This window comes from Morus notabilis, unplaced genomic scaffold (genome assembly GCF_000414095.1).
Source record: "Morus notabilis unplaced genomic scaffold, ASM41409v2 Scaffold225, whole genome shotgun sequence".
In the NCBI taxonomy this organism is placed as follows: Eukaryota; Viridiplantae; Streptophyta; class Magnoliopsida; order Rosales; family Moraceae; genus Morus; species Morus notabilis.
Genome location: NW_010357850.1, coordinates 1 through 64,191, shown reverse-complemented (window position 1 = coordinate 64,191; position 64,191 = coordinate 1). Strand labels below are relative to the sequence as shown.

The 64,191-nt window shown below is 36.1% G+C and overlaps 3 protein-coding genes and 2 non-coding genes across 5 annotated transcripts; 2 read left to right on the top strand and 3 right to left on the bottom strand.

Annotated features, from left to right (window-relative positions):
* Nucleotides 1–7,117: 7,117 nt before the first annotated feature.
* On the top strand, nucleotides 7,118–8,111 carry LOC21389160 (vegetative storage protein 2). Its single transcript, XM_024176456.1, has 2 exons — nucleotides 7,118–7,500; nucleotides 8,084–8,111. Exons 1-2 carry the CDS (start codon nucleotides 7,118–7,120, stop codon nucleotides 8,088–8,090), a joined length of 390 nt encoding a protein of 129 aa, XP_024032224.1. The 3' UTR covers nucleotides 8,091–8,111.
* A 273-nt stretch (nucleotides 8,112–8,384) lies between these two features.
* Nucleotides 8,385–10,672, bottom strand: LOC21389159 (peroxygenase). Its single transcript, XM_010090909.2, has 6 exons — nucleotides 10,521–10,672; nucleotides 9,935–10,084; nucleotides 9,748–9,833; nucleotides 9,556–9,650; nucleotides 9,017–9,142; nucleotides 8,385–8,776 (listed from the first exon to the last, which is right to left on the bottom strand). The coding sequence occupies exons 1-6, from the start codon at nucleotides 10,627–10,629 to the stop codon at nucleotides 8,623–8,625; spliced, it is 720 nt and encodes a 239-aa protein (XP_010089211.1). The 5' UTR covers nucleotides 10,630–10,672; the 3' UTR covers nucleotides 8,385–8,622.
* A 12,055-nt stretch (nucleotides 10,673–22,727) lies between these two features.
* On the bottom strand, nucleotides 22,728–22,834 carry LOC112094808. Its single transcript, XR_002903688.1, has one exon. It is a non-coding gene; the product is annotated as a small nucleolar RNA R71 (small nucleolar RNA).
* A 24,623-nt stretch (nucleotides 22,835–47,457) lies between these two features.
* On the bottom strand, nucleotides 47,458–50,983 carry LOC21389157 (peroxygenase). The gene is made up of 6 exons (XM_010090907.2): nucleotides 50,841–50,983; nucleotides 50,515–50,664; nucleotides 50,076–50,161; nucleotides 48,322–48,416; nucleotides 48,034–48,159; nucleotides 47,458–47,739 (listed from the first exon to the last, which is right to left on the bottom strand). The coding sequence occupies exons 1-6, from the start codon at nucleotides 50,956–50,958 to the stop codon at nucleotides 47,592–47,594; spliced, it is 723 nt and encodes a 240-aa protein (XP_010089209.1). The 5' UTR covers nucleotides 50,959–50,983; the 3' UTR covers nucleotides 47,458–47,591.
* Nucleotides 50,984–58,754: 7,771 nt separating this feature from the next.
* Nucleotides 58,755–58,871, top strand: LOC112094800. Its single transcript, XR_002903684.1, has one exon. It is a non-coding gene; the product is annotated as a U5 spliceosomal RNA (small nuclear RNA).
* Nucleotides 58,872–64,191: the final 5,320 nt, after the last annotated feature.

Here is a 64,191-nt window from a genome sequence, read left to right as displayed (position 1 = left end):
TAATTTGTAAATATGTATTTACTTTTTACATTGTATTTGTAATTTAATAAACAATGTAAGTTTGTACAATTTGTAATTCGTCACAAAATGATTGCACTCTTTTTTCCTTGCCAAGTTTTTATCCCAATTGGGTTTTTCTTGGTAAGATTTTTTATGAGGCAATCATGAATTACAAATTTAAAAATTAATAAAGAAATAATTTTTTTATATAGTTCGTGTGTTCATTTCAAATGTAATATATATATAAATTGTAAAACTAATATATATATAAATAACTTAATATTAAAAAAAAGTTTAAAAAATTCGGGCAATTCGGGCGGGCTCGGGCCGCCGAATACAAGCCCGCGGCCCGTTCAAGGTGAAATTTGGGCTCGGGCGGGCGGCCCCAAAATCTCGGGCGGGTCGGGTTCGGGCTCGGGCAAATCCTCGGGTTTTTCGGGCGGTCGCGGGCGGCCCGTCCAAAGTTCCAGCACTAGTTTCAACTAGTATTTAAAAAAGTAAAACAAAAAACAAGAAAAAGTAAAAGCAAAAGCAAAAAATTAGAGACTGGCTTGTGACCCAAAGGATGTAAAAAAACAAAAAAGCAAGCATTGCAAAAGGAAAAAAATGAAAAAGAAATGAGAAAAAAATAAAAAGCAACAAGCAAAAAATAGGAGGCTGATACGTTAGAGAAGGAGTAAGGATTCGCTCTTTTAAGTACGTAGTAATATTAAAACGTGCTCAGCACGTTACTACATATTAAAATTTGATTTATACATCAATTTAAATGTTTTTGAGTTCCTTCCATAATTTTTTATAATTCTGATAAAAAAATAAACCTATCTTGATTGTGGCAGCTTCGATTAGAAAAGATATTTAAAAATGTCACATAGATAATAATATTTTAGAAGGTCATAATAAAAGAAAATATCTAAATTGAGATGATCTCCACGTCACCTTACAGAAGAAAAAAACAATTTAAAAATATATATAATATTTTTTAGATTAAAAAGAATATAAGGTTGCAATGGGAAAAAGAATAAAAGAAAAATGATGAAGAAGCAAAAAAAAAAAAAAAAAAAAAAAAAAGGAAAAAAAAAAAAAAAAAAAAAAAAAAAAAAGAAAGGAAAAATGAAAAAAAGCTAAACTTAAAAAAAAAGTTAAGCAAAAGAAAATAAAAGAAGTAAGGTGAGAGGGCCACGTGGCGCATGGTGGAGTAAGGTCTTGCCTCATTTACAAATTGTATGTATAAATATGCTAGTTGAACCATATGCTACGCACATGAGAAATAACTTGTAAGTTTGATCTCGTTAAAATACGTGTGCCGTGTTTGGAATTGTTTTTGTTTTTATTTTTCACGTTTTTTGAGAAAAAAAATGAAAACGATTCCAAAACGGCGTTTGACACAATTAAAGATAAAAAACGGAAATGAAAACGATTTTTTAGTTTAGTGTAAAATGGGAGAGAAATGAAAAGTGACTTTTAGTCGTTTTTCATTTTTTATTTTCGTTTTCTCCTCTCTTGAGCAGAGAGAGAGAGATATTAATGGGTTTTTTTTATACTTAAAACAATCTCTTGATAAAACTTCCAAACTCATTTTCAACAATGATTTCTGTTTGAGATTGGAAACGTTTTCATTTCTATTTTCATACAAAAATAAAATCATTTTGGAACGAGTTCCAAACGCACCTGTGGTCTCCTTAGAAGTCAAGTTCATTACTTGGACCAATAGGAGGAAGAAAAGTATTTAAAAAGAATCACATTGAAAAAGAATGAATGTTATATAGGGGTTTTGATAAAAAAAAAATAAATAGAGAGACAGTTGAAGGTATTTCAAAGAAGAATATCATAAATAAAAAATGAACCGTAAAAAAAATGTTAGGAGAAAAAAAAAGACAATTAGCAAAAGAAAAAAATAATAAAAAAAAGTTAGAAAAAGAAAGCAAAAACAGAGGAAAGGCTAAACAATAATTAAAGTTATATATAAGTTTTGACAAAAAAAAAAAAATTAGGGATATATATGAAAAGAATTATTTGAATTAAAAGAAAGTATTTTAAAGGGATATTGTAAAAAAAAAAAAGAATTGTCAAAGAATATTAGGGGTAAAAAAGATAATAAGCAAACGAAAAAGAAGAAAAAATAAGAAATTTTAAAAAAGAAAGGAGAAATAGAGGAAAAGTTATAAAAAAGAGAAGGAAAAGAGAAGAAGAAGTGGCCTTCTTTGTAGTCAAGTCTACTTGACTGTTTTTATATACATTAGAGATTATATTGGATATGTAGATAGCCGTTAAAAGATTAAACTATAAAAGAGTTCATGGCAAAGTAAAAAAAAAACTTTAAAAAAATAAGATTAGAAAAAAAAACAAAACACACTTAAAAAAAAAAAACTCTAACATCCACAAAATAAAAAAGATAAAAGAATAGAACATTTAAAATATTTTAAAAAATAAAGATAGAAAAAAAGAAAAAAAAAGAGGAGTTTGGGGGAAGGGGAGGGAAGCAGGGAAGGACTACCATATGGCAACCTGGGAAGTTCTCTATGAGAGCGTTGTAGAAAAAAGAACAAGTATGAAGATAACTTTTGATATAATATGAGTTACACGGAAATTAATTAAGTGATGACACATTTGAAAAAAAAATTATTTTAACCATTGATAAAATATAAAAGTAAGAACACATGCGAATTATATTACTTTCATAGGAGTGAATTGCGGGAAAAAATGTACATACATACACAATTAAATTGTAAAAAAATTCACAAAATAAAAAATAAAAAACAACACATTTAAAAAAATAAAAAAGAAAGAAAGAAAGATAGAAAAAAAAGAGTACTCGGCTCTTTTATGTACTATTACGTTAGATGTTAGATGTATAGATGAATATAGATAAAGATAAAGACAACTTTTGATATTAATAAAAGTTATACGGAAAACTCCCTTAATAAAAATTACACGGAAAATAATTAAATAAGAATATATTTAAAAAAATTATTTTATCATTAGCAAAAAACTTAAATAGAAACACATGTGAAAGAAATTACTTTCATAGGAGTACAGTGAGAGAAAAATATATTTTAAGAAACACAAATAAAAATTTAAAATGTGAGAAATAACTTTCATAGGAGTAAAGTGAAAAAAATATATTTTTGAAGAACACACTTGAAAAATTAAAATGTAAGAAAACATCCACAGACTAAAAAATAAAAAGCAAAGGACTTAAAAGGAAAAGAAAGTATTTAAAAAAATCACATTGAAAAAGAATTAAAGTTATATAAGAGTTTTAAAAAAATCTTAAGTAAGAAGAAATTCGAAAGGAGTTATTGTAATTAAAAGAAAGTGAGCAAAAGAAAGTATTTTAAAGAAGAATATTGTAAAAGAAATAAACAGTCAAAGAATGTTCAGAAAAAAGAGGCAATAAGCAAATGAAAAGAAGAAAAAATAAAAAGAAATTTAGAAAAGGAGAAAAAGAGGAAAGGTTTAAATAGAAAAAATTAAGATTTTTTGATAATAAAAAGAATTAATATTATATAGGAGTGTAGAAAATAGCAATTGACTCTTTAAGATAACTATAAAAATAATTTTAAATATGATAGAAATTACATAGAAAATAATTAAGTAGGGACCCGTTTGAATAAAATTATTTTAACTGTTGACAAATTAAAATTAATGTAAATACATGTGAAAGAAATTATTTTCATAACAATAAATTGGGAAAAATATATTTTTAAAGAGCACACGCAAAAGTTAAACAATAAGAAATTATTTTAATAAAAGTAAAGTGAAAAAAAAATTTATAAACACACATGAAAAATTAAATTGTAAAAAAAATTCACAAATTTAATGAAAGTATAACATTTAAAAGATAAAAAAGTAAAGGATGGAAGAAAAGCGGGAAAAAAAGAGAGGAATAAGAGGAAGAACTGCCACGTGGTATCCTTAAATAGAAGTATTAGAGCAAGGGCTTTAACCCTTTTATGTATTGTTAGGCTAGATGTATAAATATAGATAACTATATTAGTTAAAAGAATATTAATTAAGAGAAAAAAATAAAAATCTAGACCAATACACTGTAAAGATAAGTTTAATAATTTTTTTTTTAAAAAATAATCTAATAATTCAAATAAAAGGACCTATCGGTAACTAAAAAGAACATGTGTTGCCGTAAGAATTTCTTTACTTCAATACGTACAAAACGAGAAAGCAAGTATTTGAAAGTACTTCATAAAAAGAAAAACAACTAAGGCATTTGATAAAAAAGGAAAAAAGTTAACAAATTAAATATTTTAAAAGCAAAAAGAAATAAAAAATTAGAAAAAGTAAAAATATAAAGTAAAAATTGGGAGATTGGCATGTAGCCCAAAGGATGTAAAATTAAAAAAAGCAACCATCGAAAAAAAAGAAAGAACTTAGAAAGAAAAACTAAAAGTAAAAAATATGAGATTGACACATGACAGAAGGAGTAGCGAGGAGTAAACTCTCTTTGGCTATTAAAGTGTATATAGAAAATTATACGAGTCAATAGGCATTAATTAAGAATAAAAGTAAAAATTTAAATTCATACATTCTAAAAATAAATTTAACAATATTCTCTTAAAAATTTAATCGTTAAAATTAGAAAGCGAAACTAAAAACAAAAGGTAAAAAATAGAGGCTGACACATGAAAGGAGAGGGGTGTAAACTCTTTTTGCCTCTTTTAAGTTTAGTATTTCTGTATTTGTATAAATAGATATAGATTTCTCAAAATTTTTTTTTCCCTCGTTTGAAATTGTGCATGAGACTTTCATTTTGTGCGGGTCCTTAATGATAAAAGAGGAAATAACTCTTTTTTTTTTCTTTCCCCTTTTGGTAATTTTCACTGCATGTTTAAAGACCAACATTTGATTTATGAAAGGGATTACTAATCCTTATCTTTTTCGAGGAATCTAGGTCTCTCCCTTCCATTTTAAAAGACCCATGGTATTTGTTACTGCACAATCTTGTCATGTTAACAACTAATAAGCTAAAAAATTAGTAACTACTGTCAAAATAGTTTGTTTATTTTCTAATACCAGGGCAAAGCCTCGAACATGCCAAGATGCCACTCAAAAGAAAAGAAAAAAAAAAAAAAACAGAAACAGAAAGGGGAATTGGAAGTATAAAATATTCTACCAATGCCCACCTGATATGCTTCAATCAATCTCATATATATATATATATATATATTTTAAAAAAGTGCTTACTATTATTGCCATGTTAATAACTAATAAGCTAAAAAGTTATTATTATTATTATTGAGATACTTTCTTTATCTTTTGACATTATTTTTTAAAAGATAGAAATTACACTCAATTAAGACCGTTTTCTTATTTGAATTTTATATATTTAAATTATAAATCATAAATATTCGAGAAAATTTTACAGATCTTTATCCTTGCATAATCTCGATTTCGTAAAAACTCTCTCAAGTTTTTTTACTTATGTTTATGAGTACGGTCGACCTCACACTCATATTTAATACTTCTTTTAACAGCCGACCTAAAAAGTTAAAACTACTGATGTGATTTTTAAGGTTAAGTTGTCTTTAATTATTAAATGGACTTCTTTATCGCTTATGGGTGTTATCCTTACTCTATTTATTTATTTATTTATTTATTTATTTATTACTTTTAGGGTCTTATCCTTACTCTATAACAACTAATAGGTTAAAAAAAAAAGTAACTACTGTTATAATTAGTACGTTTAATTTCTAAGACCGGGCTAAAGCCTCGAACGTGCCAAGATGCCACTCAAGAAAGACAAAAAAAAAAAAGAGAAATAGTATAAAATAGGCCAATATAAAAAGTTTAAAAAAGTATATAACCTAATTTTTAGTTATAAAAATTAATAGGCCATAACTTATTAAGTTATGGTTCATAATTAGATAAGTTATGGACAAACTTGTCAAGTTATGGTTTATAACCAGACAAATTATGGACAATTATGGATAATAACTTGTCAAGTTATGGTTCATAACTAGACACGTTATAGACGAAAACAGTAATTTAGCCTATTTATTAACTTATGTAAACTATTGGCCTATTAATTTTAATTCATCTCAAATCTTGACCTATTTTCCTCTTTTTCTAAAAAAAAAACCGACGCATAAAGGGGAATTGGAAGTATCAAAAAGTCTACCAATGCCCACTTGATTTGCTTCAATCAATCTCATATATATATATATATATATTTTTTTTTTTTTAAATCATTACTATTATTGGGAGAAGGTATGATAACACATAAATACATATAAATAATGTCTTTGTGGAGCTCATGAAGCATAGTCTAATCTAAACATGCTCAATCAAAGATTTCACTATTAAGTTCATATAAACTCACTCAGTCTCTCACACTTCCAATTCTGTCCCCTAATTTCATGCCACGTGTAACCATTCAAATCCAAAGGGCACCAAACTTCCATTAGTGACAATAACATTTTTGTCCTAATATATTGCATAATGCCACGCTTAACCAGCCTGTGCTCACAAACTACATACTAAGGGCCCGTTTAGTTCGCTGATTCGAGTTTTTAATTCGAGTTGAGATTTGATTTTATGTGAGAGCTTTTTACTGTAGCAAAAAAGTTAGATGTGATTGTTTGTGAGAGCTTTTTACTGTAGCAAAACTCAAATTCTAAACTCGAATCAACGAAATGAACGGGGCCTAAACCACCATGACAAATTGTTCCAAACCCCATGTGACCCCATCTCATTCCCTTGATCCAAATTCCAAAATCTAATGGAGAAATACATAAATACCACTAAATTGGTGCCATATTTCAATTCATGCCACCTAGTGGCATAAACTTTAGATTTATGTTATTAAATTTGACAGAAAAATTCTTGGATTTTGGTGTCATGTCATATTATTTCTTCAAGAAATGATATTAATTTAAAAAAAAATGCTTAAGGATACTATTAGTGTTAAGCAATATTATCTAATAAAAGGTTAGGCCCCACCTGTGGATGCCACAACATGAGATTCATTTTCTATTAAATAATAGTACTTAACACCACCAGTGTCCTATAATATTGCTCATTAATTTATTGTAATTTTTCTATTTCAAAGCCATATAAAAAGCACTTCTCTCCGCATCTTGCAAAACCATTGTTGGTAATAAAAATGGGGAGAGGCCAAATTCTCTTGCTATGTTCCTTAAGTCTTTGCATTGGCCTAGCTTTTGCGGACTGGAACATTTTGAACCAGAGAACAAAGATTAATGGCCTCAAAATCTCCTTGAAGAACTACTGTGAGGCTTGGAGGATGAATGTTGAGCTGCACAATATTCGAGATTTCGATGTTGTGCCTGAAGAATGTGTTGGTTACACTAGGAAATATATGAATCCGACTCAGTACAAGGTTGACTCCGAGAGGACAATTCTGGAATCTACTGTTTATCTTAGCACAAGTTGTGGCTTGAAGAATGATGGCAAAGATGCTTGGATTTTTGATATTGATGACACACTCCTTTCCACTGTGCCATTCTATAAGAAAAACGGTTTTGGGTAATTCTTCTTCTTCTTCTTCTCCTTTTTTTTATTTTTTATTTTTTTTTTATATATTAAGGTTTTAATGGTGGCACTTGATATGTTTAGATAATAGACTACTTTCATTTTCTATTTTTCTTTTTTGGTGTTTTATAAGTTTGATAACTTTATACTTCAATATTAAAGGTGAAACTGAGTCACTATCATAATAATTATTCTGTGTTTTTAAAATATATTATACTAATCACTATGGATATTAAGGTCTTATTTGTTAAGTCTTCATTTTTGATAATTAGGTATACTAATAAGACTTTTATTCATGTTTTTTTTTAAGGTGGTTTATTTTTTTTTATTTTCATTTTTGTGTTGAATGTGAATTTAATAAAAAATATTTTATATTCCACTATCAAAAGATGGTGGATGTGCAGTTGCTGCTAAACGAAATGACCTCTATAATCATTGTTTTTCACTTTCCAAATATTTTCCAAAGAAGAAAGAAAACAGAAAAATTTATAAAGGTCACTTTCCTAATGACCGAGTTGAATTTGTGGACCACATTGTGCAGTTGGTTGAGTAAAGCAAATTTTGTTTTTGGTCACAGGGGATGAACTGAAGACTGTACAGGAGTACAAAGCTGAAGCTAGAAAACAGTTGATTAGCCAAGGATACAGAATTTGGGGAATTCTGGGAGACCAATATAGCAGCATTGAAGGGATTCCTAGCGTAAAGAGAACATTTGAGCTTCCAAATCCTTTGTACTATGTTTCTTGATAAAATTCTTTTATGTCGTTGAAAATTAGTCTGCAATATTTTGTCCAAACATTCTATTCCCTAATAAAATGGCCCTATTCTTGATTCTGAATAAAATATAGTACATCTTCAAAACAAAGCAAGCTGATTTTGAAAGATATTTATTTACCATATAAACTTTTAGCTGATCATGAACTTCATGATAGTCAAAGAGAGTTAAAACTTACAAAAGCAGCTAATAACCAACCTATTTGAACATAAGCAAAATAAAAAAGCTAAAATGGTCCTGACTCCAACCTTGGAAGATCAAACAAAGACCTTCCTTGCAATTATTCACTGCCACATACTTTGACACACTACACCATCTCTACACAAAAAAGTTTGGATATTTCAGCCCATCTTAGCCTCACCACCGAGATTCATCTTAGCACAATACTCGAACAAACTTCCATCGAAGGCACGCCTGACGGCTTCTTTAGACAGAAAGCCCTCTTCATCCCTGGCAAGAACATACAACACTCCCCACTCCATCTTGCTTGCAATCCTGCAATTACAATGGCGGAGCCAGATAATTTTTTAATCACGATATGAAAGGCGAAAGAAATAATTGGTGTATAGTTGATAGTTTTACTAGAGGTATACATATTGTTAAATGATGAGACAACTATAAGTTTCTGATTTGATTAGGTAAGAAACTTTCAAGCGTTGAACACCAAGGCGGACCGGACCGTATACCATTTGCAGTTTCAAAGTAAAATATTAAGAGCTTGAAATACATATATACCAGCCAAAGGGATCAAATGCAAGCCGGTTTCCCTCTGTCATGTCCCAGAGCTCTCCAAATGTTAACTTGTCAGGCACAGTCATAGCATATTTGCTAAATGTGTTCTCCAGATTTACTGGCACATACCTATTTAAATGGTGAAATCACACGAAAACAAAAATGGTCAGTTTATATTTTTACTTATAAATAAAAGCAGATCGATGGTGTCCTCACACCCCTTAGTGCGAGACCACAAGTGTAATAAAAAGGGGACCAGTCCGCGCTATCGTCGACAATATCGTCGACCAGTCCACGTTGTTGTGGACAATCCTTGAGAGGTTTATACACGTCAAATAGACAACCTTATCATTTGAGACAATCCTCACATGTCCACATATGTCAAATACACAAGCTCATTGTTTGAGAGGACTAGGTGCAGGCATCCTCATTAAGGCACGGATTCCGAATTCCTGTCCCTTGCCGCAAATTGAATTTGGTGTCCTCAATTATTTCCAATTATGTGGGTTAGCATATTATTGAGTCGAGTGTCATATATGTACCTTCCTTCCGTGTCATATGTTCCAGAATCACTACCGTGCTTGGCTTTGTGGATGTTCTGAATGTATATAGGCAGGAAAGGAGAAGGGAACCACCCCTAAAAATTATAAGCAACAACATTAATAAAAGCAAAAGAAAATAACTTTTTACCAAGCTCAAGATTTTTAATTTTCACAGGTCACAAATTAACTTACTGGCAGAGTAGGATAACTGAGTGCACCATTGATAATAATGGCCATGACAAGGGAGGCAATTACATTGAACCCAATAGCACGCAGGCCTTGATTAAACAAAGGCATCCAAATAAATTAAAGCATAACAAAAATAAGCGTTGCGGTATTATATGCTAAAAAATGTTAAAACTGAATAGTAATTGTTTACCAGCATAAGTTTCCCAAGGGTAGATGATACCATTGTCATCTTGGTCAAAAAAGGCAGCATGTTGCTGAAGAACACTCAGATTGTAGTGCCTGTGTCCTGGTGTTCCAGTTGGGTGGTATGTGTCTGGAGCAGTCAATGCTCTTGGCAGATCTGATTTTCATTTTCAGTTTCATATATATACATATACATACATTATATATATATATATTATAGGTATAAATATCAAAGAGAATATCAATGTATGTTGAGCTAAAATCTAGACACCCTTTACTATCAATAACTAGATGAGCTTTTATGTAGCATTGTTCTTGAAAAATAAGTTGAGAATACTTATAAAAGTTGTTTTTTTTCTTAAAATACACACGGCAAAAAGTAAATGGAAGAAATTAAAAACCATATTAGCTAATAGCAAAACAGACTTACTTAGTTTGAACCCCAGAAAACTTCAGTCAATAAATTCGACACCCAATTGATAAAATTACTAGAACTTTATATATGTTTGGGAAAAGATAAACAATACAATAGATGCAAAGTTATAGAAAGTAACAGAAAGTAGTTATGTGTGTGTGTGTGTTTATAAACTTACAAGGTTTTGGAAGAGTGGTTTCCAAGTCACTCCTGACCTTTCTCTCGGAAGTCACCGGAGCATAACGAGCTTCAGTTGCCAATGACTCATTTTCAAAAACTGCAGCCATGACTTTAGTTTCTCCAACTTCTTCTTTTGATTACTTTATCTAACTTATGTCTTGAACAAAATACAGCATTTGGGTGCAATAGTTCTGTAAGTTGTTGCCATAAAGAGTGCCAGCTAGTGAGAGCAGGAAGTAAGTGCGTGGCAAGCATGGCCTGTCGTGGCAAACTTGAGGACTGCATGGGAAAGTTCACGTGTGACGGTGATATCAAAACTTGGCAGTAAACGGGCTTTAACGTTATAACTTATCTATACCTTAATTTTTTAGAACTTCTCGGGCGGAGGCTTTGGGTCAGTTTTAATCATTAAATTTGATTAAAGTTACATATTAAATTAAAAAAAATATACAAAATGAACCGTTTATAATACAAATTTAACATTTTAAAAAATAAAAAATAATTAATAGTTTATTGTTTTTTATCCTACTCCCAAATTCTCGACGATATATTTTGAATTTATACGTTTTTTTTTGTCCTAAATGGTTTATTTTTTCTTTACAAGTTAATCTTTTAGTTTTTGTTCTTTTGTAAAAAGTAGCTTTCTTTTCTCCTTATTCTATAATACTTTTGTTAGAACGGGTGATGAGTTTTTACCGTGTTTTCTTATAAAATTGATTAAGGATTACCAAAGCAAAACACAAAAGCAGAGTAAATACCACGCAACGATTAAACGTGGTTCAGTCAAACCGACCTACATCCATGGGGCCACGCCCAGACATTAAGCAATCCACTAATAGGTAAAAAGTTACAGACACCAATCGAACTTAACCAACTCAAGACTCCCTCTTAACTATCGACGCCGCTGTGTCTAACACCCTAAGTGGCTAGCTTGGCGAGCACCACTCGACTTCAAACGCCTTCTTCTGAAAGCTCACAAAATCTTCTCTCAAAGAACGAAGACGATGGACGCTATATCTCTTCAACTTGTGCACGCTGTACTTTATCAGAATTTCGGTCCATCAGTTGATTCCTCGTGCAACAACCTTTTATTAACTGATCTAATTCAAAATCAGAATTTGTCTCAGAATCTGTAGTTACAGATAAGATAGTTATCAGTTTAAAATTCAAAACACGTAATCTGCTTCGTATATTCCAGTTTCAATTTTCTTGACCCAGATTCTCAGCACTCCAATCTCCTTTTAGATGATATCTTGATCTTCAAAATAAATTCATCATGAAATACGGTTTTGAATAAACCTTTTATTCAAACTAAAACAAAATCTTTAATAGATATTTGTTTCAATTTCAAATCCTGGTTTAAATCAAAATACCAACACAATCTTGATCTTTTCCACGAAATCCTTAGAGCCTTATCTTAATTCAAAACTGTGAAGCTGATTTCTTCTATTTGAATGAACCCAAAAGCTGATCTTCTTCTATTCGAACGAACCCAACAAATTCGAAAGACTAACTCCAGATTTTGTCAAAACGCACAGCATTACTTAAGGAACCAAACGACTCAAACAAAAGGTGTACGACATTTCTTGACACTTTAAAAATAAACAATCCAAACATGAAGCCCAACTAAGCCAACCAAAGCCCAAAACATAAAAAGAGAGTCAAAACGACCCACACGACTCAACAATCTCTTCCTTTGGCTTAGTTTGGCAAAGTTACACAACTATATCCAAGAGTACTCAAAGCAAACAAAGTGTTCAAGAAAATTACTAACTAATTGACCACGAAGCACATTACTCTCCCCCTAAGTTTGGCAAACAAAAAGCCAAAGATAAACTAGAAACTATTGGAATCCAAAATGACAAGCTGAAGAACATATCAAACCGGAGGATCAACAGCTGAGGAAGAGGGCACAAGCGACGAGGAAAGAAGTTGTGCCATTTGACTCCGCATATCATCTTGGAATTTGACCTGCATATCAACTAATTGCTTGATGTCACTCCCTGCTTTGTCTTGTAAAGCCCGTATAACATCCAGCTCAGTTTGCATCTTTACAGAACCCTTGTAGCAACACAAAGTTCTTGGTGCAGCCTGGACAAGTGGAAACAGGCCCTTCAGCAGCATGGGATGACTCCCCCTCAACATTAACAACACGAGGTCCACGAAATACCTTTGTGGACACCCCGAGAGGAGGCACCAGTGGAATCATCTTGTCTTTTTTCAGCAGAAAAGGGGCTTGAGAAACAAAAATCCTGTAAATGAGAGACGGGAAAGGAAGACCATGCAAGGTCGTGCGATCAACTGTAAACTGCACAATGTGATCAAAAACCACCTTTCCAAAATTGAAGACTTGTCCTGTGCCAACAAAATACAGAAACTTGGCAAGTTCCAGGGACATATTGTTTTTGTGAGATCTTGGAACCCAATTGTAAAGGCCAAGTTTATGCAGCATATAATATTTTGATGTCAGCACATAGGCTCGAAGAGCATTTGCCGTGGTCCAGTTGAAAGAACGTCCAGTCAATTCAGAGGCAATCTCATCAGGCCACACAACTATTGTAAACTCAACAAAATGCTCAAGTTTCAAAAAATCAGGACAATGACAGAGCTTGTTGATGAGAGTAGGAGAGAAATCCAATTCATTTCCTCGAATATAAATCTTGCCATAGACAGGAGAGCTAGCAATGGCAATGTTTGCTGACAGATTTGAGTAAAATTCATACACCAAATCTGGACTAAATTTGTTGGCAAGAGTGAGAAGTTCCCATTAGGCCTGAAGATTCAAGTAGATCAAGTATACCTGTATCTCTAAATTTGATAACATTGATGTTTCTTTTAGCGATGATTCCTCTAGATGACATGGTCACCCATACTTCCTCATTTATTTCAAAAAAGAACTTTAGGGAGTAAGCCTTAGAACGATCATACCCAAGTGAAAAGGAATGAAGATCAGCATCGTGATCTTGAGGAGCAGATGGATCTACTGGAGAAGAAGTAGATGCCATGGTACGGCTCTTGGATGGAGAGGCAGCAGATTGTGGGACAGACTTGAAAACGCTGACCTTGTGTTTCTTGTAGAGGGAACAGATGACGGGCGCCTTTGTGAACATTCTGGAGATGACTTATGGGGAGCATTGGGTTCTGGAATGGAGTCTTCGACAGAAACTTGTGGAGTATGGCCATCATGATCACAGATTGGTATGTCTGTAGGGACAGAATCAGGTACAGATGAAGTGCCCAATGACAATTTTCTGGATTTCTTGGACTTCTTGGTCTTGGAAATTTGTCGTGATCTTTTTCTTGAAGTTTTCTTGGAAATATCTCTAGCATTCTCTTCCTCAAGATCAGAAAACACCATGTTTTGGTCGAAACATGGGTCATGAACCACAATCGCAAGATCATTTGGAGCTGGAGCAGGGGAAGTGATTTGTACCTTTGATGACTGTTTGTGATCTTCAGGTGCAGACTCCTCAGCATGGAGAGCTTGGTCACCTAATGATTCGAGGAAGAAGGATTAGTGGCTGTGTCCATGGTCGAAGGAGGAGAAAGCAGCGGATGGGACTTCAGGACTTTCCGGTGAGCGGCGCAAGGCGAAGCGATGATCATCAGAGACTTCGCCGGAGCTGCTGAGATAGTGTGTCTCTGAGATGAACTGTTCCAACCTTGTCCACGAGCTCTCACCATGTTGAATCTTGAAATTTCTTCTGCTTAGTGATTTAGGTATCACACCCTAAATGGTTGGGACAGGAAGGAACGTGAAACGGAGGAGAGAAAGAATGACACAGAGAGGCCTTTGGGTTCAAAAGATTATTCAACACAATTTAAGCAACATTTTAATAACTCAAAGTTTCCCTTGAAAAATAAAGAGCAGAACGACATGTCAAAGCAATTAGTGAAAATGCACAATACGACATCGACATAGGACAATGAAAAAATTGTTAACAACAAGACTCAACCACCCAGATAACGAAACAGAAAAACTCAACGGCTAGATGTTAATTCCACAAGTTGCTTAAGAACAGTTAATTTGTATACGTTGAGAATGGCCTCAATTCACAAAAACAAACAAAAAAAATGCATTTTTTTATTATAATTATTATTAAACAAAAAAAAAACTAGATGCAGAATGCAAGCTCATGTCAGGTGTTTACAACAATTAATCTCATAGATAGAATCTGTACTAACAGAAAGTGAAATAGATTTGAAATCTTATCATGAACGTGTGTGTGTGCATAACTACCTTAAATATTTCCTCACAATTACTTTCAGTTTCAGTCTTTTGAACACTAGAAAGAAACTTGTACTTGTTCAAACTTACCTAATCATCTAATCTCTCTGTAAATCTCATAGATTTTGGTAGCTTTCACTCTATCATCTATTCTTTGAGATGTAGGTAGCTTTTTCCAGTCTCTTGGTACATCACTATGTGATGTCACCCCCCCCCCCCCCCCCTTTTTTTTTGTGTCCCCCCCCTCATTTTTTTTGAGTGAGATCTGCATTTGTTTTTTTTTTTTCTTCTGTAAATTGAGAGATTAGAGTCCAAGAATGGATAGATATTCTTAATCCCAAGTCACGAGGTACATCACTTTTCTGTCATAAAAAAATTCGACATCAATAACCAAGATTCAATACTAAGGTAGTGTGCTCAGGTGATTGTTCATGTCAGGAAACAAAACTAATCCAACTTCCCATTTTCCAGATTCGAAATGTGAAACTTACTATTGAACCACTAGATGAGTCAGTGAAATGCAATCCTAATTGAAATGAAAAGTAAGCAAAAACTAAACAACACAGATGCCTAGGGTCTTTCTCAAGTAAACAAATCGCACTGAGTCAAGAGCTTTAGTAAAAATACCAGCCAGCTGGTTTTCTGTAGCTACATATTCTAGTACAACCTGTTTGCTGTCAGCTAAATCACGAATAAAATGATACAATATGTCGATGTGTTTTGTTATTGAGTGTTGTACGGGATTCTTTGAGATATTAATTGCACTTGTGTTGTCACAATAAACCGTTAGAACCTCTTGCTCAACCCCATAATCCTCTAGCATCTGTTTCATCCACAGAAGTTGTGTGCAACAACTTCCAGCTGCAATATATTCTGCTTCGGCTGTGGAAAGAGAGATGGAGTTTTGCTTCTTGCTGTACCATGACACAAGATTGCTTCCTATGTAAAAACATCCTCATGTGGTGCTCTTTCGATCATCTGCATTTCCTGCCCAATCCGCATCACTGTACCCTGCTAGGTCTGGATTTGAATCCCTTGAGTACCAGATTCCATAATCAGCCGTGCCACTAATGTACCATATAATTCTCTTTACTGCTGCCAAGTGAGTTTCTTTGGGATTTGCTTGGTACCGAGCACAGACACCGACACTAAAACATATGTCGGGTCAACTTGCTGTCAAGTAAAGAAGGCTTCCTATCATGCTTCTGTATAGGGTTGGATCCACTGAGACACCATCCTCATCCTTTGTCAATTTCACGTTAGTTCCTATGGGTGTTCTCATGTGCTTTGAGCTTTCCAGGCCGAATCTCTTCACTAGATTCTTTGCATACTTTGCTTGTGAGATAAAAATCCCTTCCTTAAGTTGTTTAACTTGCAAACTTAGAAAGTAAGAAAGTTCGCCAACCATACTCATTTCGAACTCCTTGGTCATTTGGCTGACAAACTCGTCAACCTTTCCCTGTGAGGTGGAACCAAACACAATGTCATCAACATATATTTGAGCAATTATAATCCCTGTTTTAAAATGCTTGATAAACAAGGTTTTATCAACTCCCCCTCTTTTATATCTTTTTTCAACAAGAAAACTGGTTAGGCTTTCATACCATGCCCTAGGAGCTTGTTTGAGGCCATATAGAGCCTTTTTAAGTTTATACACATGGTTAGGAAAGTGTGGATCCTCAAAGCCCTTTGGTTGCTCAACATATGCTTCCTTATTTAGAAAACCATTGAAAAAGTACTTTTCACATCCATTTGATGAAGTTTGAACACTAGCACACAAGCAATAGCTAGAAGTAATCTAATTGACTCTAGCCTTGCTACCGGTGTAAAGGTCTCATCAAAATCTATTCCCTCAACTTGAGTATAGCCTTGAGCAACCAATCTGGCTTTATTTCTCACGATGGTACCAAATTCATCAGTCTTGTTTTTGAAAATCCATTTTGTACCAATGACATTTGTACCTTCGGGTCTAGGAACTAGGATGCAAACATCATTCCTAACAAATTGCTCAAGCTCCTCTTGCATAGCACTTACCCATGATTCATCTTGTAAAGCCTTTTTGACATTCTTGGGCTCAGTTTGAGGAGTGAAACAGACAAACCTGACCATGTTGTCATAGTGTTGCCTAGGTAACTTTCTGGTACGGATACCTTCATTTGGATCACCAATGATTGCCTCTGGAGGATGATTTTTCAAGGTCCTTGTACCTGGTGTCCTGTGTACAGGGTTAGCAATGTCAAATTCATCACGTTCTGCTTCATCAGTTTGCTGCAAAACTGTTTCTGGTGTATCTGTAGCAGGTTCTGTAGCTACAGATCCTTCTGCATCAGAATCATCAGATTCTGTCTTCATTGGTTTGGCTTCTTCAGTAAAGCTCTTAATGGATTTTTCTTTGGAGAATTCTGAATAGTCTTTCATGTCATCGAAAACCACATTGGAGGATTCCATGATGGTTTGAGTCCTCATGTTGTAATCTCGATAGGCACGGCTATTTGTAGCATATCCAAGGAAGACCCCTCCATCACTTTTGGCTTCGAACTTGCCGAGATAGTCCCTGTCATTGAGAATGAAACACAGACATCCAAACACGTGAAAGTATTTAACATTTGGAACCTTACCTTTCCATATTTCATATGGAGTTTTGTTTGTGCCTCGTCTTAGGTACACCCTATTTATGGTGTAACAAGCTGTACTGACAGCTTTAGTCCACAATCTTAAAGTGAGTTTCTTTGCATTTAACATCACCCTTGCCATTTCTTGAATGGTCCGATTCTTTCGTTCAACTACCCCATTTTGTTGAGGTGTTTTTGGTGCTGAAAATTCATGTGCTATACCATTCTCATCATAATAATTGGCAAAGATAGCATTTTCAAATTCCTTACCGTGATCACTTTTGATTCGAACTATCTTACCAATGTTACAATCTTTTTCAGTCTTCAACTGAATGCACAGTGTCTTGAAAGCTCCAAAGGTGTCTGATTTCTCTCTTAGAAAATCCACCTATGTGTACCTAGAAAAATCATCCGCACAGACATAAACATATCTCTTACCTGCAATGCTTTCAACATGCATAGGACCCATGAGATCCATATGCAACAACTCGAGTACCTTGGATGTTGCAATTTGTTATAACGCCTTGTGTGTGGTCTTGGTTTGCTTGCCAAGTTGACATGGACCACACACTCCTGGCGTTTTCTTACCTAGCTTAGGTACTCCACGAACAACTCCTGCAGTAACAATCTTGGTCAGTGTCTTAAAGTTCAACTGTCCCAGCCTTTGGTGCCATAACTCAATTGCATCCAAGGTGGTGTTGTGACACGTGTGTGCAGGAGTGTGTGATGGTGGACTCGTGAGCATATAGCAATTATTAGAAGACCTAGAGCCTGCCAAAACACATGAATCGTCAAAGTCAAATACTTGGCATTTTTCCTTTGTGAACTTGACAAACAAATCTTGATCACACAGTTGACTTATACTGATCAAGTTTGCCTTGAGTCCATCCACATGTAGCACGTTCTTGAACCTTGGGAATCCGTTCACATTCAATATTCCCTTACCAAGAACACAGGCTCTGACTCCATCACCAAAGGTCACGTGTCCTTCAGATGAACTTCGATAATCTGTTAGAATATTTCGATCACCTGTCATATGTCTAGAACAGCCACTGTCAAAGTACCAAGAGTCAGTAGTACTAGTTTTCAGAGAAGTATATGCGACAAAACATCTTAAATAAGATTTTTTAACCTAAATTTTTCTTGTTTTTCTATCGGTTAGATCAATTTTGGTCATGGGGAATTTCTTTTATTTTCCATTATTAGGTAGATAAAACTGCATTCTTCTATTCAAGGCATTTTGATACTTATAACACCAAGGTCTTATATGTCCAGGTATGTGGCAGTAATGACAGATAGGAACAAAATGCTTCTACTTGCGTTTTGTGACAGATTTCATACCTGACCTTACCTTAGTATTCTGCTCATGGTTGTCATCTGACTTGTTTGTGGCCTTCACGAATGCCGATTTTGCACCAGAACTCTCACCAGTGTAATCAAGACCAGTGTGATCGGTACTTGGTTTTTGTTGAGATAGGAGATGGTCCAGTTTAGTCGTTCTAGAGTTCAGCAACCTTAGGTTTCTTTGAGTTTGCTCTAATTCTAGTCTTGTTTCTGCAAGATCCCTTTTCTTCTTTGCAGCCTCAGACTCGTATTTGGTCACTATGACCTGGAGTTCTTCCTTTTCCTTGTTAAGGCTTTTAACCTGCTCTTCTAAAGAAATATTGACCTTGCAAACCACTGTCCACTTGGAATACATTTTTTCATATGCTTTTTGGACCTCTTCAGTATCAATGTCTTCCTCCTCACTGTCTGTATCAATATCAGATTTAGATTCTGCGGAAACATCCTTCTTGCTTATTTCTGTACCTACAGATTCTGGTACAGAGGCATCCTTGCTGGTGGTTTTTCTGTCTGAAAGGCTGTAGTCACGTTGAATGCAACAAAATTACTGCTGTGCTCTTCATCCTCATCTTGACTTTCATTGGAACTTTCATCATCACTCCATATGGACTTCATGGCCTTGTTCTTCTTTTTCTTCAAAGTGTTTGCACACTCCGCTTGTATATGACCATATCCATCACACTCTCTGCATTGAATTCCTCTTCCCTTCTTATCTGAGTCAGTTTGTTTTGAGCCTTGAGGATTAAATCTCTGCTTCCCAGTCTTAGAGAAATCTTTGAAATTTCCCTTCTTTTTCATCCTTTTCAAAATCTTCTTGAAGTTTTTTGTGAGAAGCGCCAGAGATTCTTCTAGTTCTCCTTCATCTTCAAATTCCTCTTGATTGCTCTGTGATTCTACTCCAGATCGAAAAGCCATTCCTTTCTCCCTCTTGTTCTTAAATTTCAATTCGAAAGTACGAAGAGAACCCATGAGTTCATCAAGTTTCATTGAGTCAACATCCTTAGCATCTTCTATAGTAGCAACTGATTAGTGCATGAAAATGCACCCTAAATACTGCTTTTGATTTATATAATATTAAAATATTTAAGCTTTAATTAAGCAATTCCATTATTTTTATTCATAATATTTTTAATTGGAATTTGTCTAGTTTTTGCTTAATTATTTACAGATAAAAAGTAGTACAAAAAGCTACACAAAAATAAGCCATGAAAGCCATATTTTCAACCACCCGGAGCCAAGCCGAGTCAAGCCACCAAGCAAAGCCACTGCACCAGTCAGCGTGGAAATCTGTGCCCGCTTCTTCTTGCCATCGCGCGCCTCACGCGTCAGCAGCACGCGGCTCATCAGAGCGCGCGTTGCTTCCATGCAACCGTCAGTGCGCGTCCAAGGCTTTCCTCACGTGGGTCCCACACGACAGCGGCAACCTGCCTCTTTCTTCCGCGCGCGACAGCTGTCCTCCACTCTACCCGCGCCAACACACTCTAACCAGTCTGCCTACGACACGTGGCGCGTTTTCTCCTCACTGCCAATCACGTTGCGACACGTGTCCCCACGGTGTTGAATCTGAATTTCTCCTTCAAAATAAGAGCAAATTGGCCAGATTTCTTCCCCAAATCAAATATATGATTTCTCCTAATTTATGTGTAATTTTATTTTATTTCCTTTTCTTTTGCAATTTTCTATTTTTATTATTTGTTTCGTTAATTGATAGGCAACCTCCGAACACTATAAATAGAGAGGTTGGCCTAAAGTTTTCGGAAGCTTTTAATATTTAGTTTTCTGTCGTCTTGCTGTCAGTCTCATATTTTCTCTCTAGAACTTGTGAGAATGTTTTGCAAGCTAGGCTAGAGTTTTCTTGGTGAGGTTAGAGATGAACTTCTATTGAGCGACCCAATTCGGGGTTTTGATTCCTTGTACTGTAAAGTTCAACATCTGAATGACTTAAATCTCATCTATTTTTCTATTACTTTTTAAAATATTATGTGTCAATTTTTATATAAGTTCAGTCACGCTTTTCTTATGTAATTATGTCATGCATTATTTTGTTATTCAAATTATTTTACAAATTGTCTTTTACTACAATATTGTCAAATTGATATATTGTCGATTTTAGATAACTTGTAAGGATAATATTTCTGGAGTCAATATAGAGATTTAATTTATTCGATTCTTTTATTTTGTGAATCAAAACTTGAATTGGTGAACGAGACATTAGGGATTCTCGACACCTTACCATTTTCACTACTAAATTTCTCCACACAAATTTCCTCCTTTTTATTTTATTTCCAACAAAATCTCAAAAACTCGTATTTTTCTTTAATTCACTTTTCTCTAACGCTCTTATTCTGTTAGTCTTTCTTGTTATTTTGTTATCTCTCTGTGGATACGACCGCCCTTCTGTGCTACAATTGACCGCTTGTGAACATCACTTTTGGGCGTTAATCAAATTTTGATGCCGTTGCCGGGGAGGTGCTATTAGCAAGACTGATCAGTAGATTTTTAAGCCAAAGAGGTAAGTATACATTTATTATTATTTTCTACTCTTTCTTATCATTTATTTCAAAAAAAAAAAAAAAATTCTTCCTTTGGTTTACATGTGAACTTTTGGAGTCTGTGTTCATTGTTGCTCTTTCCGTTTATCATTATTATTATTATTTTATTTTTTTTTATCTTCTCTTTCTGTTTATTTAAAAAAAAAAAGTTGCTGCAAGTTTCCTTCCACATATTCAATCTAAGTTTGCTACGAACTTTTTTTTTATTCCACCGTCCGTCCTGTATTCAAAACCCAAAAAAAAAAAAAAGGTTCCTTTTATCATTATTTTTAATTCCCGTAGTTTTGTGTTGCTAAAAAAAAAAAAAAAAACTCACACTTCTAGTATTTGTTTTTATTGCTAATTTTAGTTTCCCTTTTTAGTTTTAGAATTAATTGTGATTTGATTTTGTAATCTTTTATTTTTGATAAATTAGGATTTTATTTTGTTTCCTCATTTGTATAATTTAATTGTTAATTATTTAATTGTTGCTTTATTTAATTTTTCCTTTTATATTTTCATTAATTCTTAGGATTATAACTAGGATTGTAATTAATTGACTATTCCTAATCTAGGAATTTCATAATATGATAGATTTAGGCTTTTAACCTTAGGAATAGTTTCCATTAATTAGATTTCATTTCATAATTTATTCAATAAAATTTAATAATTGATTTTGAGGATAATTGTGTGGTTACGTGGAAAGTACAATCAGAGGGAGATCTATCTAGGAAAGTTGGTACTTAAGTAGGCCTCGCCCTACCAATCTTTCCTGGGAACGTTGCTCTGTCTAGTAGACTATTCATTAAGCCAAGAGCTATAGTCTTTCCTGAGAGCACTCTCGGTGGTTACAATTTACGTTACTATATAGTTATTTTCTTTTGCTTTGATTAAAAATAAAAACAAAACAAAAAAACAAAAAAAACACAAAAAAATTACAAAAATTAAAAAAAAACCGCTTTGGGTGAATGCATCGGTATAGAGACGAACTAGGGAGATTTGCTCAACGTCCGGAGTTAGAAATCCCTAGTGAAATTCTATCCGGCTCGTCTTCTACGCCTCCGTCTTCACACTCGTCGTTGGAATTCATATTTGAAAATCTATTCACAATGGCACAACACGAGGAAGTTCAGCAGAGGACGTTGCAAGATTACCTGCACCCAACGCGTACGGCCACCCCATCTTGCATTATGTTCCCACTGAATGCACCACCCACGGATTTCAAGCCGGGCATGATTGCACTTCTCTCAACCTTTCACGGGTTGGAGAACGAGAACCCCTATGTACACATCTGGGAGTTTGAAGAGGTGGTGGCCACCTTTCACAGTCGTGCTGAGGCCACAAATACCATCAGATTAAAGTTTTTCCCTTTCTCTCTGAAGGACAAGGCCAAAAGTTGGCTGTATTATCTTAGGCCCAAGTCTATTGGTACGTGGGAAGAAATAACGATGACATTCTTCAACAAGTATTTCCCACACCATAAGACTAATAATTTGAAACGACAGATCTCGAATTTCACTCAGAAGGAAAACGAAACTCTTTATCAAGCTTGGGAGCATTTTAAGGATCTGTTAAATCTGTGTCCCCACCATGGATATGAAAGTTGGCACCTCGTAAACTATTTCTACGATGGACTCACAATCCGAGAACGCCAATTTGTTGAGATGATGTGCAATGGAGATTTTCTCCAGAAGGATCCTGACGAAGCTATCGAGTACCTGAATGAGTTAGCTGAGAAAGCTCATACTTGGACTGGACCAAGTGCTACTGAGAGCACCAGTAGGTCCCGACCAGTTGGAGTTTATCAATTAAAGGAAAAGGACAGCCTCAAGGCCTAAGTTGAAGCTTTAAAGAAGCAAATTGATGCCCTTAAAAGTAAAGATAGTAAAGGATCCTACATGGTGGCAAGGACAGAGGCACATGAGCCTTGTTTAGTTTGTAGTGGAATGAGCCATCTAACTCAGGATTGCCACACTTTAAGTGAAATGAGAGGGGTATATGAGGAGCAGTGCAATGCATTTGGGCACATACAAGAAGCCTTACGGACCTTTCTTAGAATCTTACAATCTTGGTTGGAAAAACCACCCGAATTTCAGTTGGCGAGATTCGAACTAACAAGCACAATCATCTGGAGGGCAATGGAGATCAGAGCAACAATCTCAACCACCAATGACATATTTTGCGCCTCAGAATAACATGCAGCTGAAACAGAATTCTCTAGAGGATACCCTAAAAGCTTTTATGGACGCGCAAAATAAGACGAATCAAAGGGTTGATTCAATGCTCACGTAGCTGGTGGAAGAGAACAAGGAAATGAAAAGTCAGATCACAAAGCTGACAGAAGCTTTAACCGTTCAAGAGCGCAGTAAATTTCCATCACAAGCCCAATATAATTTGAGAGGACAAAACATGGCTCAAATTCCTTATTCTATAATACTTTTGTTAGAACCGGTTATGAGCTTTTACTGTGTTTTCTTATAAACTCATCAGGCTGATTTCAAACTGTATTTTTTTGGTAGAAAAAAAAAAAAGGAATGATTCACAAACTTGGCTATCTAGAATTCTAGCAAACGAGGTGAGGCTACTTTTACTACAGAGAAATTGGCATAAGCATCTGTTGATGCTGTCTTAAGATGTTTTTGAACTAGTTGCATGTCGTACATTGAGCATACACTGAGATCACATGTCTCCGGTAAAATTGAAACTTTTGTTGGCACTTTTACAATTAGGTTGCAATAGTTTCACTTTCATATTTGAGACACATCATGTCCCAACAGCCATTCGAAAATTATACTTGCTTAGCATACAAGCATTTTGGTAGAGCTATGTTTGCTGCTAATTGACAATGCAAAGGTTGTGACTTCTGTTAATAAGACTTATTTATTTTTAGCATGAAGGAGAACCATGTTCATTTTTTTCCGTTCCACATTTGTTCTATAAATTTCAATTAGCATATAGTAGGATTTAGGAACCATTCTGGTCTTTATAGAAAATAAGGAAGGTAAGAATAACAAATCGGTCAATTTGTACTGTTAGAACCAGTTATGTGCTTTTACTGTGTTTTCTTATAAAATTGATTAAGGATTACCAAAGCAAAACACAAAAGCAGAGTAAATACCATGCAACGATTAAACGTAGTTCAGTCAAACCAACCTACATCCACGGGGCCATGCCCAGACATCAAGCAATCCACTAATAGGTAAAAAGTTACAGACACCAATCGGACTTAACCAACTCAAGACTCCCTCTTGACTATCAACGCCGCTGTGTCTAACACCCTAGTGGCTAGCTTTGGCGAGCACCACTCGTCTTCAAACGCCTTCTCCCGAAAGCTCACAAAATCTTCTCTCAAAGAACAAAATCGATGAACGCTATATCTCTTCAACTTGTGCACTCCGTACTTTATCAGAATTGCAGTCCATGAGTAGATTCCTCGTGCAGCAACATTTTATAAACTGATCTTAATTCAAAACCAGAATCTGTCTCAGAATCTGTAGTTACAGATAAGACAGTTATCAGTTTAAAATTCAAAGCACGTAATCTACTTCGCATATTCCAGTTTCAGTTTTCTTGACCCAGATTCTCAGCACTCCAATCTCTTTTTAGATGATATCTTGATCTTCAAAACAAATTCATCATGAAATACGGTTTTGAATAAACCTCTTATTCAAACTAAAACAAAATCTATAACAGATATTTGTCTCAATTTCAAATCCTGGTTTAAATCAAAATACCAACACAATCTTGATCTTTTCCACGAAATCCTCAGAGTCTTATCTTAATTCAAAACTGTGAAGCTGATTTCTTCTATTTGAACGAACCCAAAAGCTGATCTTCTTCTATTCGAACGAACCCAACAAATTCGAAAGACTAACTCCAGATTTTGTTAAAATGCACAGCATTACTTAAGGATCCAAACGACTCAAACAAAAGCTGTACGACATTTCTTGACACTTTCGGACTTAACCAACTCAAGACTCCCTCTTGACTATCAACGCCGCTGTGTCTAACACCCTAAGTGGCTAGCTTGGCGAGCACCACTCGACTTCAAACGCCTTCTCCCGAAAGCTCACAAAATCTTCTCTCAAAGAACAAAGACGATGGACGCTATATCTCTTCAACTTGTGCACGCTGTACTTTATCAGAATTTTGGTCCATTAGTTAATTCCTCGTGCAACAACCTTTTATTAACTGATCTAATTCAAAATCAGAATTTGTCTCAGAATCTGTAGTTACAGATAAGATAGTTATCAGTTTAAAATTCAAAACACGTAATCTGCTTCGCATATTCCAGTTTCGATTTTCTTGACCCAGATTCTCAGCACTCCAATCTCCTTTTAGATGATATCTTGATCTTCAAAACAAATTCATCATGAAATACGGTTTTGAATAAACCTTTTATTCAAAATAAAACAAAATCTTTAATAGATATTTGTTTCAATTTCAAATCCTGGTTTAAATCAAAATACCAACACAATCTTGATCTTTTCCACGAAATCCTCAGAGTCTTATCTTAATTCAAAACTGTGAAGCTGATTTCTTCTATTTGAACGAACCCAAAAGCTGATCTTCTTCTATTCGAACGAACCCAACAAATTCGAAAGACTAACTCCAGATTTTGTTAAAATGCACAGCATTACTTAAGGATCCAAACGACTCAAACAAAAGCTGTACGACATTTCTTGACACTTTCAAAATAAACAATCCAAACATGAAGCCCAACTAAATCAACCAAAGCCCAAAACATATAAAGATAGTCAAAACGACCCACACGACTCAACAACTTTACTAGTGTGATATCCGTGCGGTTGCGCGGATATTTAATAATGTAATTAATAGTAATTTAAATGAAAAAACCGTATGAAAAATTTGATATAACACTATAACATGAACGTTTTTTTTAATAACAAAAAAATATGTTAGCATTATTAAAATAATGTAGTTATTAATATTAATGAAAAAAATCTAAACACAATTCGTTTTTTCATTCGAACGTTATTATTTTTTTTTTTTTATAACAGTATCATTATATAAACATAATGAAATGCATATATAAATTTTATGATAAAATGTGGAAGAATATAAACTCGTAGAACTTATTTCTGTCGTTCAGATTCTCACTTTTGTGTATGACAGAAGTCTCCACAATGTGAAATTATGTCGTACAGAAATGTTGCCTGTCTTTATTCAACTATACAAATTTAAACAAAACGTGAATGCTGCTTTATTAAACTAAAATACAATAAATTGTATTATCATTATTACAAACATTACATAATAATACTGCAAAAGGAGAAAATAAAAATACATTCTTTACAATACATTTATTATAATATTTACATCATAAACATTTCTGTACTCAAATAATGCTGTATTTTTGTATAACACGCTTTCATTTAATGTTTAAAGCATCATATCATTTCTTCGTCTTCTAATGTCGAACCAACGTCATTCATGAATAATAATGGTATAAACATATCATTATAACAGCATCCCTACATAAGTACATTTTTTTTATTCAATTAATTTTAACTAATTTTTTTTCCCATTTACTATTGTATGGAAATAGTGTATATTATTTGTATACACTTTTCTTCACATCGAAACAAACTGTTTTGAGTAAATAATGGGAAATAGCAACAGTTTATGTACAATAACAGCTTATATGGACAATACAATATAAAAAAAGGTAAAGAAATTAGTTCATTAGATATACAAAATTCGGTTCAGGTATTCCTCTTAAATTGCTAACAACAGTATGATAAGTAAGTGAAATAGACTTCAACAATGTTCTTTAGTGCCAACTAAATTATTACAAAATTTAGAGAAATGAAGAAAACAAAAGGCAGAATAGAGAAGAATGAAATTATAAATATAACGGAAACAAAACCTAGAAGACTAACCAAAATGTTACAGAGGATAGCAAAACACAGAAAACAAACTAAAATATGGAAGAAAGACTTAAAGTTTAAGTTAATTTGGTTCAGGCATTTGTCTTAAATTGCTGACAACATGTATCTAAAATAAGTGAAATAGACTTCAGCAATGTTCTTCAGTGTCAACTAACTTATTAAAGGATTTATGAAAAACGAAGAAGAAAAACGGGCATAATAAGAAAGAACAGAGAAGTAATTGAAATTTGATTCAACAATATCTTTAACTGCCAGCTAAATTATTAAAGGATTTATACCAATTACAAAAGAAAAATTAAAAAAACGGCAGAAGTAAAGAAGACCAGAAGTATGAGACAAATGAAATTGTAAACATAAGAAAAATAAAACTCAGAAGACTAACCGAAATTTATAAAAGGAAAAGTGGTTGAAAATGAATCATCAAAAAATAAATCTTTGAAACTAAAGAACCAAAAAAACTGCTTACCGATAAAAGAACGTTAAAATCGTTAAGAAATAGATAAAAAATATAAATCCTTAATAATTCGGACAACGGCAAAAATTGTTAAATCATCATTAATAATTACTTTATATATGGTAATGATAAAAGGATAAAACATTATCATCACCAAAGAGGAGCATGATTTTAAGAAAAACAAAATTCTCGTAAAACAGGAGAAGTATAAGAGTATAAATCTCAAATAATACGGGCAACGTCAAAACCTGCCAAAGCACTATTAACTACTCAATACATGGCAACAGTGAAAGAAAAATACATCATCATCCCCCAAAAAATAGAATAGAAGGAAAAAGCAGACTCTTAACAGAAAAATAAAACACATTCAAATTAAATGTAAGTTTAAAATTACGTTAACAAAATTAATAAAAACACAATAATAGCAACATGATACAGTAAACAGATATAGTACCATTTTAACATATTCACATACAGAATCCTGATAATATGAGACATCAACTTTTGAAAGCAGCGGAAAAGAGCATGTAAGAATTAAGAAATATGAAGGACAATAACCAAAACTCCAAAACAGTTGCAACCAAACAGAACAAAGCGAAATAAAAAACAGAAAGAGGAGGGGAAAAAGGTAGAAACCATGGATTATAATAGTATGAGAACAAAAGGAAAGATAAAGTACGAAATGCTACTAATAAAATGAAAGGCAGAAAATATATATGAAGAGAACAAAGTTATGTTCATCCCCGGACAAACAATCCTGCAAATACAGATAAAGTAATGTAATAATTATATAAAAAACAGGTGTTACGCAACATGAAAGGCACCGGAAAAGAGAGCCAATAACCAAAAGACAGTAAAACCTGAGAAACCCGTTAGATAAAAATATAAACGTTTAGTTCATAGATTAAGAATCATATTTAAATGTGTATTTTTTATGAGAGAAAAATAAAAAATAAAAAATAATTATTCAGAATCGGCAAGAATACAGAAAATAAACATAACCGTATGATCATTCCCTAATAAACATCTCTGGAAAACAAAACAAACCCATGTAATCATTAGTAAAAAAACAGGTGTTACACAACAAGAAAACAACGGGATAACAAAACCAATAGTCAGAAGGCAGGTAAAAACTACGGCCCCGTTTATTTCGCTGATTCAAGTTTAGAATTCGAATTTTGCTACAATAAAAAGCTCTCACAAATAATCACATCTAACTTTTTTGCGACAGTAAAAAGCTCTCACATAAAATCACATCTCAACTCGAATTAAAAACTCAAATTAGCGAACTAAACGAGCCAAACATATCCGTTATATAAAATTACAGGATGAGATAAACACGTGTAAAGAAAAAGAGAGAGAGAACGACAACATAACAATAAAAGAAACGAACAAAAAAAAGGCAATAAAAGAAAGGAAAATATTATAAAACTTGAGACAAACCCAGAAGATTAACCCAGAAATTAAGGAAAAAAAAACCCCTCAAATATCAAATAAGAAACCATACCAAATACAAAAAGAGAGAATAAAAAAAGAAGAAGACGATATTGAAATAAAGGAGGAAAACCTATAAACAAAAAAAAATAGCGAAGAAAGAAAAGATCAACGAAAATGTTAAAAGATAAGAAAACATGCAGAGGATTAACCCAGTAGAAGAAAAAATATAACAAATGGCCGAAACATCAAAGAAGGAACCAAAACAATTTTAAAAGAAAAATTATTCAAAGAACCTAGAGGATTAACCCAAATGTCAGAAGAAAAAGTATAAGCGGCGGAAACATCAAAGAAAGAACCAAAACAATTTTAAAACAAAGAAAACAAAAAATGTGAAGAAAAATCTAAACCTAGAAAATTAACCGAAAGAAAAAACAAAAGAGAAAAAAAGTGGAAAACCCAGAGAATCAGAAATCACAGACAGAAAAAAAATGAAAAAACTTTCAACGAAAATAAACCGTAGAGGCGTATCTGGAAAAAAAAAAAACACTGAAGATTAACCCAAATCTTAGAAGAAAAACTAAAACAAAACCCAAAATATCAGAAATCATCCAAAAAAAAGAAAAATAGAGGAAAATTTTTCAAAAGGAACAAACCCTAAAGGTTTATCTGAAAAAAGACAAAAAGGATTAACCCACGTGTCCGAAGAACAAAAACCAAAGCACATAAAGAAGATTGAGAGGAAAATATGGTGAAAGGAAACTGAAACAAAATAACCCACGAGCAAAAGAAAAACGAAGCAACAAAGCAAAAGATCTGTGGAGAGAGAAGAAAGGGAAAAATGAAATGCACATGAAAAATGAATCCGAGAAGCCTCACGGAAAGAGAGAGATAAGAAAAAAAATAAATAAATGCATAGTAACAATGAAGTCTAGAAGCTTCACGGAAAGGAAGAGCATAAGTAAAGAAGATTGAGAGTCAAATATTGCAAAAGGAAACTGTTGTGTCGAAAAATGTGGGTGACATATGGAACATCGATAGCATGACACGTGGTCCTACTTTCCTTCAAAAGATAACAACTCTCGATGCTTGAAGCTCACTTCCCCTTGACGCCAAGAAAGGCCCAAATTAGGGCGTCGACCAGTTGTGCCGTCAAACTTATGCAACACTTCCTCTGGAAAGGGTCGATTGTCAGAAAGGACACGAGGTCTAAGCGGCATAGACGGTGAGGGGAATACTCTTCAAAAAGGAGCCTGACATCTCAAGTTGCGTCTAGAGGTGGGAGACGTCTGCAATACGGGCATTAATTGCAAACTCCTAAACCGCCCTACAGTGAGCAGCGAAGGATTACAGGAATCCACAGAGCCGTAATAGAAGACCAATTGGCTGAGTGAACAGTCCAAAAGGTGATTAGTGGGCTACGGTTTGAGCCTAGAAAGGTAAGACCACTCGAGTACTTCTACCTACGAAGGAAAACCACCCACGAAGGAAGCTTGAGCTATAAAAGGGGCAAAGCCCCATACACAAGGGGGGACCGCTCGAGCATTGGACCATAGAGAGAATGTACATGCATGTAAATTGTAAGGAGTCCAAGAGAAATATATCATACATAAGTGGATGTAGCTCTTCATTAACAGAGTGAAACACTATAGATCTCGGGTGTCCTCTCATTCAAGTGTTATACTCATGCTTACCAAACACAACAAACACTTCACAGCTTGATTTCAAATATACCGTTAATTTCCAGCCGGTAACCCGACGGGATACCAGTGAGTAACTCGGCGTATTTCTGTTGACGAAATTCAGCTGTTAACAATTGGCGACTCCACTGGGGACCGAACCCAGAATCTCTGGTTCATACGTTTATTGACATGCCTCCAAGAAGAAGAATCAATGCCATCAACCAAGGCGGTCAGATGGAAGAAACTACCGCACATCCGGCAAACGACAGGATGGAAGAAGACCTACCTTCGGTTAGAAATGGAGCCCCACCCCCAGACATACTGTAACCAGACCCTATGCAGATATAGGTCTAACTCACTCCCCTGACCAACCTGGTGCGGGGACTGATCACTGTAGTTGAGCGCTTGGATAGAAGAAACTCGATGCCACCTCTGGAAGACGCCCCGAGACCGATAGAAGCTACCGTGGCTGGAAACCACAACCCCGGTGACCGCCAAGATATCCCAGAAGGAATCGGGGACAGTGAAAATCTTAGAGGTGATCCCAGGCCTCGGCCCTCCCAATCCATTAGCAGTCGTCTAAGGCACACTAGACTCCGGGCTCTTGAGAACCAAATAGCTAGAGGCCTGGGAAATCCTGAAGCGCCACCTCAGAACCCAGGCAAAAACCTTCTAGGAGATGCGGGGTCGGTGCAAGTGGGCGGACGGGCAAGAGGCGGACCTAACTCACAAAGGGCCGAGGCATCGAGAGGAGCTGGTTCAACAATCTCTACGGATGAGGCACTAGCCATTATGGAGTGCATGGCCAGCCTAGAGCAAAAGCTCACGGGTGATGTCGCCGGCCTAAAGAAAAATATAGGGCTAGTGACCGAGGTGGTGAACGTCGACATCACACCTAGCCGGACGCATGACCACCCGTTTATCGAGGAAATTATGGCGACACCTATCCTCGATAAATACAGGTCACCTTCGATCCCACCATATGACGGCAGAGGGGATCCCGATGATCACCTAGAAATGTACACAGGGCACATGCTCTTGCATGGATATGCCGAGGAGATCATGTGCCGAGCCTTCCAAAACCATCTAACGGACTCTACCCGGAGATGGTTTCGAATGCTAAAACTAAACTCCATCTCAAGCTGGGATAAGTTGAAGGAAGCATTTTCCCTCCAGTTTATGGGAGTGAAAAAATATGTCCGTCCAAAGCAGAATTTGACAACAATATACCAGAAGCTAAACGAGTCATTAAAAGAGTGGCTCGCAAGGTATGGGGAAGCTGTTGCCGCAACAACAAACATAACCGACAAGGAAGCCTTGATGGGGGCATTATCTAGCATGAAGAAAATTACCCCCTTCAAGAGAGAGCTGAACCGGAAGCCTCCGTCCAGTTACAAAGAATTCCTTACGCAAGCGCAAGGGTACATTAATGCCGAGGAAGCAGATGCAAACGACCCCGAGCACAAGTCCAACAAAAATAAAGGGACTGAGCAAGGGTCGACGGCAGGGAAGCATGACGGAAAGAAATGACGAGGCGGAGGAAGCGGGGACAAGCAGTCTGCTTCGGCGCCAAACACTCCAGAAGCTAAGAAACTGAGGCAAGAGGAGAACCGCAAGCCTCGACCATTTCAAAGGTACGATTCCTACCATGAATTAATAGTAGGAGTCGAGGAAGTGTTTAATCAGGTAGGTCACGGGAGCTTACTGTGCCGCCCCGAGCCAATGAGGTCAGATCCGAGCTGAAAGAACCAGAAGAAATATTGTAGGTTCCACGGCGACGTCAGCCACCACACCAACGATTGTGCCGATCTTAAAGATGAAATAGAAAGGGTAATCCGAGAGGGAAGGCTGCAGGAGTTCAAGGCCAAACAGAGACCAAGAAATGATGGCCACGGCGGCCAAAATGACAGTCGATGTCGAGAGGAGAACCAGCGACCAGAGGACCGGGAACCCGTCGGCATCGTACGGACTGTTCTCGGCTGTCCGTATATTGGAGGAGACTCGAGGAGATCTCAAAAAGACTACGCCCACGAAGCCAGAGGGGTGTACCAGGAAAGGTTCTGGAATGTCTCCGTCACAAAAGCAACAAGGTTAAGCAGTATTGACGTAGCATTTAATGAGGACGATGCCAACGGGGTTCACTTCTCTCATAACGACGCATTGGTGGTAGAAGCCGTAATTGGAAATCACACTGTATGTCAAATCCTAGTGGACAATGGAAGCTCGGTAGACCTCCTATACTCCGACTGCCTAGAAAAGATGGGGATCTCGAAGGGGCAATTGGTAAAAACCTCCAGGCCGTTGTACGGTTTCATTGGGGATTCCGTCATCCCTCAGGGGACAATCTGGCTACCTATAACTGCCGAGCAGAAACCTCGACAGGCCACCATAATGGCCAATTTTGTGGTAATAAAGGGAGGCTCCCAATACAATGCCGTCATTGGAAGGCTGACCCTTCAGGCGCTAAGGGCAATAACCTCCATCTACCACTAGAAGGTCAAATGCCCTACCCCAAACGGTGTAGGTGAAATAAAGAGCAACCAGTACGAGGCTAGGGGTGCGTATTCTAATGCTTTGCGCGGATATGACCAGCCTAGGAGGCAGGAGTCCAGAGTGGTCTATCAAGGCGCCATTGAGGACATAGACCCCAGGGTCCAAGAGGAGGCCGCATGGTCTCAACCCGTCGAGCAATTGGTGCAGATCCGAGTCGACAAGGATGAGCCAACCAGAGTGCTCAAAGTAAGTTCTGACTTAACCCCATCACTTAGGGTGGAAGTCGAGAGCTTCCTAAAAAAGAACATGGATGTCTTCGCCTGGAATCATGCGGATATGGAAGGGATTACCCAGAAGTCATATGTCATTCTCTGAATATCGACCCCTCATATCCCCCCAAACGCCAGAAGTGCCGACCAATGAACCTGGAGAGGTACAAGGCGTTGAAAGAAGATGTTGATAAGTTGATCAACAACGGTTTCGTTAGAGAGGCCCATTACCCTCGATGGGTCTCGAACCCCATTTTCATGGTCAAGCCTAACGAGACATGGAGAACATGCGTCGACTTCAGTGACCTCAACAAAGCATGCCCAAAGGATGGTTTCCCACTCCTTTGAATAGACCAAATGGTCGACGCCACTACAGGGCATGAGATGCTAAGTTTTATGGATGCATATTCTGGATACAACCAGATCCCCATGATCTGACTGATGAAGAGCACACATCCTTCATAACCGATAGAGGCCTCTACTGCTACAAGGTAATGCCATTTGGATTGAAAAATGCATGGGCTACATACCAAAGGCTCGTGAATAAAATGTCTACTCAACTGCTCGGCAAATCAATGGAAGTTTACGTTGACGATATGCTTGTAAAAAGTACCAAGGCCACCCAACACGTCGACCATTTGGGAGAAATGTTTGGCGTGTTGAGAAGATACCACATGAAGTTAAACCCCCTAAAGTGAGCCTTTGGAGTTGGATCAGGGAAATTCCTTGGTTTCTTGGTCAGTAACCAGGGGATAGAGGCTAATCCCAAAAAGATAAAAGCCTTGCAGGATATGAGGTCTCCAACCAAACCAAAAGAGGTGCAAAGGTTGACAGGGTGTGTCGCCGCTATGAATAGGTTGATATCAAAGGCAACATATAAGTGCGTTCCCTTCTTCGATGCATTAAAAGGAATTTTGAATGGACGCCACAATGCGAAGAAGCCTTCTAAAAATTGAAGGAGCACCTGGGCAGGCCGCTGATCCTGTCAAAACCCATCACCGACGAGGAGCCGAGCCTATACCTCTCCGTGTCACAACACATCGTGAGCTCTGTGCTAATAAGAGAGGAAGAAAAGGTCCAGTTCCCAGTCTACTATGTGAGCAAAAGACTCTTCGACACCGAGTCAAGGTACACTGAAATGGAACAACTGGCCCTCGCCCTGATGGTAGCCTCAAGGAAGCTTCGGTATTACTTTCAATCCCATATAATACAGGTTTTTACAAACCACCCGTTAAGGCAGGTGTTGCAAAAGCCCGAAACTTTTGGTCGACTTCTCAAATGGTCGGTAGAGCTAAGCCAGTTTGACATTGAGTATGTCCCAAGAGTAGCAATTAAGGGGCAGGCGCTGACGGATTTCCTGGCTAAGTTCTCTCATAGACCAACTCCCGCCACACATAAAGTCGAGACGAAGAAGTGGAGGCTCTACGTAGATGGAGCATCGAGTGAAAATGGGTCAGGAGCCGGCGTCCTATTGATCAGCCCAGAAGGCCACAAAATTACTTTGGCTGTACGATTTAAATTCAAGGCGTCAAATAATGAAGCCAAGTACGAGGCGCTGATTGCAGGACTACGATTGGCGAATCACTTAAAAGTCGAGAGGCTTGGCATCTTCAGCGACTCTCAACTGGTCGTTAGACAAGTAAATGAGGAATACCAAGCGCGTGGTGAAAAAATGGGTGCGTACTTGAGAAAGGTGCAATTTCTTTTCCGTCGATACGCCCTGCAATTTGTATTTGAATTCCTTTTGTACCTGCCTGTTCAGTTAATTCAATAGCTTTTTTCATTGCTTTGCGGAATGACACTCTATTTTTTAATTGTCCGGCTATAAAGGAAGAGCTCGTCAGGTTCAAAAGCTATGAAATACTTCAAATACCATGAGCTGAGAACACCAACACTGACGCCTTAGCCATGCTAGCATCATCAAGGGATTTCGACATACTAGGAATTGTTCCTATCGAAGAATTGGAGCGGCCAACAATTGAGGAAAAAATTGAGGCCTTGACCATCCAGACGGACGAGGGTTGGATGACGCCACTAATCCAATATCTGACAAATGAAAAGCTGCCAAGTGATAAAGACGGGGCCCAACGAATCAGATATAGAGCCGCCAGGTACCTACTATACGATAGTTTGCTTTACCGACGAGGCTACTCCATGCCTTTGCAGCGATGCCTAAACGATGGCGAAGCCCAGAAGATCCTCCAAGAAATCCATGAAAGAGTATGCGGTAATCATACTGGGGGGAAGTCTTTAGCTCTCAAGATTTTGAGACAAGGGTATTATTGGCCTACGCTAAAAAAAGACGCATTCCAATACGCTCGACGCTGCGATAAATACCAAAAATATGCCACGATTCCCAGAGCACCCCCAGAAAACCTAACCCCAATTCTCAGCCCATGGCCCTTTGTCAAATGGGGAGTCGACCTGATCAGGCCCTTACACCTCGTACCAGGAGGCTTTAAGTTTGCCATCATCGCGGTAGACTATTACACTAAATGGGCAGAGGCAAAGGCTCTAACAATGACCACGAAAGTAGTTTGCACCAACTTCATGTGGAACAATATCGTGTGCAGATTTAGGGTCCCATACTCCATAGTATTTGACAATGGGAAACAATTCGATAATGCCTCAACACGAAGGTTCTATGACACCTTAGGCACCCGAAAAGACTTCTCAGCGCCAATACATCCACAATCCAATGGTCAAGTCGAGGCTTTCAACAAGATATTAAAATATACCCTAAAGAAGAAGCTCGACGATTTAAAGGGGAAATGGTTAGAAGAACTTCCAAAGGTCCTGTGGGCATATAGAATGACAAGCCGAACCACCACGGGTGAAACACTCTTCTCCATGGCATATGGCGTTGAGGCGGTACTCCCTATAGAAATTGAGACGCCGACTCTACGAACTGTTGTCTACAATGACGATGGAAATACGGAAGCCATAAATGGAGAACTCGACCTGTTAGAAGAGAAAAGGCTTGACTCCCAACTACACCTCGCCGCCTATCAGCAAAGGGCATCACGATATTACAACAAGAAAGTTAAATAAAGAAGGTTCATCCCAGGAGACCTAGTATTGAAAAGAGTAACGCAGAGTACGAAACACAAAAATACTGATCCTCTGGGCCCAACTTGGGAAGGACCCTAGCGAATAAGGGAAGTGTTGCGTCCTGACACTTACATTTTGGAAAGCCTCTCCGGCAAGCGAATTCAACATCCATGTAATGCAGAACAGCTAAGGCTGTACTACCAATAGTGTATGTAATTTTTTACCCATCTTAATTATATTTTGGGCAATTTAAATAAATTGATAAGTTTGTAGAAATATTGTTCAAAAATAAGAAAGAAATTTACCCCTTAATAACAAGTCTGCTTAAAAAACTAAGGTATATTAAACAGACATGGGGGGCAGTAAGGGATCTACGGATCGCTAGAAGACGACGACCCCAAGGGGTGAGGATAACGCCGACTCTTCCAAGGAGGAGAGGCGAACACTTAGAAAGTTTTATGGAATTTTCTAAAACAACGACCCCAAGGGGTAAAGATAACGTCGACTCCTCCAAGGAGGAGTGGCGAACACTTAGAAAATTTTATCGAATTTTCTAAGGCAACGACCCCAAGGGGTAAAGATAACGTTGACTCCTCCAAGGAGGAGAGGCGAACACTTAGAAAATTTTACGGATTTTCTAAGGCGACGACCCTAAGGGGTAAAGAGAACGTCGATTCCTCCAAGGAGGAGAGGTGAACACTTAGAAAATTTTACAGAATTTTCTAAGGTGACAACCCCAAGGGTGAAGATAACGTCGACTCATCCAAGGAGGAGAGGCAAAAACTTAGAAAATTTTATGGAATTTTCTAAGACGATGACCCCAAGGAGTAAGGAAAGTGACAAACAACTATGAAATCTACTATCTTAAAAAAAACATAAAATGAAAGGAAATTCCAAATATTATAAAAAAATGTATCAACATATAACATTATAAAAAAAAAGAGAAAAACCCTAAGCATCGTCGCCAGCCGCCGAGTCATCACCATCAGGCGGAGAAGAAGTGCCGTCGTCAGCAGGAGGAGGAGGAATATAAAGGAAGCTCAAATCCCACTCGGGATGCTCTTGCTTGATCAGGTCGACAATTTGTTGACCAACAGACTGAAAGTCATTGGTGTGAATGTCGATGAGCTCCGGAGAAGCCTTGAACTCCTCAATAATCTCTACATGCTTGGCGTCGAGCATTGCTGAGGCCTCGGCTTCAGCTTCTTTCTTCCCTTCAGCTTTTCCCTCGGCAAAGCACTTCTTCATAGCCTCCGTAGCTTTAGCTGATTTCTTCTCAAAGGCTTCCGTACGTTTTGTAAGCTCTTCAACCGCGGCCTTCAAACTGGCCAACTCATTTTCAAGACTCAACAGCTTGGCCAGTTCTCCTTCCAAACTCTCTAGCTTGGCCACAGCTACATCCATCTCTTCGACAGCATACGAGCACTTTTCATTGGCAGCGTCAAGAAGAGAGGTAAGCTTGGCTTCCAGGCTGTTCATCTCCTTGCCACGTTCCTCAACCTTGACTAGATCAATAAGATTGAGAATGGCAAGGACTAGGCCTTGAGAAAATTGGGACTCAGAATAAAGATACAAAGGACGAATCCAAAAGTGAAAAAAGCACAGTCAAAACTTACATGAATCTAGAAGGAAATCTGCTTGCGCTGACGATCCACCAGAGAAGACTGAGCGGCGGAGATCCAGTGCGGCTCAAGGAATGATTCGTACAAGGCCTGGAAGATGAGGGAAAAGCGGGGAGGAAGCTTCATCGTGGCCCCAATCTCGATGTCAGAAATATCCGGGACTTGGAAGTTGGAATCCATAATTTTTGCACCCGGCATAATCACGCGTTCCCTAGGCGCCGGAGGCATACCAGCAACTTCGGGGATCAGAACTACCGGTGTCCAAGTCCCGGTCGCCGGTGCCTTCTCTTTACGCCATCTTTTAGGCGCAGGAACTTCCGCCCCTGACCCCGAAGAAACCTTTGCGACCTTTTTTCTCTTCGACGTTAGAGAAGAGGAATTGGCTTTTTCTTTCCCTTTAGATTGAGACTGCGGATGGGCAGAGACTGCTGGTTGCCTGGGAGCTGAATTCTCAAAGAAGCCATTTCTGTACAAATGACCAGTCAGCATGTAGTCAACGAACAGTTATGCCAAATAAGATTAAAGGGAGCATCAAGCCAAGTCCGGGAGCTTACCTTCGTCGCTTAAATGAAAATATTCATGAACGGCGCGAAGATCAGAAGGGTCTGGAAGGTCAAGAATCAACCCTGCCTCTCTGAGGTTGGATTCAGTTAAAAGAGTGTTGATATGGTGAACCTTTTCCGGGTACAAAAAGGCCTTTTCAGCCCTCGCCAATATATTTCCAGAAAGTTTCGGCCGATCGTGGCTGACTGAAGGATAAAAGAACTGTCAGCGTTTTAAAAAAAAGGGAAAAAGGGAGAAGAAGGGAAAAGGGAAAGGAACGAAGTATCAAATTCTCACCCATATTCCCAAATGAAGTTTGCACCTCCCTTCGGCGGGGCATACGGTCTTCGGGGTGAAAATTAAAAGGCCCCCGAATCATGAAAAACATGGGGTTCCACCCATGTGACGACGAGGGAATACCTCGTATCAGCGTTCCAAGCCTAGGCTGGGATTGCCCATGTCCACTCAAAAAATACCACCCCTCATATTTGGCGACGTGGCATAATTTGGACATAAACATAAATTTGGCCAGCGGTAGATCCATATCAAACCGCTGGCTCCAAAAAACCCAGGTGCCGGCAAAACAGTACCAAAAATTCAGTGCTAATTGGGCAGGAGAGATGCCATAAAAATGGCAGTAGTCTATAACGAAGGGATGTACTGGTAAGGTCATCCCCGCCGTAACAGCCTGAGTATACACGAGGAGATACCCGGTAGGAGGCATGCTGGTCTTAAAATGTACATCCGGGAGAAGGTACTCAAACCACCTCCCGTCGATACAACCTTCCTTAACAGCCCGAATAATATCCTTATTTTTTACCCTTGACACCACGACATCAGCCGTAAAAAATGGCTTGTCTGGGTTGCCGCTTGTAGCAGCCAAGGGGGCATCCACCATTGAAGCGGCGACCCCACTTACGCTACCTCCTGTGAAGGGAATCTTATTTACTTCTTCCTCCAGCATACGGTCGACGCTGTCAAACTCGTCGCCAAAACCCTCGCTTGGTCCGGCCATGTATTCTTCTATTTCACTCAATATTGAGTTGCCGTCTGATGAAGAAGATGACCATGAGATCTCCACCATGGAAGGGGAGTCTGGTCGCACAACGGACGGGTCCTCTCGATGAGTAGGGTTTGAGGCCATTGTTCTGGTGGTGAAAAAGACAAGAAGCTAAGTCAAAATCCTAAGTCGAGAGGAAGAAGCAAACGACGACCATACTAAAGCGACGACTGCTCAATTACCACTAGCATCCCTCAAACATAACGACGACCATTCATACAAAAGTGGTGACGGTGAATGTTCATAAACAAACAAGGTTCATTTGAAACCAGGAGTTAGAGACCGCAATTAGCTAGAAATCAGAAAAACTATCCTATCTGGTTCAGGCAAAGCGAATGGTAAGGTATCTATCCCCTACATTTCACATAGTAACATATCTATGGTTCGATAGGAAAGACAGTGAAAGTCATTAAAACAAATACAAATGAGCAATCATTAAAGCTTACCTGTAAGACAGAATCTGGGCAAAGACGGGTTCTGAGATAGCTTCACAAAACACCGAGGAGAGCAAGCCCTCTACCCATAGCTGTCAGATTAAGTTCATAAAATCCAATGGAAGGGGCATCTTGCCCAGATCTAACGGCAACAAACAAAGGCGGGAAGGTGAGAGGGCATGATCAAAAGGCTTATATTTGCCTTTTCAAAAAAAAAAAAATAAAGCATACGTCAGCCTAGTGAACTGATTGACGTGACAGTTATGTTCCTCGAGGAAAGTCAAAGCGTCAAGAACTATCATTACGAAAGAAGGCTCAGAATTAGGTTCCCACACCCGAGCCACAGAAGGACACCCAACGTAGCTCGAGGCTGTCTAGAGGAAACCCTCGACCTGGGGAGCAGCTGTTGTGTGGGAAAATGTGGGTGACATATGGAACAGTGACAACATGACACGTGGCCCTACTTTCCTTCAAAGGGTAACAACCTTCGACGCTTAAAGCTCACTTCCCCTCGAAGCCAAGAAAGGCCCAAATTAGGGCGTCGACTAGTTGTGCCGTCAAACTTATGCAACACTTCCTCTGGAAAGGGTCGACTGTCAGAAAGGACATGAGGTCTACGCGGCACAGACGGCGAGGGGAATACTCTTCAGAAAGGAGCCTGACATCTCAAGTTACATCTAGAGGTGGGAGACGTCTGCAATACGGGCATTAATTGCAAACTCCTAAACCGCCCTACAGTGGGTAGTGAAGGATTACAAGAATCCACAGAGCCGTAATAGAAGACCAATTGGCTAAGTGAACAGTCTAAAAGGTGATTAGTGGGCTACGGTCTGAGCCTAGAAAGGTAAGGCCACTCGAGTACTTCTACCTACGAAGGAAAACCACCCACGAAGGAAGCTTGAGCTATGAAAGGGGCAAAGCCCCATACACAAGGGGGGCCGCTCGAGCATTAGACCATAGAGAGAATGTACGTGCATGTAAATTGTAAGGAGTCCAAGAGAAATATATCATACATAAGTGGATGTAGCTCTTCATTAACAGAGTGAGCCACTATAGATCTCGCATGTCCTCTCATTCAAGTGTTATACTCATGCTTACCAAACACAACAAACACTTCACAGCTTGATTTCAAATATACTGTTAATTTCCAGCCGGTAACCTGACGGAATACCAGCGGGTAAGCCGGCATATTTCTGTTGACGGAATTCAATTGGCAACAGAAACTGAAACGAAATAACCCATGAGCAAAAGAAAAACAAAGCAACAAAGCAAAAGATAGAGAAAAAAGAGATGGACATAAAAAATAAAACCCAAAACTTACATAAGTGCGTTTAGAATTGTTTTTAAAAATGTTTATGCACGTCATAATGAAAACAAAAAAACAATGACAATAATTTTTATAAAAAAAATAGAAAGTGATTAAGAGTTATTTTTTCTTTTTATTTTCATTTTTTAGTATTTATTAATAAAGTTATATTAAATAATTTATTAACTATTAATTATATTACATATTAATTAATAATTAATATGTAGATATATTTAATAACTAATAAATAGATAATAATTACTTAATTATTAATTAAATATTAATTTATTACTATTAAGTTTTTAATTTTATTAATAAAATAATAAATAATATAGTAATAAATTATTTAGTTAAAAATTAATTATATAACATATTAATAATAAAACAAGTAATAATAGATTAAATAATTAATAATTAATATATCAATAAATGAAAATATATTAATTGATAAATAGTTGGTAAGTAAAAAATAAATAGTAATTACACAATTAATATATAATTATCAATATATAATATACTAATAAAAAATAATTAATAATATATAATTAGTAATTAATCATTAAAAAAATAATTACTAAAAATTGATCCTGTGATATATCAAATAATAGATTATTAAATAAAAATTAGTAATTAATTAACTAATTATGTAATTATGTAACTAAAAGTTAATAATTTAAGTAGTAAACGAAATATTAATAAATTATGTATATACAAATTACTTTTCTTAATACACTATTAATTACTTATAATCTAATAAATATGAGTACATTACTAACATAGTAATTGCTCATGATTAATTACTAATTACTATTTTTTAATTACTTAGCATATTAATTTATTATATATTTTTTAATTACTAATGTACTCATTAATGATAATTTATCTATTATTATTATTATTATTATTATTATTATTATAATATTAATATATTAATTTTTATTTGCTAAATAATTATCAATTATTAATTACTTAATATATTAATCTAAGATTATTAATTACATGTACTCAAAATAAATATAAATGTAGCCAAACACGATTTTACTTTTTTATCATACTCAAATCAGTCTCTTGAAAGACCACCAAACGTAATTTCAGAATCGGTTTCAGAATGATTTTCAAAACATTCTCATTTTTATTTTTGTACAAAAAATAAAACCATTTTGAAAACATTACCAAACGGGCCCTATATATCGTGTTCTTTTAGCACTAATTGTGAAAAGCAGGAGATAGTAAAAAAGAAAATATTTTGGGTAGAAAAATGAAATTTAAAATTTAAAATGTGAAATCCACTTTTTTTAAGGTGTTATTTAACCGGTTCGAATAGAAATCAATAACGGAAACACTGTAACAAAAGTAGCATGTTTGTTTCAAAATTCAAGTTGAGAAGTTGAGTTGCTTATGTGAGAAAAAATATGGGGTAAAAAAGTTAATAAATTTAAATTTTTGTAAGAGATACATTGTAGTAATAAAGTCTGAGTTGTGAAAAAAAAAAACACCGATTTTCTTGAAAATTGCCTTTAAAATACAACAAATCCTTAATCTGTTAAAGTCAAAAAGTAATACTTAATTTAGATGTTATGAGTGTAATTTACGGTCAAATTTGTAACGGAGTTTGCTCTTTAACATATGCCTTTATTTATAAGTGTGTGTTTCAACAATCATATTGTTTTGGGGTTGTGTTTTCACATACTCAAAATGATATGATTATCAAAACACACCTTTATAATGAAAACTCTGTTAATGAACAAATTTTGACACACATTTGAGTACAAAAATAAAACAACAAAATTGAATAAAATGTGTTAGCTAAAGGAAGGTCAGTTCCATGTAAAGATGGTGTATCTACATATGAACAAAGATAACCATTCCTTTTTTTTTTTTTTGAATGAATAACCAAACATTTTGAGAATGTGTATATAACAACTTGGTGCATTCAACAATAACGTCTCCCCCATTTGAGAGAGGGAAATATTAAACCATTGGAAACATGAAAAGGGAAATCATATATGCATAGCCACAAAGTAAAGCAAATGACCCATCAAATAGCCATCAAATAACTTAAGGATCAAAATATCCAATTTAAACAAAACATAAAAAACATAAACAATCAAATAACCAAAGGATCCAAAACATGATCTTAGATACTGATCATTCTAATAATAACTATACAATAATAACAAACTCTATTTTTCGATCATAAGCTTTTGATCACTGTAATTGTGCTACAAATTAATTCACAAGAACTAAAACGAAATAAAGGTACAAACGGATTCTGCAAAAATGTTAAAAAAGCAATTGAAAACACGAAAGAAGATAATCCAATTCCAGATTCGCCAACTAACATTCCTGTTTCTATTAGAATAGTTGGGATCCTTTTGTAAATAGAATAAAGTAATGGACTAATTAGCTATTTATTTGTTTGTTTTCTTCTCAATTGCTGAGCTGGACTTATTCACGTGGTGTGTGCATTTCCTCTCAAGAATATAGTACTCGCATGTTTTTAGATGAATGAGAAATGAATCTTTCTTCTTCCACTTTCTCCAATATTCTCTAATATGGTATCAGAGCGAAAGCTTCGCTGAGCATGGTGAGAGGATCTTAATAGTGAACATGCGATATATCATGGCATCACATACTATAACTTTAAGCATAAACATATACATAAAACATGTATAACATTTTGTTTTTAAACTTATTCATACTGTGGGTGAGATTCCCACTTATCTATTATCAGTTAAGTTCGGGACTATATTACTTGCCGAGATTAACCTCTACTACTGTGTCCATTGATGGTGTGAGTTTGACTTATTATAAGCTAGTCTATTTAGCTTACTCTATTCAGGAATTTATTCCTATACTTAAAAAATATTTCCTTATTAAATAAGAATCATTTGACATCTTACATATTACAAGGATTATGTTAACAAATCCTTATCGTATAATTTTTCTTAATTACCTTGGCTAATCAATCCTAGGTTGATAACTTAATCTTTTAATTAGTTATCTAAACCATGGTCTAGGTCTAAGTTACCAATTCATATGATTTCTTAAATTGGGCTCAAAATGCCCATTAGTCTACAACATTTCTTTACACTAGCGTGCCCAAAATTGTAATATTGTTGGTCACTAGAAATTGGTGCCGGTAAGCACTTAGTGATTATTTTTAGAAGATAATCATAAGTTTATAAACCTTTTAAAATTTTCTATTTAGCCTCGTTTATTAAATTTTGTCTTAAACTTTCAACTCTTATAAAACTTGGATTCAAACGTTTCGGAAAACATTCTTCGCTAGAAATCTAAACAGTTTTAAATCTTACCAGATAACTTTTCTATTTTTCCTTAATCTGTAATTAACTACGTATTAGAGTTGGATTCTTAAAATTTGAGTTTTGTGAAGTTTCTTCATTTCGTCATGATCTAAAAGTTTCGTGTTACGTAAAAAATGAGATTTAGTCTCGGAACGGCCTGAAATCTTAAAAATAGTGGCTGCATAAATATTATTTTGCGCATTTTTTTCAAAACAGCCCAAAAACGCGTCCTAAAGTTAGAATTGTGATTTTTTACAGTCATGGAGATTTATCTGTAAAGTTGAAACCTTTTAAGACTTGTCCTAAAGGATCCAAAAACAGTAAAACCGAAACTAACTCGAATTAACAGTTTTGGATGGTTTTTATGAAATTCTAGACATTTTTAGAAAAACGTCTAAAAAACATTTTAGAAGCATAATTGAGATTTTTCTCAGTCACAAAAAAATGTTCAACACGTCGAGATCTACAACTTTCGTGAAGTAGCTTTTTTCTTAATTTGGTCTCTAACAGCTTCAAATTTTAAATCAAAGTGGACTAAAAGTTTTTGAACTAAAACAGAAACTTGTCAACTTAATTTTTTTTTTCATCTTTAACCTCTTAAAATTAACATGAAAAGCTTATACCTTTTTCTAAACACACAAAACAACAATCTTAGACCATAAAATATAAATTCAAAAACATAGATCTAACATTAAAACTCCTTGCATGTGAAGATCTAACCTTTTGAAACACATATAAACAATAGAAGCACAAACTTTGTAACCAAACCAAACTTTGTTCTTAAAGTTGAAATGATCAAGATAAGTTTTAAAAAATCTTACCACAAACCTTAAGAGAGGAATGGTTTTGACCACCAAAGTGAGAAATTCCTTCAAAGATTTAAACATTTAAGGAAAAGTTGGAACTTTAAACAAAGAAAATTAAAAGAGAAAAGTTTGATCTTTATCCTTAAAAGTGTTAGGAATTCTTACACGAATTCCTTCTCCTTCTTCTAGATTGTGGTTTGAAGTCTTCCTTGTGTGAGGAAGTGATTTGAGAGAGAAAACTTGAGGAGTACAACCAAACAAGGGGAAAAGAGAGAGAAAGTGAAAAAAAATAAAGAAATGGTAAAAGTGAGCTTAATTCTAAGTGGTAATTCTAAGTGGTGTATATATAGACAAATAGCTAAGCAAACTTATCACTAATTAAGGCCTTCTTAATAGACTCTATAGACTAGAATTTGATTAAAAAAATATTTAGTATGGCTGATCATACTAGTGAGAAGATAGAGAAAATTTACACTTAATGATGACTTAAAACTCTTGTCATATCAAGGTTAAATTCTATTTTATCTCCTAAAGATTCCTTTTTAAACTGATTGAATTTGTACTGATAGTAATTTCTAGATAAGTTAACAGGGTAAATAATTTCCAACAGTTTTCAATCCACTGTTTAAATCACAGTCCAACACTATATTCGGAAGAAATTAACACCGTTTTAAATTTAAAATTGCGTAGATTTTTCAGGATGTTTCTAGACTTTAAAATTTGTCTTAAAATAACTTAAAATCTGAGTTTAACATATGTGTCTTAAACTCTCAGTAAAACATAATAATCGACAATGTCGATTTCTGAGCCCAGCTTTACAGTTTTACCGAAAACACGACTCCGGTAACATCGATTTTATTAATTGGCAATTAAGGATTTATTTAAATGTTAGAGTGCTTCTCAAAGCAGTGCTAACACTATATAGTACTTAGAAATTCTTATGAATAGAATTACGAGTCATAGTCAAATAAAAAATTTCTCCTGTCTTGAATCGCGGTGAGGATTATCGACCCAGTCAAAACATAAAAATTTTTGACATAAATTTTTATATAGAATTTTGAAATAATATTATTAATTCCATAAATCCTACATTACAAAACATGTCATTATCTAGAAAATCCATGATTTAATTACATAAATTACACTAATTAATATTAGGATTTTCTTGGTCATTACAAGAGCTATGACTAGGTTGGGCCTTTTATAAGGATTAAAAAAAAAGAAGAGTACTGGGGCCAGCCCGAAAAGACTTTAGGCCTAAAATATAGACATGGCCCGACCCCAGACACTTAAGTGGGTCAGACTGAGAACGAGTCAACTGTGACGATTTTCGAATTGGCCTACTTGGCCCAATCCATACTTACAGGTCTATTTGTAGCTTAATTGTTGCTAAATTTTATGTCAAAATCAGCTTTTCATAATTGATCCTTCCTTGGAAGTCTGTAGTATTTTTTTCCTCATCTTTTTAGGCATGATTACTTTACCTAGATAAATTTGTTGTGGCTCTTTGAAATGAAAGTTCATGTTTCTAATTCTTATTTTCAAAAGTAAATGGTCTTTTACCAAGCGGTAATTTCATGTCTAAATCCACCTTTAGATTTATATCCTACCTTTTTTTTTCGCTTTACATTTTTGTCTAGATAAATGAGTCAAGTCCTATGCCGACATTATAGTTCAATTTCTTGTTATCTCAAATATATATTCTTCATTTCTTTCCAAAAGAAAAATGGTACTCTCCGTTTTATCTCAACAAATAGGATCAGCTCGTCACTTCTTAGCTATTAAGACAATATTTTGTATACAATAAAATTGAATACAACACATGAAATAGTGTCTTATTCCTCGTGATAATACATGATATTAACTATAACAACAACAAACAATAAGAAACGCTAATTATTTATTAAATTTCTCATCGCATGAAACAACAGGCAACAACAGTGACTGGTGAGCACATAACATTGCCTACTTATCCCATCTTCACTTCACTCCACCACCGGAGCGCTTCTTCGCTAAAGTCTCGAACAAACTTCCATCAAAAAGGCTCCTAACATCTTCTTTAGACAGAAATCCGTGTTCATCTTTTGCCAAATAATACACAAGTCCCCATTTCAGCTTCGATGCAATCCTAAAATCCACAAATTTAATCCAAGGAATTTTAGACTGATCAGAGTAATGTATGATATGAAATTGCTACTGTAATAGAAAAGTGACTTCTATCACCACAATTCAGTGGTGGAGCCAAATGTCACTCACCGAGGTAATGCCTTTCTTCAAATTTTAGAATTTTGTTTTTTATCTCTGTTACTTTTTTTTTTAATAAAAAAAAAAAAAAAAAAACGTAATTGTCCTCATATTTTGTACCCAAAAAAAAAAAAAGTAAAACATTACGACAAGAAGATATGGAGGATATGGTATATACCAGCCAAAGAGATCATATGAAACGCGATTGGCCTCGGTCATGTTCCAGAGCTCTCCGAGTGTTAATTTATCAGGCACTTTTTCAGCATACTTGCTAAATATATTCTCAAGATTCACCGGCATAAACCTGCAAATTTATTTTATTGCATGGTACTACTGTTATAAGTTTACAGGCCAAGTAATTTTGTTAGAAGAATACTAACGGAATACAGTTTTATTAAAATAAAATAAAAATAAAAAACAGTACAACATTACTAGTACTTCTTTATACTGCAACAATGTATGTTACCTTCCCTCAGTGTCGTATGTGCCAGAATCGCTTCCATGCTTGGCTCTGTGAATGTTGCGAATGTAGATGGGAAGAGTAGGAGAAGGGACCCACCCCTGAACGCAAGAAATAATAAAAATTAAGAACAATGTTATATGGCACCGATAATATTGAGTATATACACTACTAAAAAGGTTAGATCCATTATATAGCACAAATAAATAAATAAAAAAGACCGGCATTACGTGGTTCACGTTTTATTAGTTATGGTGTTTAATGTCGATGATCCTCAATAAAGATCTTTTGAACCCACTTTATAGTATCTATAGAATTGTCATTGTTGAGGTCAAATTTCATACCTCATTTCACAACATACACTTATCACCAATTTCTTGGAGAATGAGAATTTATCATAGAATAGGCTTATAGAATCAGCCGGGAGCTTCTGACAGGTCGCCAGCCCGACATGTCGTCAAACGAGTCTTCAGGCAACGACAAGCCATTTATTGAGTCCAAGACTTCCCACATCACGGAATGACCTAGAAGAACGACTCCAGCACATAAGAATTGAGCCACGAGCTCCAGACAACTTGCGGGTCGCGACTAGATGGATCGACGGCTCATCTGGCGAGCTGCCCGACTTGGCGCCCAAGTTATCAGATAGAGATTATATTATGCACGAGATTATCTCTCTAAATCTCAGGGAATCTCATTTAAACGAGGATATCTCCTCTAGATAAGGGATTACTCAATCCTAATTCAAATATTCAAACTTCGGGCTTATCTACAGGATATCTCCTATCAGAATTCAAACAGAAGATCTTATCCTATAGAGATTCAGCCACCAAGCCTATAAATAGAGGCCTCATTCATGCTCATAATGGATCCTCCACGCTTAAACCGAAGCCCTAGTCCTACATGCATTCAAAGGCGCCCCAGAGCATATTTAGCGGAGTTCTAGGCTTATTTTTCCTTGTTTTCTCTCTTATTCTCCCGAATTCCCAACTTTTCTCTTCCCGCTTTTCTCTCTATAAGCATTGTCATTTTCATCAATTATAGTGACAGCGCATCAAAGACCCTACAGTGAACGTACCCTGGATTATCAGGGGAACTACTATAAATTTTTTGTGTCTTTGTCTCTTATTTACTTTTTCTCGCATTTATTATATGTTACGCGATACTCTCTGCTTGGTCTGGATTCGGTCATTGGCCTCGTACAAATTCAATTGTAGCAATCACCCTTCATAGTCATGTACTTTTTTTTTTGTAATGCGAAAGTTTCTTTTTTTTTCCTATATAAAAAGCAATCTTTTTATCTTTTCTTTTTAAAAAAAAAAAAGAAAATTGTCGAACTTACTCTTAAAGTCCATAAATCTGAATTTTTACCAAATACTCTTGATTAATACCCTTTTGACTAATATAGTTATTTGACTAAAAAAGATCATAATTAAAAGTAAAAGGTAAAAATCAAGACCCATATATTTTAAGAGATATTTGTCTCCTTTCCTGTTTCTTTTATTCCAAAAAACAAATGCCATTATTTGCTCTTTTGAAGAATAACTGAACTTCACTTATACCCTCAAATTATGAGGGCTGATTTAGCTAGTGCTCCATAACTTCAATTTTAATATCTATGATCTCCTATTTTCCACATTTGGTCTTTACTCCAATCTTGGACGATATTTTCTTTTTAAAAGAAAAAATAGGGTTCAGAAGTGACAAAATAAATTTGACTCGGGGTCTAAGATAAAGTAAAATAATAATCATTAACTTACATCAAGAGTTGGATAACTGAAAGCTAGATGGATAAGGGTGGATGCAATAAAGGAGATAACTGGATCGAGTCCAATGGCACGTAATCCTGATAAAAATTGAACAGAGTAATTATATTACAAATGAATATTATCAAGTGGGAAATTCTAATATGACAATAATTGAATGCAAAAAGGTTAGGGCTTATTTCTCAAATTAACAAAGAGTGAAATGAAGTATGGAGAACGTATTAGTTAAGAGGATATTATATTCTCAAAACTCAAGTGTTAATAATCTTAAACTTCGTTCGTTTCCCTCGTTCTAATTAAAACTTTGAATTAAAAAGTGAATTCATGTAAGAGAAAATACAATACCAAAAAAAGTTGAACTTAAATTTTTGTGAGAAAAAAATATTGTAATAAAAACTTGAGTTAATTTAAAAATCAACGAAGCCTAAATTACCAGCAAAAGTTTCCCGAGGATAAATTATTCCATTGTGATCTTGATCAAAGAACGCCACATGTTGCTGGAGAACACTCTGGTCTTTGTGTTTGTGGCCTACCGTTCCTGCTGAATGCTCCATATCAGGAGCAACCAATGCTCTCGCCAAATCTAAAATACCAAAAAAAAAAAAAAATTAGTATTACAATTCACACCTTGTTTTATAAAAAAATAAAAAAATAAACTTGTAACAATGACATAGTACAAATCAAAATAACAATTTCTCATTCCCAAATTCTAACAAGTAACTAATTAGTGAAAGATCAAACAAAATATGAAAAACTTACATGGCTTTGGAAGTAAAATTTCCAAGTGTTCATTGACCTTTCTCTTTGAAGTGACCGGTGCAAGAGGAGCTTCTGTTGCCAATGCTTCATTTTCCCTAATCAACTCATCATCAGTCATTTATTATTATTATTATTATTTTTGAATTCCTTATCCAAGTTATAACTCTAATTTCTCACCACACCACCTCATATTTGAATCAATATATACATGTATGTATATAGATATCATAGTGACGTACGTGAAAAAATGATTACAATTGTAGTATACATGCAACATCCACGAAGCCCTCCTATTACGTAGATCTAGCCCGTTTGGTAAAGGGATTCGTTCCCTGATTTGAATCATGATTCGTGGTTCGCTACAGTATTTTCTCTCACAAAAAATACACATAAATCAAAAATGATTTTAATCACATGGTTTTAATCCATGAACCATACGGGCTGGTGTGCATTGGTTGTGAACATGAAGATTAAGTTTGTATTGATTGTAACATATTTGATGAAGCTTGTGCATTTCAAGTGATGCAAATTACAAGCTATCCCAAAGTTAGGCAACGCAGTTTTTTTCCTCAATTTGGTGAACGGCACACTTGTTAAACCAATATAATTATTGCAAAATTCTTCTCTCTCCAAGTGAAAATTTTGACTTCACAACTGGCATTTGTGTCATTTTCCTAGATTATCTGTGACATGAATAGCGTTCTGTAGAAGAAGGATTCCATCTTGGAGTGAGTACTCAAGAAAAAGGTACAAAGATTTGTTTGTAGTTGGAATTTTATGGCTGAGCAAAAGAAAATAATAGTGTCATTAGTAAATGTGTTTGAAGTACCGTTAGGTTGGTATGATATGATATTTTTGTATTTTTCAGTGATATTTCTTGCAAAGAAACTTCCTTTATTGTTTTTTAGTTTGTGACGCTTTTTATCAATTAATCTATTTATTTTTGTAAAATTATTTATAAAAATAAAGAATAAAAATAAAAGATTTAAATCAACTTCAAAAACTCAAACAGTATTTTGTTTCAATAAAACTCAACATTTAATTTCCCCTATATGTGTAATATTACAAATGCACTATGCCGTTAAGTTTTTAATGGTTAAGTTTCCATTGGGTTTATTCTTGCAGTAGAAACTTCACTCTTGTAGTGAATGATTAACGATTCTAGTACATATTTGGTAAAAACATTGACACATACTGTTGACGGTGAAATTTCATCAACAGGATTACGCCGGGTCACCTTTAGGTATCCTGCAGGTCACCGGCTAAAAAGCGTTTATTTGATATTGAAAATGATGTAGTAAAGCGTGTGTGAAGTTTGTGGTAAATATAATGGGAGGACTTTGCTTATATGAAAATAAAGGTACAAGATTTATAGTGGTTCACTCTATTAATGAAGAGCTACATCCATTTTTCTTTATATTTCTTTTGGATTCTTTACAATGACTCTCCCTCTCTATTCTCGGGTTTAATATGAAATGAGCCAAACTAAAAGGAAAAATCCACCTCCCTCCACTCGTTTGGGGCTTTGCCCCTTTTATAGCTAAGGGTTCCTTCGTGGGCGGTTCATCTCGTAGGTAAAAGCACTCGAGTGGCCTACCTTTATAGGCTCAGACCGTAGCCTACTAATCACCTTTTGCATTGTACATTCATCCAATTAGTCTTCCATTACGGCTCTGTAGACTCCTTGTAACCCTCCACCGTTCACTGTTGGGCGGTTTAGAAGCTTGTAATTAATGCCTGCACTGCAGACATCTCCCAATGCCAGACGCAAGTTGGTTGTGTCAGACACCTTTCTGGAGATACGGGCGTCGCCTCCCATGTTCTTCCCTCGATGTCTAGGCTGAGCGAGCGGTGGCCCCTTTTGGCTGTCGATCCTTCCGTGGCATAGGGAATTTGCACAAGTCAGGGAACTTGTACGAGTCATAGGGTCGACGCCATAAGGCGGGCTTTCTTTGCAGCGTAAAGGGGGAAGTGAACTTCAGGCGCCGAGGGTTGTCGCTTTGTGAGGAGAAGTGGGGCCACGTGTAACGCTGTCGCTAATCCACGTGTCACCTAGATTTTTCCACACAACAGCTGCCCCCCAGGTCGAGGCTCTCTTTCAGACAGCCTCGAGCTAGGTTCGGGTACTTTTCTGTGCTTCGGGTGTGGGAACCTAATTCCGAGCCTACCGTGTAATGATACCCTGACGCTTTGAACTCCTTCGAGAAGTGTAACCGTCGCATCGGTCACTTCACCAAACTAACGTAGGGTTTTATTTTGAAAAGATGAATATGAGCCTTTAGATCGTGCCCCTTCATCTTCCCGCCTTGGTTTGCCACCGTTCGATCCTGACTGAATGCCCCGCCATTGGATTCATCAGGACTTCATCCAATGGCCAGGGGTCGAGGGCTCATTTTTCTTTAAATGTTCCTCGACCTGAAGCCACCATTTCACTCTAAGTTTTGAACTGCCGTTACTCTACCAAAATTTTTCCAGATTCAGAGACCTACTTTCCTCGCCCTTTATGTTGCTTTGTGAAGCTAGCATGGTCCATAGTCTCCGATTTCGCCTAGACTCCAAACTCTTCTTCATTACTGGTAAGTTGCTTTATGATTCTGCTTTGCTTGACGTCTGAACTTATTTTTCCATTTGGACTAGATGTTCTAGGTGTGAAAATAAAGGATAGAGACTTACCATATGCTTTCCCTGAACTACCTAAGGTAGCTTTTCTGATTTTTGTTTCTGGTCCAGTTGTGGTTTCTGGGTTTTGACGAGTTCTGTATGAACATTCGTTGCTTCTATTTTCTTATGAATGGTCGACGTCTTGTTGAGAACTAGGCGTTGTTGGTTCTTTATAGTTCTGAACAGTCGTCGCCTTGAGCGGACGTCATTCATTCCTCGACTTAGGATTCTGACTTAGCTCCTTTGTTTCTTTTTTTTTTAAATCAGATCAAATGGCCCCAAAACCCACCCGTCGAGAGGAGACGTCCGTTGTACGACCCGACTCCCTTTCTATGGCGGAGATTTCACGGTCATCTTCCTCATCGAAGGACGACTCCATAGCGAGAGAGGTTGAGGACCATGCGGCCGAGCCCAGTGAAGAGGTTGACAGCGTCGACCTTATGGTTGAGGGAGAAGGTGGTGAGATTCTCCTCACGGGAGGTGGCGTATGTGGATTTGCCGCTTCACTGGTTGAGGCCCCACTGGATGCCATGAGCGGAGACCCAGACAGGCCATTTTTTACGACCGATGTTGTGGCGTCGAGGGTTCGGAATAAGGACATTGTCCTGGCAGTTAGGGAAGGTTGCATCGACGGGAGATGGTTTGACTATCTCCTTCCGAATGTAAACTTCAGGACCAGCCTCCCTCCTACCGGATATCTCCCTGTATATACTAGGGTTGTTACGACAGGGATGACCTTACCCATTCATCCCTTTGTCAAAGATTTTTGCCACCACCATGGCATCTCGCCTGCCCAGTTAACGCCGAATTTTTGGTATTGTTTTGCCGGCGCCTGGGTTTTGTGGAGCCAGTGGTTTGATTTAGATCTATCGCTGGACGAGTTTATGTTTATGTATAAACTATGCCACATCGCCAAGTGTGCGGGGTGGTATTTTTTGAGTGGTCACGGGCGATCATAGCCCAGACTTGGGAAGTTAATACAAGGCATTCTCTCGTCGTCTCATGGGTGGAAACCCATATTTTTTATGGTACGGGGGCCCTTCAACTTCCACCCTGAAGACCGCAGGCCTTGACGTCGGAAGGTGTAGACGTCGTTTGGGAACATGAGTGAGGATTTGGCCTTTCCTGTGCTCTCTTTTTCTTCCCTTTTTTTAAAAAACAATGCTGACCACTTTTTTGATACGCAGTTAGTCACGATCGGCTGAAGCTCACCGATAACAGGTTGGCGAGGGTTAAGACGGCTTTTGCGTACTCAGAAAGCGTGTGTCATATCGACGTTCTTTTGACCGAGACAAATCTCAGGGAGGCAGGGCTAATTCTCGACCTCCCAGACCCCTTTGACCCCCTACTCGTCAAAGAGTACTTCCATTTGAACGATGAAAGTAAATTCCTAGGCTCGACGCCTCCGTTCATTCTTGCTTAAATAATTTGCACGTCTACTTTATTCTGACCTTGTCGTTGTGCAGAGATGGCTTCGCTAAGGATTCAACTCCCTGGCAGCCAGCAGCCTCAGCCCAGCCTGCAACCCAAATCCAAAGGAAAAGAGAAGGCGGGTACTTCTTCCTCGGTGCCGAAGAAGAGAAAATCTACAAGGGGCTCTTCAGGATCAAGGTTGGAGGCTCCTGCGCAAAAAAGGGTGCGCAGGGAGGAGGTGCCAGTGACCGAGAGCTGGACGCCAGTGGTCCCAATCCCCGATGTTGCTGAGGTGCCTCTGGCGCCGAGAGATCGCATTTTCATGCCAGGGGCCAAGGTCATGGACTCCAATTTCTAAGTCTCAGACATCTCTGACATCGAGATTGGGGCGATGCTGAATCTTCCTCCCCGCTTTTCCCTTGTCTTCTAGGCTTTGTATGAGTCATTCTTCGACAAGCACTAGATCTCTGCCTCTCGTTCTTCTCTAGTGGATCGTCAACACCAACAGATATCCTTCCAGATTCATGTAAGCCTCGACCGTATGGATTTTTTTTTGTACTCGCCTTTCATAACTCATTTTCTAACTTTCAATTTCTCAGGGCCTAGTTCTTGCCATCCTCAACCTCATCAATCTGGTTAAGGTCGACGAACGTGGCAAAGAAATGGACAGCCTGGAAGTCAAACTTAAATCTCTTCTCGACGATGCCAAAACTAAATGCTCATCTGCCATCGAGGAGAGGGATTTGGCCGTGGCCAAACTAGCAAGTTTGGAAAGCGAACTAGCCAAGTTGTCCAATCTTCAGAACGAGCTGGCCAGTTTGAAGGCTGCAGTCGAAGAGCTTACTAGGCGGGCGAAGGCAATCGAGAAGAGTGTGGTTGAAGCAGCTGAGAAGAATGCGGCTGAGGTTGCCGAGGCCGTAAAGAGATGCTTTGCCAAAGGGAAGGCTGAGGGGAGGAAAGACACAGAAGCTGAGGCCTCGGAGATGCTCGTCGCCAAGCGCGAGGAGATTATTGAGGAGTTCAGGGCTTCCACGGAGCTCATCGATATTCGCACCAAGGACTTTCAGTCTGCTGGGGAGCAAATAGTCGCTTTGATCAAACAAGAGCATCCAGAGTGGGACTTGAGCTTTCTTTATGTTGCTCCACCTACAGATGACGACGGCTCTTCCTAGCCTGGTGGCGATTCGGCGGCTGGCGGCGAGGCTTAGAGCCCTTAGTTTTTTTTTTGTTAATTCTTATTTGTAAAGACCGCTATATATTTTTATATATTTTACTGAATTTCTTTTTCAAGATTCGTCGCCCTAATTATTTTCTTGTGTTTGCCTTTCCTCTTTAGAGGAGAAGACGTTTAATTTTATGTTACCCCTTGGGGTAGTTGCCTTAGCAAATTTCTTAAAATTTTATAAGTGTTCGCCTCTCCTCCTTGGAAGAGTCGACGTCTAATCTCTCCCCTTAGGGTCGGTTTCTTAGCAAATTCTTTAGAATTCGCTAAGTGCTCGTCTCTCCTCCTTGGAGGAGTCGACGTCCAATTTCACCCCTTAGGGTTGGTTCCTTAGCAAATTCCTTAGAATTTGCTAAGTGTTCGTCTCTCCTCCTTGGAGGAGTCGACGTCCAATTTCACCCCTTGGGGTCTTTGTTTTTCAGTGATCCATAGACCCCTTACTGCCCCCCATGTCTGTTTAATATACCTTGGTTTTTTAAGCATACATGTTATTAAGGGGTAAATTCCTTCCTTGTATATGAGCAACATTTTTATGAACAAATTAATTTATTTAAATTGCTAAAAATATAATTGAGATGCGTAAGAATTGCATACACTATTGGTAGTACGGCTTTAGTTGTTCCGCATTCCATGGGTGTTGAATTTTCTTACCGGCAAGGCTTTGCAAGACGTAGGTGCCAGGGCGTAGGTTTTGTACTCTGTAGACTCCCTGTAACCCTCCACCGTTCACTGTTGGGCAATTTAGAGGCTTGTAATTAATGCCTGCACTGCAGACATCTCCCAGTGCCAGACGCAAGTTGGTTGTGTCAAACACCTTTCTGGAGATACGGGCATCGCCTCCCATGTTCTTCCCTTGACGTCTAGGCTAAGCGGGCGGTGGCCCCTTCTGGCTGCCGATCCTTCCGTGGCATAGGGAATTTGCACAAGTCAGGGAACTTGCACGAGTCATAGGGTCGACGGCATAACGGGTCGACGTCCTAAGGCGGGCTTTCTTCGCAGCGTAAAGGGGGGAAGTGAGCTTCAGGCGTCGAGGGTTGTTGCTTTGTGAGGAGAAGTGGGGCCACGTGTAACGCTGTCGCTAATCCACGTGTCACCTGGATTTTCCCACACAACACATACGCTCTTTATTTTTTTAATCTTTTTGTTGAAAATACTTCATTGACTTCTATGAAATTTACAAAATTCTTCTCTAGCCAAGAAAGTTCATCAACTTTTTAATCTCCATTCCCTTGATCTCTTTTTAACATACAAATTTAACATCAACATTCAACACCATCATCACTAAGCTTTTTTTTCCCCATTGGCAAACTCTCATTGATGCATGTAAAAGACTATTAACATTACTAGATGACATGATCAGTCCTCATCTACTACAATATATTAGCCATTTGTGTCCCCTTAACAATATTAGCCATGACTTAACTATAACACGTTTTTCATAGTAAAGTTTGTACCCAAATGATTGTTATTCGCTAAACAAACGAACAAACTCCTATCGTAAACTTGCCCGACATCTTATTAAGACATAATAGCCTGTTGATTCATTGCAACTGCAGTGAGTACGGTACATACGATGAATATTTCTCATTATAGCTTAGCTACAAACCTGCAATTAGCTACAGTAAACTGAAAACATTCGGTAGAAAATAAAGTGTAACGGAGTGCCGAAAAATGTACGCAATCGAAACCGATTTGTCTGAGTTCCTTAAAAGTGAACTTATCAGGCATTGTATGAGCATGCTTGCTGAACGTATTTTCAGGATTCACTGAACAACGCAAACCTAGAATTATTCCATTGAATATTATAAGATATAAAGATGTTAGACCTTGAATTATAAGATCTTTTAAATTTAATTAAACCAAAAAGAAAGGTTTAATATTAAGTATTGTTTCTGTTTGGTAATAAGAAGTAAAAAGGGTATGGACTATGGAAGAGAGAGTGTCAAATTGCTGTCACTAAACAGTGAACAGTGTGACGTTTACTTTACCTTTGAGGAAAAACTTTTTTTTTTTACCCTTTTTTAAAGAGTTGTAATGTGCAAGAAAAACCAACCATCTACAGCAAATATTGCACTCCAGTCTCCAACAAATCATAATTTGCCCAGTAGAATAAGTATAAAAAAAAAAAAAAGAGCATTTAGAAATTTGTCAGAAACATGTAATGTGTGGTGCTAAACTCACCAAATACTGCCTTGGAATTGAGAAAATTTTAACATGAAACTAAACTTTTAAAAGCTCTTAACTAATAAATAACTCTAAAAGGAATTATCTGGAGCAATTTCAGATAACTTGAAAAAATTCTCAGCCATAACCAATGTTCGTTGAGCTCTTTGGAAGTTGTTTCCTCAAGATTTCTGTCTCCATTTATTTTTTTTAATCTACATTAGATAATAAATCTCTTGGGGAAGTTAACTTGATAAGAAGTATCTCTTTTCCTAGATCAGCACTTTAAGAGATTCAAAGTTCAATCGAATAGGCTTTGTGAAGTTAGAAATGTGACCGTCATATAAAAGAGCTTATAACACCACTTGAAAAGAGTCCCACATGGGAAACGAACAAGGAAATTAACCAAGAGAGTGGCTATAAAATGCCAAGCGGACTCCTCTTTTAAACCACGCAGCCACGCGGTGAGCACAGAGCGAACTATTCTTTCGCCTTTTACTAAAGAATACCGTGTGCTCGCCGCATTCAGTGGCATACGCCTATTTTTGGAGGTGTTTCTCTACGGGGAGACACCCACAATTTGAGTTTAAAGATTTTAAAGTTATTTTAAAAATTTAAAATTAAATTTTAAAGTAACGAGGGAAGCATTTTAAATAGCATGAAAAAGGGAAACGATAATAAAATATTGAACAGAACTGTGGAAAACAGCCGTAAATAAAATACAAAGAAAAATCGATAATGACAATAATAAAATGGCAAACATATAGTTATTATAATAATAATAATAATAACAAAACAGAGCTGAAACAAACACTAACGATGCGTGCGCGTGCAAAAGAGTAGTACTATTATTAATTTCTTCAAATTTAAAATCTAAAATGTGCAAGAAATTAAGAATTCAGTCGTCATCAAAACTCCTTAAACTTTCTTTTTCTTTTTATAATTAGTCTCCGTACTAAAAATTGTACCAATTTAAACTCAAATTTAGTCCTCAATTAATATTATGTTAAATGGAAACATTAATGCAGTCCACTAATTTTAGTCTGTTGCAATATTTCCTTTGCTAATTTTTGCAGATCACCCCATGAACCTGGACGTTATTGTACCACAATGCAGAATCGTCCTTGCTAATCAAACAACTCATCAAATCGCACAAACAAGTTGACTTCAATCAAATCAAATCAATGAAACAATTTCCTTTTTAAGTTTGCTGCAAGTCTCAGTTTCCTAATCACATTCCATCATCATTCAAGTTACAAAAATTAGCCATAATTGATTTCACAAAATAGAAAACCGTGCAATAGATTGATTTCACCAAATTCGGATCTTACCAAAACATAAAAGCTGCAGCAAATCAGTCTCAATATTCTTAAACACACTAAATCTGCAAATCATTCAAAATAATGCCAATCAGTTAATCACTATCAAACCGAAAATCCCAACGGAATGGAATTCGATTTGCCTCAATCATGATCCAGAGCAACCTTGCTGAACATGTTCTCAAGATTCACTGGAATTAACCTGTAATTATTTAATTGAATAAAGATATAATAATGTTAGACCTTGAAGATGCTTATTGAAGGTATATTACGTCATAGCTAATGACTAATGTTAACTAGACTAAAGAAATGTGTGGCAAACAATGTCGGGGTGCTGCTATTTTTTTCAAAACAAATGTCGACGATTTCATTTTTTTACAATACCATCTAAAATCATATGTAATAATGACATTATTATCCTTACTTTCAATCCTATAAAGATTGCAACTTTATGATATTAAAATAAGCTTCAAAATTACAAAGGGTCGGTGATAGTTTTGTATAATATCCAAATAAGATCATTATCATACAGATCTCAACTTTATGATGATCATCATCATCATTTAACGTAATTGAACAACATAACCTCAATAATAATCAATGACCGGAGCATAAAAATAACAGATTTATGATAATAAGATAAAGTCATAAATTTAAAGGTTGGATGCTTGTGTACAATATTCAACTATGGTTCTTACAATAAAGATTGCAACTTTATGGTAATGTAAAATATTATGAAATTAATAATTTGTGGTAGATTTTTGTGTACAATATGTAACGATGGTCCTCTTCAAAAGAAAAAAAAAATGTAACTATGGTCATTATATTATAGATTGTGACTATAATAATGATCCATATCAAAATATACAAAAGGGAAAAATGGATATCATAAACAATTATTTTTAAAAAAAAATACACAATCGTAATATCATGAAGAAGTAGACATTTCAAAATTAAATTCTTAAAATGGCCATTTCATGTAATTACTTCCTAGGTAGAAACTACTTAGTAAATGTTACAATACACGGTGGAGTTGAAATATAATAATTTCTTTAAGATATGTTAGAAATAGTACGATTTATTGGTTATTATGAAGCTCGATAAAAAAAATTCATTTTTATATAACATATCATAATTGGTTATGTAACATAACATAATTGTACGTAGTAGGTTCCTTGACTAGAGTTGCAAAACATAAAAAGTGTCACGACATAAAAACATAGCAAGGAGATGCGAAGAAAAGGGAAACTTTTATTAGAGATACGTCTTCCTCTTCTAATTACATACTATTAATATGAAATTTACATGACACAAATAAAAGAAGAGAATTGGCATCTTAGATTACAGTTCTACTTGGAATTAAGGCATCCTTGATCACCGTCACAATCCCACTCTTTGTGAATTTCCCATCGGTTTCCCCACAGCATCGCTGTTAATGATCTGCAAAAGTCGGACGGAATCCGTCGTAAAGGATCATATTCCTTACTGCTTTGGGGACTACCAAAGTTGTAGCCTTCAAGATGGTGGAACCGTTAATATTATCTGAGCCTACACAGGCAGCTGTTGCAAATAGCTTAGGTGGCATGACTGCATCTCTTTTCTCTCAATATTGATCAAAAAATGGTGTCACTTGTTGCATTAATTCATAAAATTTGTGTATTAATTTTAGAATACAAAATATAAATAAAAATGTAAATTTTTGACCCATTCCGACCCTTGGGCGACCCACTGCACGAATCGGGGGTTTTTTTATAGCGTTTTTCTATTTTTATTTTTTGATGGCATTTTTTGTAGACATGCTCATAATATAAGGATCGTGTCCGTAAAATTTCAGAATTTTTTGACGCCGTTTTTATTTTATTTTATTTTTTAAAAACAAAAAATAGAGAAAATCATAAAAAATAGAATACTCATCAAAAAATGGTGCCGCTCATCGCATTAATTCCTAAAAAGCGTGTATTATTTTTAGAATGTAAAACATCAATAAAAATATAAATTTTTGACTCATCCCGGGCCCTGGACGACCCATTGCGCGGGTCGGGAGCTTTTTGACAGGGTTTTTCTATTTTTACTTTTTGAGGCCACTTTTTTGCAGGCATGCTCAGAAAAATATTAGGATTGTGTCTGCAAAACTTCAGAATTTTTTGACGTCGTTTTTATTTTATTTAATTTTTTAAAGAGGAAAAATAAAGAAAATCATAAAAAAATAGTATATTCATAAAAAATGGTGCCGCTTGTTGCATTAATTTCAAAAAATCATACATTAATTTTGGAATGAAAAACATAAATAAAAATGTAAATTTTTTATCCATCCCGGCCCCTGGGCGCCCCACTACACGGGCCGGGGGCTTTTTTTACCGTATTTTACTTTTTTATCATTTTTTGATGCCATTTTTTGCAGACTTTCCCAAAAAAAAATATAAGGATGGTGTCTGGGAAAGTTCAAAAATTTTTTATGTCATTTTTATTTTATTTTATTTTTCAAAGACAAAAAATAAAAAAAAAATCATCAAAAATAGAATATTCATAAAAAAATGGTGCCGCTTGTTGCATTAATTCGTAAAAATCGTATATTAATTTTAGAATGCAAAACATAAATAAAACTGTAAATTTTTTATCCATCCCGGCCCTTAGGCACCCCACTATGCGGGACGGGGGCTTTTTGACAATGTTTTACTTTTTTGTCATTTTTTTGGCTATTTTTTATTGACATGCCTTGAAAAATGTAAGTATCGTGTCTGTAAAATTTTATAATTTTTTTACATCGTTTTAATTTTATTTTATTTTTTAAAGATGAAAAATAAAGAAAATCATTAAAAATAGAATATTCATCAAAAAAATAGCACCGCTTATCATATTAATTCCTAAAAATCATTTCTTAATTTTAGAATGTAAAACATAATTAAAAAAGTAAATTTTTGACCTATCCCAGTCCCTGGGCAACCCACTACGCGTGTCAGGGGCTTTTCAACAGCATTTTACTTTTTTTGCCATTTTTAGAGGCCATTTTTTACAGGCATGCACAAACAAAATTTAAGGGTCGTGTCTGCAAAATGTCATAATTTTTTGACGACGTTTTTATTTTTCAAAGATGAAAAAAATAAAGAAAATCATAAAAAAATAGAATATTCATCAAACAACCGTGCCGCTTTTTGCATTAATTCCTAAAAATTATATATTAATTTTAGAATGCAAAACATAAATAGAAATGTAGATTTTTGACCCATCCTGACCCCTGGCCACCCCACTACGCGGGTGAGGGGCTTTTTACCTTGTTTTACTTTTTTTGTCATTTTATAGGCCATTTTTTGCAGGCATGCCCAGAAAAATGTAAGGATCGTGTCTACAAAATTTCATAATTTTTGACGTTGTTTTTATTTTATTTTATTTTTCAAAGAGGAAAAATAAAAAAATCATAAAAAATAGAATATTCATTAGAAAATGATGCTGCTTGTTGCATTAATTCCTGAAAATCATATACTAATTTTAGAATTTAAAACATATGTAAAAATATAAATTTTTATCTCATCCTGGCCCCTGGGTGCCCCACACGGGACTTTTTGACAGCGTTTTACTTTTTGTCATTTTTTGATGTCATTTTTTACAGGCATACCTAGAAAAACATAAGGATCGTGTCTGCAAAATTTCATAATTTTTTGACGTCATTTTTATTTTATTTTATTTTTTAAATATGAAAAATAAAAAAAATCATAAAAAATAGAATATTCACAAAAACATGTTGCCGCTTGATGCATTAATTCCCAAAAATCGTATATTAATTGTAGAATGCAAAACATAAATAAAAATGTAAATTTTTAAGCTATCCCAGCCGTTGGGCGCCTCACTACGCGGGCCGGGGACTTTTCGACCTCGTTTTACTTTTTTTGTCATTTTTTGAAATCATTTTTCGCAGGCATGCCCAGAAAAAGATAAGGATCGTTTCTGCAAAATTTCATAATTTTTTGACGTCATTTTTATTTTATTTTATTTTTCAAATAAGAAAAATAAAGAAAATCATAAAAAATAGAATATTAATCAAAAAATCGTACCGCTTGTTGTATTAATTCATAAAAATTGTATATTAATTTTAGAATGCAAAACTTGAATAAAAATGTAAATGTTTGACCCATCCCGTCCCTTGGGCTCCTTATTACGCAGGTCGGGGGCTTTTAATAGCATTTTACTTTTTTTGTCATTTTTTGCAGGCGTGCCTAGAAAAATGTAGGGATCGTGTCTACAAAATTTTATAATTTTTTGACGTCGTTTTTATTATATTTTATTTTTCAAAAATAAAAAATAAAGAAAACATAAGAAATAGAATATTCATCTGAAATTGGTGCCGGTTATTGCATTAATTCCTTTTATTTTATTTTTCAGAGAGAAAAAATAAGAAAAATCATAAAAAATAGAATATTCATAAAAAAATGGTGCCACTTGTTGTATTAATTCTTAAAAAATTATATTAATTTAGAATGCAAAACATAAATAATAATGTAAATTTTTTACCCATCCCGGCCCCTGCGCGCCCCACACTACGCAGGTTGGGGGGTTTTAACAATGTTTTACTTTTTTT

Coding starts and splice junctions, on each gene's coding strand:
- LOC21389160 (XM_024176456.1), top strand. CDS start 7,118: ATGGGGAGAGGCCAAATTCTCTTGCTATGTTCCTTAAGTCTTTGCATT.
- LOC21389159 (XM_010090909.2), bottom strand. CDS start 10,629: ATGGCTGCAGTTTTTGAAAATGAGTCATTGGCAACTGAAGCTCGTTAT. Junction 9,143..9,555: donor ACATATGACACGGAAGGAAG/GTACATATATGA, acceptor CCATTTAAATAG/GTATGTGCCAGTAAATCTGG. Junction 8,777..9,016: donor GCATTTGATCCCTTTGGCTG/GTATATATGTAT, acceptor TTGTAATTGCAG/GATTGCAAGCAAGATGGAGT.
- LOC21389157 (XM_010090907.2), bottom strand. CDS start 50,958: ATGACTGATGATGAGTTGATTAGGGAAAATGAAGCATTGGCAACAGAA. Junction 48,417..50,075: donor TCAGTTATCCAACTCTTGAT/GTAAGTTAATGA, acceptor TCTTGCGTTCAG/GGGTGGGTCCCTTCTCCTAC. Junction 48,160..48,321: donor ACATACGACACTGAGGGAAG/GTAACATACATT, acceptor ATAAATTTGCAG/GTTTATGCCGGTGAATCTTG.